A 72,089-nucleotide genomic window follows, 5' to 3' on the forward strand; every position below is an offset into this window, starting at 1 on the left:
CGTGGGTGTTTTGATAATCAGCCAAGTTTGAGAAACACAGGAGAAGTCCAATAAAAATGCTTAACAAGCTCAACTGGTCTGTTTTTTGTTTGATGACAAAATTCCCTCCAATCCATCTTACTGCTGCCTCTCATTGAAAAAAACAAAGTTTTTCTTTTAAAATCTTCTACCTTTTCCTTGCATATGTGTTTGTGCATGGGTATTTGGTTTAACTAACCATCCATCCCTTTCAGAGCATTCAAGGACCAATTCGCCATGTTCATTTTATGCACACACAGTCACAGATGCCCACAACATAAATAAAACCAAATAGCGGCAAAATATTTGTGTATTTTTTAATCACTCTAAGCACTGGGAAGAGTTTTTTAAATGATATTTTTCTTTAGGGAAAATTGCTTTGCAATCAGATGCTACTTTCTTCACTGACTGAATCACCATGTTCTATCCACATGAATTTGGGATTCTTAAATGACATTCTCAGAGTCTGACATTGAATATAGAATGCATACAATCAAGCACTTTCCTTCAATTTCCTTCAAGTCCCCCCTGTCAGAACACCTCGTCCTCATCCTCCTTTGGGAGGTAATACCTGGTGTCTCATCTGGTAAGGAATCTCCCACCAGTGCAGGAGACCTGGATTCAGTCCCTGGGTTGGGAAGATCCCCTGGAGAAGGGAATGGCAACCCACTCCAGTATTCTGGCCTGGAGAATTCGATGAACAGAGGAGCCTGGCAAGCTGCAGTCCATGGAATCACAGAGAAATCGACTAACACTTTCATCACTAACTGGGGTTGGGAAGGAAGCTCCATTCTGCTGACTAGACTTTTCAAGTGACTCTGCCCAGTGAGATTCTGCAAAAGGTGTTTCTTGTTAGACAGGTGCCTTTCAGCCAGGACTCAAATTGCAACTAAGTTTCTAGGGTGGGGTGAGAAGGAAGGAATTCCATCTGTATTTTCACAGTTTCAATGTTATAAGCAGCATTCTAATTTACAGTATCTATTAAGCACATTTGCACTTCTTAAATCAGCATGGAGCTCTAGAAGTACGGATTTCACAGAGAAAGACCTCTTTGGCACTTGTATTCAGGAAATAAACCTCAAGTTTATTGAGGTTTCAAGCTTGCTGCTTCAAACATACTAGAATTTCCAGATTTAACAAACAAAAATGAACAGAACAGCATCATCACCAATGAAAATAATGACAAAATAAAGGGGCAAGAACCCACAGAGTTTCTTTCTCTATTTTCCTTTTTTGCTGAACTCTTTGCTTTTACCTGCAGCTGTTTTTCACTTGAATCTTCAGGCCTTCTGTACTTAGATTTTTTACTTAGACACCAACATGTTTGTTTTGTTTTAATTCTTTACAAGAAAGTGAAACATATTGATATATTTTCTTTCACTTTTCGCCCCCTCACAATCGGAAATAGAGTAAGACTGTCCTAGTCTAAAAAAAAAAAAAAACAAATAGAATAAATAATCAATGTTATCCCTGGAAGAAACACAAGCTGGAATCAAGATTGCCAGGAGAAATATCAATAACCTCAGATATGCAGATGACACCACCCTTATGGCAGAAAGTGAAGAGGAACTCAAAAGCCTCTTGATGAAAGTGAAAGAAGAGAATGAAAAAGTTGGCTTAAAGCTCAACATTCAGAAAACAAAGATCATGGCATCTGGTCCCATCCTATTTCATAGGAAATAGATGGGGAAACAGTGGAAACAGTGTCAGACTTTATTTTTGGGGGCTCCAAAATCACTGCAGATGGTGACTGCAGCCATGAAATTAAAAGACGCTTACTCCTTGGAAGGAAAGTTATGACCAACCTAGATAGCATATTCAAAAGCAGAGACATTACTTTGCCAACAAAGGTCCGTCTAGTCAAGGCTATGGTTTTCCCTGTGGTCATGTATGGATGTGAGAGTTGGACTGTGAAGAAGGCTGAGTGCCGAAGAATTGATGCTTTTGAACTGTGGTGTTGGAGAAGACTCTTGAGAGTCCCTTGGACTGCAAGGAGATCCAACCAGTCCATTCTGAAGGAGATCAGTCCTGGGATTTCTTTGGAGGGAATGATGCTGAAGCTGAAACTCCAGTACTTTGGCCACCTCATGCGAAGAGTTGACTCATTGGAAAAGACTCTGATGCTGGGAGGGATTGGGGGCAGGAGGAGAAGGGGACGACAGAGGATGAGATGGCTGGATGGCATCACTGACTCGATGGATGTGAGTCTGGGTGAACTCCGGGAGTTGGTGATGGACAGGGAGGCCTGGCGTGCTGCGATTCATGGGGTCGCAAAGAGTCGGACACGACTGAGTGACTGAACTGAACTGAACTGATCCCAGTTGGTTGTTTAACAACCAATTCTCCAGAAAAATATATCTTTGAAAAAATGTTCTGATTTAGCGCCTATGATGTTTGCCATGGGGTAAATACTCCCACATTGTTGATTTCAAGCTACCAACGTGATTCTCTGAGAGCAGATTTTGGAAGAGATGTGCATAGTTGGGTATAAAGAACCAGGACACGCGCCTTCCATGCATCCCTGGCGGTAACGTTATGAGCATTTATTCATTTAATTTAATCCATTATAACCTAATAAAGTGGAAGAAGAAGCTTAAAATCAATTGAGTCTGGGTTTTGGTCTAGCCACTTACTAGCCATGTGAACTCAGGCAAGGAACTTCATTCTCTCTGATCCTGAGTCCTTCTGACTAATGTATTTAAAGCTTTCTCTATAACCATCTCCTCTTGAATGTTATCTGCTTCTCAGCATGTTCCAAAACAAGTGTAAAGTATGTCATGTTGCTAGCATGTACTTTGAAATGACGTAATGAAAATGGCACTTCTACTGCAATTTAATCATGGGAAAAATATCAGACAAATCCCGTAGGACACACAGTCTCTGACCAGTACTCTTTAAAACTGTCAAGGTCATTGAAAGCAAGGACAATGTAAGAGACTACTACAGTCAAGAAGAACGTAAGAAGACGTACTTACTGAATATTATATGATATAACATCAGCCTCCTGATGGGAGGCTGGAGCAGAAAAAGGAAGCAAAATAAAAGCTAAAGAAAAATCTGAATAAAGTATGGACTTTAGTTAATAATAATATATTAATCTTGGCTCACCAATTATAAGAAATGTAGCACAATAATGTAAGATAGTAGTAGGAGAAAGTGAGTGTAGAGTGTCTAGGAACTCTGTACTCTTCTTGAAAATTTTCTAGAAGATTGAAACTGTTCTAAAACATATCAACATGAACAACAACAAAAAAATTCAAGTGTAAGATTTTCCCCATGGGATAAATATTTGGAAAAACTATTATATAATATCACCACTGAATCCTCTCTTCTATAGGATGGAAATTCCCAGTTTTTTTTAATGATCCTTTACGTGTTACATCTTCAAGTTCCTCCAACCTGGGAGTTTCTCATCACTTCCTGAATAAGCGTTGTTCGTCACACTGTTTTTGGTTTTGGTTATAAACTTCTCTGAAGATTGTTCTTCCTTTGGATCCCTTTAGTTGCTTAACTTCACTTCATCTTTCAAGAGCCACTCAAACAGCGCCTCCTCCTTTATGACGCACCAAATCTAACGGACTGCTTTCCTATCCACTGTGCCAAGTGACTCTCTCTTCTCTGTACTCTCATGACGTTTGTTCAGAGCTCCTATTACATCATGCAGTGTTATAATTTTTCTCATCTGTTTCTTTTTTTCACACTTTAAGAAGAGGCCATGTCTGTAATCCTGGAAAACCTAGAAAAGCACCAGATACAAAGAAGGGGCACGCTAATTATCAGTTGATAAGTTTGGTCCTACCTATTCTAGCCGGTAACGCTAATCCATTTTGGTCAGTTCTCCGTTCAAATTTACAGTTGTCGCTGGGTATCCAAGGGGGACTGGTTCCAGGATGCCCCACTCACAGCACTGAGGATACGAAAATCTGTGGATGTTCAAGTCCCTTAAATAAAATGACATAGGACAATTGGGTCTTGATACGCACAGGTTGGAATCCAAGGAAGGTAACTGCAACCAAGGGTGGGGCGCTGTGTTCGCGTGCCTCTTTTAGATCGGATGTTCTGCATCCTCTTTTCGCTTATCTAATTCCTCTCTATCTCTCGATTCTCCATTTACAAGATACACTTTCTTTCTGAACCTCCATCTCACTTATAGTTAGTGAGGCGGCATTAACTTGTTTATCCTTGTTTTAATGCACACTTACTTTGATTTCAGGGCCATTTTCTTGGTCTGTGCTTGAAGTCCTTGGTCTAGGCTTGAAGAACATGTTGGTGTCTATGCTTGGTCACCTAATACTGGCTAAGATGTTCTGGTGGTCTGGTTTTCTGATTGTCCTGCTCTTCTGTGAATGTCCTTCCTCTGAATGCTGGAAAACTAAAATTCTGACCAATATTTAGCATGTGCTCATGTATTTCATGGGGCTTCCGAGGTGGCTCAGACAATAAAGAATTTGCCTGCAATGCAGGAGACCCAGGTTTGATCCTGGGTTGGGAAGATCCTCTGGAGAAGAGAATGGGACCCCACTGTAGTATTCTTGCCTGGAGAATTCCATGAATAGAGGAGCTTCATGGGTTACAGTCCCTGAGATTGCAAAGAGTCGAACATGACTGGGGACTAACACTTTCTTTCTTTCATATATTTCTTGTTCTGTTCTCTCTTTGAAACATAGGCATTTTGTCCACTTCACAGCATTGTAAGCATTTTTTAGGGTATAAGTGTTTTCCCCTACAAATTTTGTTTTTCTCACATTCCCAGGCAGTGTGATAGACACATCAGTTCAGTTAAATTCAGTTCAGTCGCTCAGTCGTGTCCGACTCTGCAACCCATGAACTACAGCACTCCAGGTCTCCCTGTCCATCACCAACTCCCGGAGTCCACCCAAACCCATGTCCATTAAGTCGGTGATGCCATCCAACCATCTCATCCTCTATCATCCCCTTCTCCTCCTGCCTTCAATCTTTACCAGCATCAGGGTCTTTTCCAATGAGTCAGCTCTTCGCATCAGGTGGCCAAAGTATTGGAGTTTCAGCTTCAACATCAGTCCTTCCAGTAGACACACAGCAAATCCTTATTAATAAATAGGGGTCTTATTCTAATTCACACTGACGACCTGGCAAAATACTGGGCCTGTTCCAATATGAATCCAAACTCTGCGAGTTAAGTCTGGAAGTTCCTACAGTCAGTGCTTTCTAGACTCACTTTCCCTAAATTATTCCAGGGCTGGAGAATTGTATGTTCCCAGTTGATTGCAGAAGCATCTACAGTGCAACAATAATTTGAGTCCAATGGCTAATTGAGGCTATTTCATAAAGGGAGTATGCTTTAAAGGGTGTGGTTTCTTTTGTTTAATGTTAATCACTCTTAATCCATTTACATAAAAGAATGTGTTTACACAGTTAATACAAACCTAACGTGTAAATGTGTATTTTTAATGTAACTTAGTCCACAAATATTCAAGGGGCACTACCTTCCCTTTCTCCATCAATCACTATTTTATGCATTATATATTCTATGAGTTAAAAATTCTTATATATTCTATTGATGAAAGTAACACCATCAGGGCTTCAGCAAAACAGACTATAGAATTATTTTCTTTCTGAATAAAGGTAAAATCGCAAAAGAGTCAGCACAATAGTTGAGACCAAGTTGAGATAAAGCCGAGTTCTTTCACCGTACCTGCGACCTCTGATCAGTCTCAAGAGAAGCACAGGGGGCAGCCAGGCACATCTTCGAAGTACAAATATTCTCAGAAACAGTCTAGTTCAAATGTGTATAAGGAAACTTTTACTAAAAGACAAAACACTTTACAAAGTGTTTCTCTATTCACACAGGAGAACATGTTTTGTTTGATCGTGCACAGCAGTTTCTGCTTCCCATTCTCATTATCTTCCTGTATATGACTCAGGATGTAAAGAATCCACCTGCCAATGCAGCAGAATTGGGTTTGATCCCTGGGTCAAGAAGATCCCTTAGAGAAGGAAACGGCAACCCACCACTGTATTCTTGCCTGGGAGATCCCACCATGGACAGAGGAGCCTACTGAGCAACAGTCCATGCAGTTACGAAGAGTTAGACACTATTAAGCAACTAAACAACAACACTGCATATAAGAAATAGCAGCAGTTCATAGCAACCCTTGTAAGGACCAGCAATTTAATCCCTCTTCTTTACTCTTTGAGCCTTAAGCAGCAGCAGGACCACTGATTTGATGATTTGACAGTCTGTTTGTTCAGTTAACCTTAGATAAGAACAAATTCTTAGGGGCATTTCATGAAACACTATACAAAATCAGATCAATAGAGATTTATTTTTATGACATCCAAAACAAGCTACAAGAACCTTAACGAATGGGTTTTACTTTTAGTTCAGAATGAAAGAAATTAGAAATGGTTCCACTGAGTATGAATCACATTTGCTATAGAAATGACAACACGTATTTCAATCTAGCCAAAAATCAATTTATAAAGCTCTGGGTGAGTTCATGGTTCTTACTTCAGAAAATGTCAGTAGTTTCTCAGGGAAGATTAGTGTTGCAATGGACTTATAAGGCAGAAATACTTTTGCAGTCAATGCGTTCTGTTGACTCAATCACAAAGTTACAAAAGGCTAGAAATTAAGTGTAAAAATTTTCTCATCTCAAGAAGGTCCATTGAAGAAAGGCTTTTAATTATTAACGTGTTTGGTGTGTTCTATGGTTTCAAATATGTGCCAATACATAAAAAAGAACATAGGCATTATAAAAAAAACTACAATGGCTTGGTAGTTGCGAAAAGTGCTATACATCATGTTTAGGTAAATACTTCAAATTAAAATTATAATTTTTTTTACTTAGTAACATAGAAAGATTTTTAGTGATATGATAACTTCTGACCCTGGTGAGAGTGTTTGTTGTTGCATTCACTGTCAGTAAGAATGTACATAGATAGCATCACTCATTATTAGAGAAATGCAAATCAAAACCACAATGAGGTATTATCTCATGCTGGTCAGAATGGCTGCCATCAAAAAGTCTACAAAAAAATAAATGCTGGTGTGGAGAAAAGGGAACCCTTTTGCTCTGTTGGTGGGAATGCAAACTGTACAGCCACTATGGAAAAAACAGTGTGGAGATTCCTTAAAAAACTGCAAATATAACTGCCATACAACCCAGCAATCCCACTGCTGGGGGACTGCTCCCACACATGGAGGAAACTAGAATTGTAGCACTGTTTACAACAGCTAGGACTTGGAAGCAACCTAGATGTCCATTGGGAGGTGAATGGATAAGGGAATATGATTCAGATCAGATCAGTCGCTCAGTCGTGTCCGACTCTTTGCAACCCCATGAATCACAGCACGCCAGGCCTCCCTGTCCATCACCAACTCCCGGAGTTCACTCAGACTCAAGTCCATCGAGTCGGTGATGCCATCCAGCCATCTCATCCTCTGTCGTCCCCTTCTTCTCTTGCCCCCAATCCCTCCCAGCATCAGAGTCTTTTCCAATCAGTCAACTCTTTGCAGGAGGTGGCCAGCTATAAAAAAAGAACGCATTTGAGTCAGTTCTAAAGAGGTGGATGAAACTGGAGCCTATTATTCAAAGTGAAGTAAGTCAGAAAGAAAAACACCAATGCAGTATATTAACTCACATATATGGAATTTAGAAAGATGGTAATGACGACCCTATATGCAAGGCAGCAGAAGAGACACAGATGTAAAGAACAGACTTTTGGACTATGTGGGAGAAGGCAAGGGTGGGATGATTTGAGAGAATAGCATTTAAACATGTATATTACCATATGTAAAATAGATGACCAGTGCAAGTTCGATGCATGAAGCAGTGTTCTCAAAGCCGGTGCTCTGGGACAACCTGGACAGATGGGGTGGGGAGGGAGGTGGGAAGGGGGTTCAGGATTGGGGGACGGACACATGTGCACCCATGACCGATTCATATCAATGTATGGCAAAAACAACCACAGTAGTGTAAAGTAATTTCCCTCCAATTAAAATTAATTAATTTTAAAAAAGAAAATATCCAGGTTGACAAAATTAAAGGGAAAAAAAAAGAATGTACACGGGTACTCTGATTTTGTGACGCAAGTTGATTTTGTATACTAAAAGCTATTAAGTCCCATTAAATATTTTTGATCTAGAACTTTGTAGGACTTGTAGGACTCTATCTTGAGAAGATGCTCCTAAATCTAGAGAGAGCCATCCCAGATAGCACAAGTGGTAAAGAACCTGCTTGCCAAGGCAGGAGACAAGAGATGCAGGTTTGATCCCTGGGTTGGGAAGATCCCCTGGAGGAGGAAATGGCAACTCACTCTAGTGTTCTTGCCTGGAGAATCCCATGAACAGAGAAGCCTGGTGGGCTATAGTCCATAGGATTGTAAAGAGTCAGACTCAACTGAAGCAACTTAGCAAACAAATCTAAAGAAGGGTTTATCTGTCAAGATGATCTTTATAACCATAAAAATAAAAAATTAAATGACTTAGATATCCAATATTAAGGAGTTGGGTAAATCAATCATAAATCATTTATTTGAAGAAGTTTAATACAGTCACTGGTAAATCTATGTAGGACTTATGACATAGGACAAATGTTTGTTTTATTTTATTAAGTGGACAAGGCATGCTATGTAATTATATTTATAGCACAGTATAACAATGTTAAAAAATTCTATATACAGAAACTGGACTGGAGTATATACCCTGGAAGATTACCTGTAGATCATAGGTGAAGATTCCCTTCCTCATTTTTTATCTTAACAAAGTTTAGGTAGGGAATGTATATTTTTATGTTTAAAAATCAACATTTAAAAACATGATTTTTAATATGTAATATGAATAACTGACAGTAAAATTCCATTTGTCATTTAAAAATACTTTTTAAAAACTTAATTTTGAAAACCAGCACAGAAAATAATAATTGGAGGAAATATTAGAAAGAGATTAAAAGTCTAAAATATTCATTGTGTTTCTTTCACCAGGATGAAGTACTTTAATTTTCAAAACTGATAGTAGACTGTAAGCTTCATGAGGGCAGAGATGGTGTTTTTTCCAGCTTCCATTCAGCAGCACCATGAGTAGTGCTTAGGAAACAGAAGGTGTTAATAAATGATTGATGGATAATCCACTGACACTGTTGAAATGAGAATAAAGAAAAGGTCAGTTTACTGGGCATCATATAATCTGTTTTTCCAGACACCTTTTTCTGTCAATAGCTGACAACTGTCTTGGAGCAAGACCTTCCTCACCACTTCTTGCCCATGTGCTCTGGCCTTCCCTTGAGGTTAGCCTTTGGGGCAAGACTCTCCAGTGGGATTGTGTTTACTCCAATTAGTAAAAATGAGACATGCTCTTCCAACTATGGATTACTGAACAACTGACTGCAGTCTGAGAGTTTCTGGTTGCCATCTTTGGCTCTGTACTGAGAACACACTGAATGATAGTGAAACCAACAGAAAGTCAGAGCTAAGAGATGGAGAGAACCAATAGCTTTACTTATTCACTTGTTTTTGGCTGCACTGCTTCTTACTGTGGTGCACAGGCTTTTCTCTGTGGTGGCTTCTCTTGTTGAAGAGCACAGACTTCAGGCCCAGGGCTTCAGTAGTTGTGATGTGCGGACTCAGGTTCGGTAGTCGTGACACAAGGGCTTAGATGCTGTGAAGCATGTGAAATCTTCCTGGACCAGGGGTCACACTGGTGTCCCCTGCCTTGGCAGGCAGATTCTTAACCCCTGGGCCTCCAGGGAAGTCCGAGACAGCCAGTATCTTGGTGACATCATTTGATCGCTTGACTTGAACTATGCTTGAATCCAGGACATCCCTGGACTTCCCAATTACATGACCTAACAAATGCCTTTATCCTCAATAATTTTGTTTTGTTTTGCTTCTCTTAAGCCAATTTAAGTTGGGTGTGTGTGCTGAATAGAGAGAGTTCTAAATTATACAGATATTTATGCTGATGTTTCTTTTCATAAGTTTGCCAACAATTTTGATGATAATGGGAAGTGGTCATTTTTCATAAAATTAGTCAGTACTCTATGCAAACAGCCTTAAGAAATTGTTCCTTAGTAATTGTCAATAGCTATGAGTTACTTCTAATTTTTAGTAACACTTTACGCAGATAAAAGTCCATGAGTTCACTGGAATTGTAGGGACTTTCCATGGCACACTGAATCTCTGAGACCCAGATGGCTTTCTACAGTTAACTTCTTTTTAACTCCTTTATACATTTCTAATCTTCCACATTAAGCCCACACGCTCTGTTTTATTCCTGTAGTTTCTGTTTTCTTCAGTCCTATACACTTAACCTAAATATGCTTTGTGAGGGCTTCATTAACATGTAAAGCATTCCTACCAGTCCAGAGTCTTTCAGAATAAACTGGGTAGCCTGACATAGATAATATTTTATAAGCAAGAGGCTATTTTGAGGCCTAGATTTTATTCATAAGCAGTACTTTCTGCAAGTCAGCTGTGAATAAATATTTTTTATGAAAACTGTCACTGTGCTTCTATAAGACACATTCTTTGAAATTCACAGAAAGTCATATATTCTTGACACCTCTTAAACTAAAAACTAAAGAATTGCAGAGGTCAGGTGGCCCTTTAGACTTAAATCTTTCTCTGTGTGAGAAATAAATAAATCTAAACAAATAAGTCTATGGTGGAAAAGAAAATATACAATATATACATATTTTAAATTAATTCTTTTCTTTCACAGGAGTATCTCTGTTAAGCATGTAATCCTTATCTATTCTTAATTTCTCTCTAAATTGTTAAGATATTTAATATTTGTTAAATTGCCTCTTTTTAACCTATGTGCTGTGGTGTGATTTTGAACTAAAAGAGAATAGATTTGTATTCTGCTCCACAAAGTATGCCTTTATGAATAGTAAGATTTCATCTTCTTTTCTTTCTGTATATGGTGCTAATTGTTTAGCAGGGGTCAGAGCCCAATATACAAACCTTTAAATATTTCTCCAGTGAATCTATCTGGTTATATATCTTTAAATAACATTTTCAAGAGACCTTGGGTTTGCAATAATTTAGCGTTTATTTCATTTAAAATTCAGTCTCTGTTTTTTTTATTATACTCCTGGGCAATTATATGGTATAAAACATTAGTACTTGCTATGAACCAGACGGTGTTCAAAGTGTTCTATGTAACATCATATTTACCCTCATAATAGCCTAAATTAGCAGCTATTATTACCCCCATTTTACTATGAAGAGATTGAGGCACAGAGGGTTAATTGACTTACCTAATGGCATACTGTGACTAAATAGTAAAGCCAGGAGTTGAAGCCAGAGTCTAAGCCCTTAACCACTGTCCTACACTATCAGTCAGTTATGTTGTTAATTCAGACACAGATTAAAAGAAACAAAATACAACAAATGTACACATAAAAATAAAATAGAGCTCTTTTTGAAAAACCTGATGGCAGGAAATTGAAAGGGATGATTTTTATTTTCATTTAACTTGATTTTAAGGTAATTGATTTATTATTTTATTTTATTATAAAAATAAATTGTTTTCATATAAAGTACTTAAATTTTTAAGGAAAATTTTGTGTATAAGTAGCAAATACAGGGAAAATATTGTTGATGTGGTAAATTTGCAAACCAATGATTCAGAGTTAGCCTTTTAAAAAGTTTTTTTAATGACTTTCAAGAAAGAATTAATTGGAGGAAAAACAAAGACTGTGTAACAGGCAGGCTAAAAGAAGTAGAATAAAAAAAAAAGATTCCAGAACCATGGAGAAGATTCTGGATTAACTTGAACTTAGTGATGAATGCCTTGCTCTCTTCTACAGGTCATACATGCTAATTTTTTCAGTATCACTAATTTAGTTTTTGTAATGCATTCCTCCCAATTTCAATGGAGAATGTCATAATATAGGAAGATGCAATTATGACTACATTAATTGGAAAATATAACCCAACTTTCCAGGATTCAAGAGTTGAAGAACTTTAGTCTTTGAATTCAGGAATATATATATATATAATTAAATATATCTTTATTATCTAAATCTATATTTAGGTAATTATGCTTAAACATACACAGAATTTCAGTTGAATTTACACATATATATACATTTTAGGTAATTATTCCTGTTTCCACATTTTCATTCTTTTCTTCCAAAACATCAAATATAAAATTTGCCAATTGAAATGATTTTATTTTCTTAGTGAAAATCAATTGCAACACAGATTCAGAATATATATTTATTGGTGATTTTATCTTTGGCAATAACATACTACAAAATATCATTCAGTTCTTTTTCCAGGACCTTTTATTTTCCAGTTATATTATTATTTCCATCTCTACATATTCTGTCAGATTATAAAAAAAAAAATCTTTAATTTTTCCTTTCTCTGAAGCATGGAGATTAAACTGTACCTTTTTTTTTCCTTTTGAGGTAGAAATATAAGTAACAAGAGCAAGAAGACTAATTTCAAGTATATGTTTGTGTTAGTTGTTCAGTCATGTCCAACTTGTGATCCCATAGTCACGACCCCATGGTCTGTAGCCTACCAGGCTCCTCTGTCCATGGGATTCTCCAGGCAAGAATACTGGAGTGGGTTACCCATTCCCTTCTCCAAGGGGTCCTCCTGAAACAGGGATTGAATCTGGGTCTCCTGCATTACAGGCAGATGCTTTACCATCTGAGCCACCAGGGAAGCTCAATTTCAAGTAAAAACATTTGTAAGGTAAGTAGTTGAATAGCCATTTTACTTTGCCTATAGAAAGACCCCACAAAAGAGGCCAGATGCCCACAGTATTCTAGAATAATTGACTACAATTAAGAGGTGTAGCATATAACTGCTTCTGAATATATTTCACTGGTTTCAAACTGGCTTATCATTCAACAAGACAGAATTCTCACATTCCTGACCATCATTTTCTGCCCATTTTCAGTATATTGATATATATTTATTATCAGAATAGCAAGAAAGAGTGAAGGAGTAGCACCTTGGTGACGGTCAGACCCGAGTTCACATGTTTACTTCTCCTTTTTCTCTGGGTTAATGGGCAGAGGTTGGTTACTTCCTTTCTCATGGTGTCATTACCTAAAAGGAGCCCTCATTGGGCTGTTTGGGAGGATTTAGTGAAATGCCTGTCAGTGGTTTCTTATTCTTGCTGCTGCTGCTACTAAGTTGCTTCAGTCGTGTCCGACTCTATGCGACCCTATGGACAGCAGCCCACCAGGCTCTAGGCAAGAATACTGGAGTGGGTTGCCGTTTCCTTCTCCCTCTGATTCTTAGTAGTGGCTAATTAAATATGAATTTAAGTTTCCTTTTGATGCTCCAAATTAAACAATTACCATATGAAAATATTTACCCTCCTTTCCCAACTTCCATTGCTGCTGTGGGTGTGCAATTGATACTGACTGGTATTGAACTCATTGAGTTATGATGGGAGAAATGATGCTAAAGTTGCCATTGCCGGAGTCATTAGTGTTTAAAAAAACTAAGCTTGACGGGAAAATGTACTTTTAGGCAAGAATGTCCTGCATGTAATGTACAAGTAATTTGGATGAATGGAGTGATTTTTAAAAAGAGTTGGTCTTAGATTATAGGTGTTCTCAAATAAAGATATTCAAGGGAAAACATCTCTACATGAGTAATAAAAAGAATGCAATAAGAAGAGAATTGATATTTTATATTCCAATGGTATTTTTCACAGAAAGAGAAAAAGCAGTCCTAAAATTTGTATGGAACCACATAAGGCCCAAAAGAGCCAAAGCAGTCTTGAGAAACAATAAAATCGGAGACACTGTGGGACCTGATTTCAAACTCTATCACAGAGCTATCATAATCAAAATAGTGTGGTATTGTACTCGGATAGTGGCTGCAGGAGCAGAGTGGAGCAGTTGCAGCAGCAGCTGAGCTAAAGACCCAGCATGTCTGGTCAGCTGGATCTGGATCCAGTGGTGCAGTGAGCAAGGCTTGACCGCTCGAGCGGTGCAGGTCCATGTACCCATGGAGTTGCCAGTGAAGGGGGCGTCTCCCCAGACCCACCTGCCAGGCTTGGAGAGGCCAGAGGCCCAGGCACACAGGGGTGGGTGTCAACCTCAGGGTTTCTCGAGTGAACCTTTAATTAAGTGTGCCAAGGGAGGACGATGTTAGCCAATGGGTGCTACCTCCTCAAGGAGGGAGAGGAGGACCCCGACCATGATGCACTCTATCAGAAGTACTGCCTAACATTATTTTTTAGAAAATAGTATGATATCGGCATGAAAACAGACAGATCAATGGAACAGAATAGAGAGCCCAGAAATAAACCTACAGTTAATGTGGTCAATTGATTTACAACAAAGGAGCTAAGCATATACAATGGGGAAAAGAGTTTCCCCAATAAATGGTGCTAGAAAAACTGGACAGCCAAATGCAAAAACAAATGAGACAGGACCACAATATTCCACCACACACAAAAACTCAGAATGACTAAGACTTGAAGATAGGACCTGGAAGCATAAAGCTCCTAAAAGAAAACAAAGGGGATAAGCTCCTTGAAATAAATATTGGCCATGATTTTTTAAATCTAATCTAAAAGCAAAAACAAGAAAATCAAATACTAACACAAGCAAGTGGGACTATATAAACTAAAAAACTTCTTCACAACAAGGGAAAATATCAACAGAATGAAAAGACAATCTATTAAATGGGAGAAAATAATTGCAAATCATATATTTGATAATGGGCTAATATCAAAACATGTAAAGAACTCATGCAACTCAATAGCAGAAAAGCAAACGATCTAGTATAAAAATGGACAGAAGATCTGAATAGACATTTCTCTAGAGGAGACACAGAGATTGGTCAGTAGGTACATGCAGAGATACTTAATATCACTGATCAACAGTGAAATGCTAATCAAAACCACAATGAGATATCACCTCATTCCTGTTAGAGTGGCTATCATCAAAAAGATTAGAAATAATAAGTGTTAGTGTGGATGTGGAGAAAAGGAACACTTCTGCACTGCTGATGGGAATGTAAATTGGTACCACCACTATGAAAAGCAGTATGGAGGTTCCTCAAAAAATTAAAAATAGAACTACCATATCCAGTTATTCCACTTCTGGGTATTTATCCAAGGAAAATGAAAACGCTACTTTGAAAAGATATATGCAACCCCTTGTTCTTTGAAGCATTGTTTACAATAGACGAGATATAGAATCAACCTGGATTCCATTGATCAAGTCTCCATCAATGAATGAGTGGATAAAGAAATTGTGGTGTGTATATATACAATGGAATATTATTCATGCGACAACATGAATGGACCTGGAGGGCATTATGCTAAATGAAATAAATAGGACAGAGAAAGGCAAATGCCCATGATCTTACTTTCATGTGGAATCTAAGAAAAAAAAATAAATAGATGGAAAGCTAAGCTCATAGATACAGAGAACAGATTGGTGGTTTAGAAGAGAAGCAGGAGGTGGGAAATGGTGGAAGAAATGGGTGAACTCGGGGTTTTTTGTTTTTGTTTTCTTCCAGTTTAAATAAATAGAATTTAAAAAAAATTGAAGACTGCAATAAGAAAATTATATCTCATTCACTTACTGTTATAACATCAATATACACTGTAGTAAATTCCTCTGACAGAGAATCAAACCAGTGTGCAGTCGATAATAAGGAGCAGACACAGTGCCATCTGCAAAGTTGCTGCTGTGGACTGCGGCGCTTGGTCTCTAGCAGAACGGCTTTGCTGTGTGTGACAGACTACACCTAAATGCTTAGATGGGGAGATAACGCCTGATGTATGTGATTCCACATGCCTGTGTATCCCTGATTTGCCAAGGGTGGTTGAGAAGGCATCGCTTCTTTGCATGGAATTCGTGCACAATCTATGTTTGTGCCCAGGGGCAAGACGGGTTAATAAGGCTAGGAAGGAGGGGAGGACGTGGGAGTGGGTAATAACTGGGGAGGACTTCAGAGCATTGACCTGGGGGGAAGGGCGGAGGGCCGAGGATGGAGGGTGTTCCCTGTTGCTTCTGCCGATGTGTCAAGTGGCAGGAGAAATTTTGAAAGCCGTGAGGAGGAGCCAGTGGCTGCGTTTGGGGGTGTTTTGTACCCCACCCTCCCCAGTTGTAGGAAAACCTCTTTCCATTCCGAGGTAACTGAATTGAAGGACGAAGACTGACCCGGGAATAGGAGGAAAGCAATTGTCCCATTGCTCCCTCTCCTGTCATTTCTCCCGTTTGCCTGCTGACTTTTCTCCAAACAAAGTTCATCCGCGCCAAAGTGGCAACAGGTTACCCTGCCCAGGTGCCAGCTGTGGGGAATCTGCCGAAGCCGCCCTGTGTATTCCAAGCTGCCCTGTTATCCAGTCACCATCCCTGAGCATCAGGACCACTTCTGATGGCTGTGGCCTCTGCCGCCCCAGGGAGCATCTTCTGGAAGCAGCTCCTATTCTCTCTCCTGGTGAGTAACAAGCAAAGGATTAGGGAGTCTATGCATGTTACTCGGTGCTGCCTTCCTTCAGGTTGGGCTTGAAAGAGAGGAGGGCGGGAGTGGAAGGCAGAGAAGGGAGACTGGAAGAACATGAGCAGAGCTGAGTAAAATTCAAGGAAGCACAGAGACTTGTGACCCAGGACGGCTGGTGTTTGGTTTGCTTTTCAAGTTTCCACCGCCAAGCTGTTCATTTTTCAAGGGAATCCCCTGTTCAATCTTGCTGGGGTGTTTTTCTAAGGAGCAATAGGATGAATTCACTCCTCAGGCATTTGGCCTGGAAAGTTCTGAGGTTTGCTTTTGCTACTAGTCACTAAATAAGCTGTACTTGTTTCACCTGCTTAGTTCCCCTGAGCTTCGAGAAGAGGAAAAGGAGTCTGGATGAAGATGTGAAATATCCAGGATTCACTTCATTTTAGCCAGAAAGGACTGAGAGAAGGGCAGAGCTCTTAGTTCAAGGAAGGCGTTTAACTGGGGAAAAAATAATAATAAAGAAAAATGTGACATTCATTGATAAAATACAGGAACTTGACTTCCACTTATGTTTTTTGTAACTGTGTACTAATTTTTTTCTTTGGCGGGGGTTAGGAAGAGGGGAGTTGTTCCATATCTACATCTGGCATTTCTGAGCACTGAATTTCTTTCTTGTTTTCATTTTCATAAAATATTTTAGCTTCAAATTATATTTTCAGTATTTAAAGATTTTATTGTATCAGGGTAAATATTTTCTCTGTATAAATAGTACACTAGGGGCCTTCCCTGGTGGTCCAGTGGCTGAGGCTCGATGCTCCCAATGCAGGGCCCAGGTCCAATTCCTATATCAGGGAACTAGATTCCCGCAGCTAAGAGTTCTCATGCCTCAGCTAAGATCCCGTGACTAAAACCCAGCACGGCCAAATAAATAAATCAAAAAAAAAACCAAAAAACACTAAGTGGGGTTAATGGTCATATGCTCATCCTATAATTGTCTGGGGGTATGTGTAGGGGGAGAACAGAGATCTTTAGTTAGTATTATTAGTTAGGTAAAATGAAGGGAAAGCTTTCTAAGATATTCACCCAGATTTCTTTTACTTTTGGTCTCTGCTTTGCCCAGTACCCTTTGGTTAGCCCACTGCCCATCCATTCCTTATGCCATGATGCCTAAAAATAAGTCTGACCTCAGCTTCCTCCAAATAACTAAGCTGCTTGTTTAGTTTGAAGACTGGGATATAGTATGTCTTAGAGATCTGCATTGGCTCTGTCTGTGAGGCAGAACCAATGAAGTGGGGACCCTAGGGCAGGAAGGAAAACTGATGGAGGTATGAGAGGATATGTAGATGTATCCTCTGAGAATGATGTGTGACTATATAGTATAGATGTGTAGGTCTATGAATCTATGTGTGTAGATACTCATATCTATTTCTAATTATAAAATGCTCTTCCACGTTATATACTTAGACCATTATTAATATAATTTTTTATATACAGAAAGTTCTTTAGGTATATTTTTGTACATTCCCTGACATTAGAAATGAAAATATTAAGAAGTCAAGTACGTAGTAAAAAGACCCATTTTTTAAAAAGAGGTTATTTAATTCAAAGCCAGAATACAAATACAACTTTTTAAATTCCAGTTTTTGGTGTTATCTAACAGAGTTATTGTAAAATTACAGACTATTTAAATAGGCCTACATGATATAGCCAATAGACTTGAGTTGAGTTAGAAAAGAAATGTACATCCATAGTATAGCTGATGGTTTTCTTTCCTTCTCTCAAATAATGGGTCCCCTAACTCTAGAAGGGCTTCCCTTGTGGCTCAACTGGCAAAGACTCTGCCTGCAATTCGGGAGATGTGGATTTGATCCCTGGGTTGGGAATATCCCCTGGAGAAGGGAAAGGCTACACTCCAGTATTCTGGCCTGGAGAAGTCCATGTGGTTGCAAAGAGTTGGATGCAACTGAGTGACTTTTCCTGAGAAATCAGAATGACATTTACAAATGACCCTAGAGATGATAAACTCTACATATAAAGTCAATAGTTTGTAACTCATTTTCTTGAAATGATGCAATACAATTCAGGTTCTAAGAACTCTGTTCATTTTAATTTTTTCATTGCTACTAAATGACTGTTGGGTTCCTAAAGCCATTTTCTTTGCTGTTTCCTTTTAAAATGAATATGAAAAATATTGAAAGATTAGAAGATTAATTTGTTATTGAAATTCACAATATTTTTATCAGTAAGACAAAACTGTAATGTGAAAGCTTCTGATCAAATGTAACTCCTGATTTTTTTCTTTCTTTTGAGGTTTTAATATTATTTTGCGATGCTTGTCAGAAAATTTCTCTTCAAGTTCCTTCTCATCTTCGGGCTGAAGCACTTGTAGGCAAAGGTGAGAAAGGATGTAAAGAATTTCATAGTTTTAACTGCTACACTTAGCTTTCGGCTGTTCAAGCCATACGGTAGTCATTTTGGCATTAAAATTTGACTTGAAAGATAAACAACTTGTTTTTTGGTTGTGGTTAGAAACAATTAAAGCACCAAGTTAGTTGTGTACTTTTCTTGCTAGGAAAATTAGCAAACATCAGAAGGCTAAATTATCTTAGTTTAGTACAAACAAAGCACCAAAATGAGAAACGTGTTTTAATTTCCTATGACTGATCTGCTGCCAAAATCGCCAAACCAGCATTCTTTCATTGATTAGATAGAAAACAGACATGACAAAATTGAAGTGCCCCCAAAGAAAATTTATGCTGGAGATTGATGACAAAGACCAGGTGCCCAGCAAGAATTTGTGTGATCTATTTTACAGAAAAGCTTCCGAAAGTCAAATAAAATGTTAAGTAGTTTTACTGTTGGAGAAGGCAATGGCACCCCACTCCAGTACTCTTGCCTGGAAAATCCCATGGACGGAGGAGCCTGGTGCGCTGCCGTCCATGGGGTTGCTAGGAGTCGGACACGACTGAGCGACTTCACTTTCACTTTTCACTTTCATGCACTGGGGAAAGAAATGGCAATCCACTCCAGTGTTCTTGCCTGGAAAATCCCAGGGTTGGGGGAGCCTAGTGGGCTGCAGTCTCTGGGGTCGCACAGAGTCGGACATGACTGAAGCGACTTAGCAGCAGCAGCAACAGTCTTACTATCACAGCCAGGCTTTCCTAGTGGCTCAGCGGTAAAGAATCTGCCTGCCAATGCAGGAGACGCAAGAGAATGTGGGTTCAGTCCCTGGATTGGGACGATCTCCTGGAGAAGGAATTGACAACCCACTCTAGTATTCTTGCCTGGGAAATCCCATGGACAGAGGAGCCTAGTGGGCTATAATCATGGGGTTATAAAGAGTCAGACACAATTGAGTACCTGAGGATGCATACACACACTGTCACAGCTATATCTGAGGCATGACTTGGTTGTTCTAAGTCCAGGAGTAACATCCCTTTCATCAATATTTTTCACTAGCCTTAAGTTTACAACTAGAAAAACACATCTCATATACAGAAGTGGTATTTTTTCCAAGACAGACAATGCTTTGCCCAGTGTTTGGAGGTTTTAAATTAATCCCCTTTTCTTTCAAAAGTACTGAAAGGATATACAGCCTACACTCTAAAGACACAAAGTAACTATGATAAATATTGGGTTAGCCACAGAGTTCATTGGGGTTTCTTCTGTAACAGCCTATGGAAAAATCTGAATGAACTTTTTAGCCAATCCAATATATTAAATATGAATCTGCAAAGGAAATATTTTGATACAACCACTAAGCATAATTAAGCATGGAGTTTATTAAGCTTCCAAAAGATTTTATAGAAGTAGTACTTGCAATATTACTGAGAAATATTATTCAAGTATAGGACAGTTTTCTAATTTTTTTGCAAGACAGTTTTATTAATAACCATCATAGATGATTACAAAGAAGTTCAAAATCTGACATTATGCAGTTAGTTTAACTACATGTAATAGAGAAGGATGCATTTGTGCATAATAATGAGTTAAAGTGGAAACAATAAATCCAGTGACATTAAAAATATTTTATATCTATTCATAAATTAATTGCTAATGAAATCAGTGGAGACAGCAACTCCATCAATTTAGTTATTTAATTTTTATGGCCTATAAGTTTTAGAAGAGTAAGTACTCCACACCCCTAGCGTAACCTCCCTCTTTTTGCTTCTCCCACATTAACTAGAGGTTGTCATTCCTGTAAAACTTGTTCTATCCTTGTTTCACTTTACAAATAACTGTGATATTTCTTCCCTGCAGTGAATCTGAAGGAGTGTCTCCAGTCGGCCAGCCTAATCCTGTCAAGTGATCCTGACTTCAGGATTCTAGAAGATGGCTCCATTTACACAACACATGACCTTGTTTTGTCTTCTGGAAAGAGTTTTTCGATTTTGCTCTCAGACAGTCAGGGACAGGGGCAGAAGGAGATAGAAATCATACTGGAAGCAGGAGGAAAGAAGGTATATTAGACAAGACTTAAATGGCAACCCACTCCAGTGTTCTTGCCTGGAGAATCCCAGGGACCGGGGAGCCTGGTGGGCTGCTGTCTATGGGGTCGCACAGAGTAGGACACGACTGAAGCGACTTGGCAGCAGCAGCAGCAAGCACAATAATCTGCTCACCAGAGCCCTTCATCTATTTCCATCCTTGTTAAAATTCTTGTTCTTGAATACTCACTTTTTTTCTATTCCATTTATAACAAACATATGTAAAGACTAGACTGCTTTAATGAGTCATAGAGTGATTTACAAGTGGTGTGAAAATGAACAGCTCTGTAGCCAGGGAATGAAGGCAGAATATCAAAGGTTTCAGGTGATGTTCTGAGGTGTGGCAACAAGAGTGACCTACCTGCAGAACAAGGCAGGGCAGGTCTAAGACTCACTGAAGATTGATCCTGGCTGGAGGCGTGACACTCCACCCTGAATGGCTTTCCCTCAAGTGACTGTGGGTTTGAGTCTCTAAAGAAAAGATGAGAAGGTCTCCAGTTTATTCCTATCTTAACAGAACATTTTACAAGGTCCTTCCCTTCAGAGAATGCTGTATGGCCAGTCCACGGGATTGGTTTGAATGTTCTGACTCTAAGCTAGTCTTCTTGCAGGGAGTGGTGGTGCTTAGGAAGTGAGAAGGGAGAAGGTTCCTGGAATTCATATAAATCTCACTTTAAACAAATTATGCACAACGAATTTGGTCTTACAAGATAATTTATTAATAAGTGATTTGATTTATAAGGAAAATTTTCAGCTCAATTCCTTTTGACTGTAAGAATCTTCATCAAATTTAGAATATGCTTACATATTACATATCCTTTACATTTGTTTAACATTTAGACTTAATGTTCTATAATAACATAACATTAACATAAGCCTTAATGTAACATAAGGCTTATACAATATTATTTTATATCCAAATTGTAAAGAGTCTCCATATGAAATAAAATATGCTGGAACACACACTGTGTGTCTTTATATAGGTATACAAATGTATACATTTTCAAGTTAGCTAGTATTTTAGCAAATTCTGGTTGTACCACTCTTTGTGGAATAAAATCAAGTCTTTATTTTTTGGATTATTTCTTTTTAGCGGGTCAGTATTTCTTCAGATAGTATCTTTCATCAAAACCCTATAAAGTTCTGGTTGGTTAGGTGATAAGTGATTAAAACAGGAAATAGGTGAAACTGGTTTTGTGTGTGTATGTGTGTGTGTTACTAACAAAAAAAGAGAAATTGGGCATCATCCATAAAATTGTTATGTGCAACTGTTACCTATTTTCTTCATGTTACTGTTTATGTGAAAAATCACTGGATCTAGAATGATAAACAATGCTGTATTTTTTTCACCTCTCATCCAATGCAGGTTCCTAAGAGACATATGAAAGACGCAGTCCTCAGGCGAAGCAAGAGGCGATGGGCGCCTATTCCGTGTTCGCTGATGGAGAACTCACTAGGTCCATTTCCACAGCATGTGCAGCAGGTATATGTCATCTTATTTGATGTTATATGTTAGCTTTGTTTCTTTGTTTTTAGAAATTTCCATTTGAGTTGAATCAGGGTTTTAACCTGTTGGTACTAATAAGGACCACCTATTTATGAGAACGAGGGTCCTATAGAAGACAGTTTGAATTTTATCACTTCCCTCCAAAAGTCATATTTTAGCATTAGAAACAAGTTGTATATTTTGAGTTTCTGATTCTTTTAGGTCTGCATCCAGATTCTCTCAAATATCTTGCCAGAATTTAGCATTCACATACAGAGGACATGCCTACAGGTTTTGCATAATTCAATTCTCCCTTTCATTAGCACTTACCCTCACAAAAAAAGGCCAATATATCTGTTTTCCAAAAAGTAGTATTACTGCCACTTAACTTAGGCCAATTTTCAGTTCAGTTCAGTTCAGTTCTATTCAGTTGCTCAGTTTTGTCCAACTCTTTGCGACCCCATGGACTGCAGCACGCCGGGTTTCCCTATCCATCACCAACTCCCGGAGCTTGCTCAAACTCATGTCCATCGAGTCAGTGATGACATCCAACCATTTCATCCTCTGTCGTCCCCTTCTCCTCCTGCCTTTAATCTTTCCTGGCATCAGGGTCTTTTCCAATGAGTCAGTTCTTTGCATCCAGGTGGTCAAAGTATTGGAGCTTCAGCTTCAGCATCAGTCCTTCCAATGAAGATTCAGGACTGATTTCCTTTAGAATTGACTGGTTTGATCTCCTTGCATTCCAAGGAATTCTCAAGAGTCTTATCCAACATCACAGTTTAAAGGCAACAATTCTTCAGCACTCAGTTTTCTTTATAGTCCAATTCCCATATCCGTACATGACTACTGGAAAAACCATAGCTTTGACTAGATGGCAAAGTAGTGTCTCTGCTTTTTAATATGCTGTCTAGGTTGGTCATAGATTTTCTTCCAAGGAGCAAGTGTCTTTTAATTTCATGGCTGTAGTCACCATCTGCAGTGATTTGGAGCCCAAGAAAATCAAGTCTGCCACTAATTCCATTGTCTCCCCATCTATTTGCCATGAAGTGATGGGACCAGATGCCATGATCTTCAGTTGAAATTGTACAATTCATGATGCATTAACTATGGGAGGAAAGTTGTGTTATTTCCAGTTTTTTAGTCACAAAATTTCCCTTCCAAATAATTCAAAACCACTGAAATCATGGCTGTATATAGGAATAAGAGTAAGTGAATAAGAATAGAAAAAGAATAAATCAGTGCCATGATTTTTCCATACTTATGCAGATAACTTCAAAGACTTTAGTATTCGATAATAAGTGACAGAGTTTGTGGCTTCACACAATGCAGGATATAACTGAGAATTTTAAAATATGGGAGACACTGGGAAAGAAAGAATAGATATGTGGGAAAGAGAGCAAGAAATAAAAAATAAGGGCTTCCCTGGTGGCTCAGTGGTAAAGAATCTGCCTGCCAGTGCAGGAGACCTGGGTTTGATCCCTGGGTTGGGAAGATCCCCTGGAGAAGGAAAAGACAACTCACTCCGGTATTCTTGCCTGAGAAATTCCAAGGACAGGGAAGCCTGTCTGGCTACAGTCTATGGGGTCACAAAAGAGTCAGACACGACTTAGTGACTAAATAAACTATCACAAGAGATTAGGCTGAAAGTATTTATCATGATATATTTGCTCTTTTCCTAAACTGTCAATTATTGTTACAGGTTCAGTCTGATGCTGCACAAAACTACACCATCTTTTACTCCATAAGCGGACCAGGGGTAGACAAAGAGCCCTTCAATCTGTTCTTCATAGAAAAAGATACAGGGGATATATTTTGTACAAGAAGCATAGACCGTGAGCAATATCAAGAGTTTCCGGTAAGATGATTGCATCATTAATTCAGATTTATGTTTTTTTATTACTGGTTTAGTATTTTCATGGGGCTTCCCTGGTGGCTCAGAGGTTAAAGCGTCTGTCTGCAGTGTGGGAGACCTGGTTCAATCCCTGGGTCGGGAAGATCCCCTGGAGAAGGAAATGGCAACCCACTCCAGTATTCTTGCCTGGAGAATCCCATGGATGGAGGAGCCTGGTAGGCTGCAGTCCATGGGGTCGCAAAGAATTGGACACGACTGAGCGACTTCACTTTCTTTAGTATTTTGAAGCTATTTATATATATCAGAAGAATCAATGATTTGTCTTAATATTTTAAATATTGTCCATTGGTACAATAGATGAAAAAGGATGATTATTACAAGGGAATAAAAGGGAGGGGGAAGGGAAAATATAAATTTTAAAGGACAGGTTTTGATGTGTATAATCCTGGGACAAGAGCAGTGAATTTTAATGAATTTAAAGTTCTCTATAATAACTTAGCTCTGATCACATGATAATTTTTAAAAAATACTGGTGTTTGGGCCAGTTTCCAGAAATTCCAATTTAATTGTTTCAGGATGAAAGTAAAAGCGTTAGCTGCTCAGTCTTGTCTGACTCTTTACAACACCATGGACTGTAGCCCACCAGGCTCCTCTGTCTGTGGGATTTTTCAGGCAAGAATACTGGAGTGGGTTGCCATTCCCTCCCCCAGGGGACCTTCCCGACCCAGGGATAGAACTGAGTCTCCTGCAATGTAGGTTGATTCTTTACCATCTGAGTCACCAGTTGGAAATTTGTAGTCGATGGTATAAAATTTAAATAATAGTCTTCTAACTCGGCTGAAAATATGACTAATTATAAAATACAATATTCTATTTATACTTAATAGAGCAATATTTAAATATATTATTATTGCTTTCAATATAGAATTATGGGAACTAGCCTACAAAGTCATTAGTTTCATTGAGCTTTTTGAAACTGTTGCTGTAGTAACTATGAAAATATTTATAGTTTCTTTATTATCTGAGCATATGTGAATTATCCTAGGGATCCAGGCTGTAGTTTAAAGTTAGCTGAATCTCCAGTTTAAATCATCTTTTTTGAGATGCTCAGCACATGAATAGTGAAAAATAAAACTAGAAATCACTACATCTGAAAAATCAGTGGAATGTCAAATAATATCTATTTTAAACATTGGGACGTATCATTTTAAACATAAGAAGTAGATGATCATTTTAAATGTAAGAAGTAGATGATCATTTCCATTGAGGAGAAAAACTAGCAAAAAGTAATGTAAATTACAGCAGGATGGACTTAGGTTAGATGGGGAGATGTTTTACTGCCAATGTGATGAGGTACAGAAATTCGTCATAAGTGGTCCTGTAAGGCAGTTTTTACAGAGGGCAAACCCTTGGGGGTAGTTTGTTCTCCTAAAAAAGAAAGATGGATGGAATTATATGCAAAAAGCTGTTTATTGAAGAATTATTCAATGTAGGGCACTGTGCTTTAGTCACACAAGGTGCTTTAGTCACACAAATATTCTTACTCTCAGGCTTCAACTCTGAAAAAAATTGGAAACCAATAGGGACATAAAACAATTACAGAGCTTCCTCTAGCCAAGAGTCTCAAAATGACAGCAGTCGAAAGAGAGAAAAATTACATCAAATATGAAGGGAGAGGGAGGGTTTGATAGGAAGGCTGAAAGTGTGGTGGTGGAGGTGATGATGGTAATAGTGAAGTGGTGATAATACACTGCTGTATCCCTTAGTGCGGAATTTATTAAGATACAGGGATCAGACTGATGGAAACTGAAGTATAAGCTTTATTACTGAAAAAGCCCAGCTGGAGGTTGTTTGGGGAAAAGTGAAAAAGGGAACAGAGGGAACATGGACGGTTATTTCAAAAACTTCTCTTCTAGAGATTAGAAGTGGAAATGTCTTCCCCATCAGGTTAGCATGAGAAGATGAAATATGGCTTTTCAACACAGCAATGAGGATTTTCTGTTACTTTGGTAGATAATGGTGAGATCACAGAAGAGTCTTATTCAGGAATATCATGATTAAGATTGTGCTTTATGGAAATGCGTCTGACTCCTGAGAGCTACATAGTTTGGAGAAGGTCAGTTAGGAAAATAATAGGAAATTTGTTGGACATTGGTTGGAAAGTTGGTTGGCCAATACTTTGGCCACCTGATACAAAGAACTGACTCTTTGGAAAAGACCCTGGTGCTGGGAAAGATTGAAGGCAGGAGAAGAAGGGGACGACAGAGGATGAGATGATTGGATGGCATCACCAACTCAATGGACATGAGTTTGAGAAAGCTCCGGCAGTTGGTGATAGACAGGGAAGCCTGGCATACTGCAGTCCATGGGGTTGCAAAGAGTCGGCCATGACTGAGCAACTGAACTGAACTGGTTGGACATGTATGTACAATATAACAGGAAAGTTGATAGGATGCATTTGGGGTCAAATGAGGATGGTGGCTTTGGAAATAGAAAAGAGGAGATGAATAATAAAGAGACACAGAAATGCTGTAATCTCAAGAACCTAGTGCACAGAAATGCTTCACTCTCTAGAGTCTGGCAATTGACTAACATAAGGCTAAAGAGGGAGGGGTTAGATACCTGGGGTTTTAATCTTGGTTCATTGTAGAAAATGGTTACAGTAGGGGAATCAAGAAAGTTAGCTATGGTGAAGAACTGAATTCACACAGAGTTCACTCTGGGCAGCTTTAGTTGTTTCTGTCAGTGGAGAAAATCTGTTTAACTCAACAACCATTTACCAAAGACTGACTATGCATATACTACATAAGAAGAGTTCAAAAATAATCTGATGGTATTTAAAGAGAAAGGGCATTAAATTATTGCATTTGGGGTCAAGATATATCCTTTTGAGATAGAGTTTGGAATGCATATATGATTTTGCTAACATTTTTACTACACAAGAAATACATCTTAAGGATAGAAAAAATGAGAAAATACAGGTAAAGAGAGAAAAGAGCATAATTGAATCACCCAGAAATCATTGATATATATTGTTTATTTCTTAAGTCATTAAATCATGTCCAACTCTTTGCAACCCTATGGACTTAGCCCACCAGGCTCCTCTGTCCATGTGATTTCCCAGGCAAGAATCCTGGCATGGATTGCTATTTTCTTCTCCATATATGTGTATCAGTTCAGTTCAGTTGCTCAGTCGTGTCTGACTCTTTGCGACCCCATGGACTGCAGTATGCCAGGCTTCCCTGTCCATCACCACCTCCCTGAGATTGCTCAGACTCACGTCCATCGAGTTGGTAATACTGTCCAACCATCTCATCCTCTGTTGTCCATATATAAGTCTACAAATAACTAGAATCATATTTTGTACAAACTTTAGGGGAAAAAAAAAAACTTGTCATTAGCATGACCTGAGGAAGTCTACATGCATTCTAACAAGGAGAACAATGCACAGTTAATTCGGGGACCAGAGAAGCCTCATTGAGCTAGAGTGTGGTCTTTGATGGGAAAACAATGAGAAAGGATTGAAGCTGGAGGGCAGGCAGAGACTGTGCAGCTGTGTTGTTTCTCTGTTGCATACATTCTTAGACCTTTGGCAATGATTTTTTTTTAAGTATTATGACTTTCCCCAACTGCTAACTTCAATTTTGTGCAAAATTTGTTATTTAAGAATCAACTGATGGTGTTCATCTACCTTTCAGATCTATGCCTATGCGACCACTGCAGATGGTTATGCACCTGAGTATCCACTTCCCCTAGTATTCAAAGTTGAAGATGACAATGATAATGCCCCATATTTTGAAAACAAACTGACCGTCTTTACTGTGCCTGAGAATTGCCGAACTGGTAAGTTCATGTTTTAGGAAAATATGAGATATTTTGCTTCAGTTGAATTCTTTATTACTGTTTTAAGCAGGGTTAGGCAAAACATTTTTAAATGTTTGACTTTCAAGGTATTTTACATACAGACTTCCCTGGCAGTCCAGTGGCTTAAACTACATGCTCCCATTGCAGGAAGTCCAGGTTCCATCCCTGGTCAGGGAACTAGATCCCACATGCCACAACTAAAACCCAGTGTGGTTAAATGAATAAATATTTTAAAAAATAATCTACATAAAACTTTGTAGTCTTATAAGATCATAGGCTCTTCAAAGTCAAAGTCTTTGTATTAATTTTCTAGGTACATGTAGAAGGCTGCTAACTGATCCACAAAGTTTCTAACTTTGTTAGATTAATCCACAATGGCAGATAAATGCTGTTTATATTTTCTATTTTGATCATGTGCATAGGTGTCCATGATGTATTTATAAAGCAATAGATCTTTTGAATATTTACAAAGTCACAATACCTTTTCAAGGACTCAAAAATAGATTATGGTATGGAAATGCTGATCAGGCTTATAACATATGTATTCCTTTACTTTGCTTATTTTCCAAACAAATTGAAAAAAAATTTTTTTAACTAGTCTGATGCTCTTAGCAGCCAAGATTGTGACTTCATCAAACCAAAGGGTGTAACAAGTCTAATTTATTCTTAAAAATCACAAGATATGTTCTTAGTGTCTAAGCCTTCTCCATTCTGTTGTCACTCTGTGCCCATACTTTATGTTACTCTCCACAAGAAATGGTTTGCTAAGGTAGCATTACTAATACTTTTATTTCTGAGCTATAAAGCTTGTCCAGATGACACTCAGACTGTTGTGTAATGTTTGTCTCGTATGTATTAGCGATTCAGCACATTTATTAAAATATAAAAGCATGAAACCTTTGTTATCATATGCAAAGCTAGTCTTTTCCTTTAACATTATCAAGTTGAATATAAAGGAAACAAGATATATAGAGAAGGTCTCATCCAGAAATGGTCATGGACTAGATTAGGAGGAAGAATTTGAGCACCCTTGTTCCCAAGGGTGGGGCGGATATTCTTACCTATGTAGAATACAAATCATATTATCAGTGGTAGCCACCTAATTGAAGTTTCCAAGTAAGGGGAGCTTAAAGCTGTGGGAGAGCATTTAGTCACTTCCCAGTTGGCTCAGTGATAAAAAAGATTTGCCTATCTGAGTAAGAGTTGCAGGAGATGTGGATTCAATTCCTGGGTTAGGAAGATCCCCTGGAGGAAAAAATGGCAACCCATTCCAGTACTCTTGCCTGAGAAATGGACAGAGGAGCCTGGAGGGCTACAGCCCATGGGGTCACAGAGTCGGACATGACTGAGCATGTATGCATGCTTCAGTTCAGTCACTCAGTCATGTCCAACTCTTTGTGACCCCACGGACTGCAGTACACCAGGCCTCCCTGTCCATCACCAACTCACGGAGCTTACTCAAACTCATGTCCATCAAGTCAGTGATGCCATCTAACCATCTCATCCTCTGTCGTCCCCTTCTCCTCCCGCCTTCAATCTTTCCCAGCATCAGGGTGTTTTGTCATGAGTCAGTTCTTCTCATCAGGTGGCAGGCTTATTTATTGATAAATTAATCAACCTGGGGGTTTTAGGGGAGAATATGCCACAGCCATGCGTTGATTTTATTTTTGTTTGTAATTCAATTAGATCACTACTTTAAGTTGTTGACAACATTGGATTTCTCTAAACAGGAACTTCAGTGGGAAAAGTGACTGCAATAGACCTCGATGAGCCTGACACTCTACATACTCGTCTGAAGTACAAAATCTTGCAGCAAATTCCAAACAATCCAAGACATTTCACTGTACATCCAGACACAGGTGTCATCACCACAACCACACCTTTACTGGATAGAGAAGTAATGAATTACTTAATTTCTCAATCACTAAACTATATTTAAACTGATCATGAATTCCCAGAGAAGTTACAATAAGGTTCTTGGTGGCCACCTCTCCAAGAATGTTTCCATATAGACTGTGTGTAAATCTTCTCAGGTCTATTCCTTTGTCCCTACAGAGATCTGGGAAGATACAAGGTCTCAGAGATGGTTGACTTGGTTTGACGTGTGGATATTAAAATAGCTTTACTTTTTAAAATACTATATCAGAAACACCAGCTTTTCATTGTACTGACTGAAATATCTTTTCTTTATTTGCATTTATGGTGGCTTCTTTTTTTTTTAATCAAAAAAGAACGTTTGTGAAAGAATCAAAGCCTGAGACATGGCTATGAGACTCACAAGTTATGAGAAATATGTGTTCATCAGTGTATCTTTTTCCTTTCTTCCAGAAATGTGATACGTATAAGTTAATAATGGAAGTTCGAGACATGGGGGGCCAACCTTTTGGTTTATTTAACACAGGAACAATTACTATTTCTCTTGAGGATGAAAATGATAATGCACCATATTTTACAGAAACTTCTGTGAGTATATACATGTATTCATTTATCTAGGTTCATTTACATCTTCAAAGAACAAATCTAGAATCTGGTAGCACCATGAGATTATACATTTTGGTTTTAATAGCTACCATTTACAAATAACATCCACAGAAAAACATGATTTCTGTAGAAATAGTCAGTGCTAGGATGCAAGGAAAATCAGGATGCAAGGAAAATAACTACTCTCTTACAGTTAGTTAGTACAGTTTAGTTGCTCAGTTGTGTCCAATCTTTGCAACTCCATGGACTGCAGCACACCAGGCTTCCCTGTCCATCACCAACTCCTGGAGCTTGCTCAAACTCATGTCCATCAATTTGGTGATGCCATCCAACCATCTCATCCTCTGTCTTCCCTTTCTTCTCCTGTCTTCAATTTTTCCCAGAATCGGGGTTTTTTCCTAATGAATCAGTTATTTGCATCAGGTTCTTAGCCCTGAATTCATTCATATAGTTGGTGTTTCTTGGATACCAAGCTTTGGAATCAAATTCTTTGGATTTAAATTCCTTTTATAGGGTGAAGGAAAAGAGGGCATTTGTCTGTGTTCTTTACACGTCATCTTCATAAGAGAGCAAGGGACTAGCTTGTATCTTCTGCTCTGCTGCGAGTTCGATAGTATAGGTTGCCCACTGCCATCTGTACACAGGCTCTGTAGATATGGGTTATATATGAGGACACTTTCACTTAGGAAGTACACAATGCAAGAAATACATTTTGGATGATACTTCTAGAAAATGATTCTTCCTTGAACTTTTCATGAGTAATCTCCACATTTTCATTAACCTATACCAGAATACAAGTCAAAGAAGAGAAAACCTGTAGTGAGAAGCACATTCATGTAATTTTTTACATTAATCCTTGTAATTTATAAGGATATGTTTAATCTTATATTTCATAGGAGGAAATGAAAGTTCAGTTAGGTAACTTGCCCATGCGCTCGTACCAAGAGACCATATAAGAAGAAAATGTGGGATTCAAATCTATATCTATTATTAAAAAAAAAAAAAAGAATCTAGAGCTATTGTATTCCAAAGGCTATTAGGCTATCATCTTTCTATGAATTTATTTTACATCTCTAGAATGTTCTGATTTACTGCTTTTTTAATGTCCTTTTCTGTAACCATATTTCTTGAGGGGGTTAGGGGAGAGAAATTATGATTTCATTTCTCAAAGAGGGCAAATTTTTTTCCTTAAAGTGTTTGTGAATTAAAAGTTTAAAAAATACAATTTATAATTATCTTTAAATAACTGAAGGTTTAATATCTTGATAGAAAGCATTTATGTATTTCAAAAAGAGGAGTATTAGACTGTAAATATTGTAAGATCAGATCAGATCAGATCAGTCGCTCAGTCGTGTCCGACTGTTTGCGACCCCATGAATCGCAGCACACCAGGCCTCTCTGTCCATCACCAACTCCCGGAGTTCACTCAGACTCACGTCCATCAAGTCAGTGATGCCATCCAGCCATCTCATCCTCTGTCATCCCCTTCTCCTCCTGCCCCCAATCCCTCCCAGCATCAGAGTCTTTTCCAATGAGTCAACTCTTCGCATGAGGTGGCCAAAGTACTGGAGTTTCAGCTTTAGCATCATTCCTTCCAAAGAAATCCCAGGGCTGATCTCCTTCAGAATGGACTGGTTGGATCTCCTTGCAGTCCAAGGGACTCTCAAGAGTCTCCTCCAACACCAATGCAGTTCAAAAGCATCAATTCTTTGGCGCTCAGCCTTCTTCACAGTCCAAGTCTCACATCCATACATGACCACAGGAAAAACCATAGCCTTGACTAGCTGGACCTTTGTTGGCAAAGTAATGTCTCTGCTTTTGAATATGCTATCTAGGTTGGTCATAACTTTCCTTCCAAGGAGTAAGCGTCTTTTAATTTCATGGCTGCAGTCACCATCTGCAGTGATTTTGGAGCCCCCAAAAATAAAGTCTGACACTGTTTCCGCATCTATTCCCCATGAAGTGATGGGACCGGATGCCATGATCTTCATTTTCTGAATGTTGAGCTTTAAGCCAACTTTTTCACTCTCCACTTTCACTTTCATCAAGAGGCTTTTTAGTTCTTCTTCACTTTCTGCCATAAGGGTGGTGTCATCTGCATATCTGAGGTTATTGATATTTCTCCCAGCAATCTTGATTCCAGCTTGTGTTTCTTCCAGCCCAGCGTTTCTCATGATGTACTCTGCATATAAGTTAAATAAACAGGGTGACAATATACAGCCTTGACGAACTCCTTTTCCTATTTGGAACCAGTCTGTTGTTCCATGTCCAGTTCTAACTGTTGCTTCCTGACCTGCATACAGGTTTCTCAAGAGGCAGGTCAGGTGGTCTGGTATTCCCATCTCTTTCAGACTTGTCCACAGTTTATTGTGATCCACACAGTCAAAGGCTTTGGCATAGTCAATAAAGCAGAAACAGATGCTTTTCTGGAACTCTCTTGCTTTTTCCATGATCCAGCAGATATTGGCAATTTGATCTCTGGTTCCTCTGCCTTTTCTAAAACCGGCTTGAACATCAGGAAGTTCACGGTTCACATATTGCTGAAGCCTGGCTTGGAGAATTTTGAGCATTACTTTACTAGCATGTGAGATGAGTGCAATTGTGTGGTAGTTTGAGCATTTTTTGGCATTGTCTTTCTTTGGGATTGGAATGAAAACTGACCTTTTCCAGTCCTGTGGCCACTGCTGAGTTTTCCAAATGTGCTGGCATATTGAGTGCAGCACTTTCACAGCATCATCTTTCAGGATTGGGAATAGCTCAACTGGAATTCCATCACCTCCACTAGCTTTGTTGGTAGTGATGCTTTCTTTTTTTTTTCTTTTTTGGTAGTGATGCTTTCTAAGGCCCACTTGACTTCACATTCCGGGATGTCTGGCTCTAGGTCAGTGATCACACCATCATGATTATCTGGGTCGTGAAGATCTTTTTTGTACAGTTCTTCTGTGTATTCTTGCCATCTCTTCTTAATATCTTCTGCTTCTGTTAGGTCCATACCATTTCTGTCCTTTATGAAGCCCATCTTTGCATGAAATGTTCCTTTGGTATCTCTGATTTTCTTGAAGAGATCCTTAGTCTTTCCCATTCTGTTGTTTTCCTCTATTTCTTGGCATTGATCGCTGAAGAAGGCTTTCTTATCTCTTCTTGCTCTTCTTTGGAACTCTGCATTCAGATGTTTATATCTTTCCTTTTCTCCTTTGCTTTTCACTTCTCTTCTTTTCACAGCTATTTGTAAGTCCTCCCCAGACAGCCATTTTGCTTTTAAGGTTCAGACTAAAGCTAGATCTGAGGGTTTGAATTAGAAAAATCACCTCAGTCAGTCAATTCAGTCGCTCAGTTGTGTCCGACTCTTTGAGACCGCATGGCCTGCAGCACGCCAGCCTTCCCTGTCCATCACCAGCTCCCGGAGGTTGCTCAAACTCATGTCCATCGAGTCGGTGGTGTCATCCAACCATGTCATCCTCTGTCGTCCCCTTCTCCTCCTGCCTTTAATCTTTCCCAGAATCAGGGTCTTTTCAAATAAGTCAGCTCTTCGCATCAGGTGGCCAAAGTATTGGAGCTTCAGCTTCAGCATCAGTCCTTCCAATGAATATTCAGGACTGATTTCCTTTAGGATGGACTGGTTGGATCTCCTTGCAGTCCAAGGGACTCTCAAGCGTCTTCTCCAACACCACAGTTCAAAAGCATCAATTCTTTGGTGCTCAGTTTCTTTATAGTCCAACTCTCACATCCATACATGACCACTGGAAAACCATAGCTTTGACTAGACAGGCCTTCGTTGGTCAGGAAGTTGAAAAGGTAAGGCATGAAGAATGGCCAAGATTTGAAACAGCATTATGCGTTAAATGTGTACATCCTTCCCACTGCGTGTTTGCACATTTCCATATCACTTTGCTTTCTTTTTCTTTAATAACTTTGAGTAGAAAATTACATCATTAAAACTATGAATTTATAATAACAATGGGCAATTGTTTCAGTATACTGTAGAAGTAGAAGAAAACAGAATTGATGTTGAAATTTTACGAATGGCGGTGCATGACCATGATTTGCCAAACACGCCGCACTCGAGGGCTGTGTACCAGATCCTACAGGGAAATGAAAACGGAACCTTCAAAATTAGTACAGACCCAAATACAAATGAAGCGGTCTTGTGTGTTGTCAAGGTAAAAAATATTTATATATATATATATGTATATAGTAATTCTTATATGTATATAACTAGAGTTGTTGCAATGCAATGCTGAAATGATTTATATTGTTTCATACATGAGCTTTATTATTATTTTATCCTCCTTTTCTCTTAGACGAAAGAGGTGGTTGGTACAAAACTGACTGTTCTATACATGAGGAAAACCAAGGCAGAGAAATATTAAACTGATAGATATTAACCTTAGAAGGGGTCTTAGACACCCATTTATCTAATTCCTTATGAAGTATAAGACAGAGAGAAATGGAAAAATCAATATTGAAATTAACCTCTTGACTTTTCGATTCTCTTCACACTCACATTATAGTTTTACCACTCTACAATATATTTTGTAAGACAGACTATTTACTAAACATTTAGCATCTATTCCCATTAATTCTCCTATATTTGAGGTAACAAGTGTGTTGGGATTTTAAAAATCTAACTGCATTTGCTGGCTCAGAGAATATTCACTTTAACTCAACTTGGTTTCTTTCTGAGACCTTCTACCTGCAATGTTCACTAACTTCTTACAACTTTCCATATTAATTTCTTAGAGACAGTGTATTTTCTTAGAAGGGATATGCATAAATTTTGCCTTCCTCATGAAATTTTTAGAATATGTCCTTTAATTATAATATTACCTATTCTATCTTTTTTTCTCTATTTCTTTCTTTTTAAAATTTTTGGACCTTTTTTCTGGGTTTGGTTCTCTCTTTTTTTTTGTATTTTGGTAGATTTAGTCTCTAACTGTTAATTGTTTGTAGATTCTTTCTAGTTATTCACTTCAGGAACAAACAAACCCAAATATAATGTACTTTGAAAAGGTGCTGCTGATAATACAATTATGTCTTTTGATTTAGACGCTCACAGTAACCGCTCCATTATAGCCAAGTCTCATGTCCTAGTGGTCTTATTACGGAGCCCAACTTGGGTCCACTCACTCCTGCATGGTAAAGACAATCTACTGACGCTCAGTTGTGATAAAGTGCAGCTTTCTTGTAAAGGTTTCAATACAAGGAGAGTGGCTGACTTGTGCTTGAAAACCCCAGACTCCCCTATCGTGCGTGTGTGTTAGTTCCTCAGTCGTGTCCGACTCTTTGTGACCCCATGGACTGTAGCCCACCATGCTCCTCTGTTCATGGATTTCTCCAGGCAAGAATACTGGAGTAGGTTGCCATCCCCTTCTCCAGGGGATCTTCCCAACCCAGGGATCAAACCCAGGTCCGCATTGCAGGCAGAATTTTTACTTTCTGAGGCACCAGGGAAGCCCCTAAGGGTTTCAACAAGCCATTTACAAAGGCAAGGTGAGGAAGGAACATTCCAGGTATGTGGTCGGCTTGTGCACAGTGCTCTGATTGGCTGATGGTGAGGTAACAGGAGTTAACAGTATCAGTCTTTAGGTCGGGGGGGCTATGTTCTCATGGTCATCAAGGAGTTAACATCTTCCATTTGGTGAGTTGGGGGCGGGGTTTCACACCTTTAAAAGAACTCAGCAAGTGTGTGCCAGGTGTCATGCCATTATCTAGGTACTTCAGAAAGAGCTAAAGCAGAGGATATGGGGGACAAGGGCCTGCCCTAGGAAGGCCCCATAGGGTCCTGCTTGGTTACAGTCTATCTAATTATTTTATATACTTAGCTTAGAGGGACTTTTGCTGGTTTAGTTATCACTGTTACCCCATTTGATAAATAATAAAATAATGAGAAACTGTCCATTGAAATTCATTCGAATATTCTGTATTTTTATTCCTATTCAAACTTGTAAAAAAAATAATGGAGGCAGGAACTTCCCAAAGGAAAGCAAGAAGATAAATTGGTTGAATCTTAAAAATAAACAATTTTGCACTTGGTAGTGTTTCTTGCTTATAGGAAGCTGATTATTCATTGTTAATACATGAGCTGCAACTTCCGGTAACATTTTATACATAATGATTCTCCCTTTGGTGCTAAAACTTAGAATCATACTTTTGTCTTCTGTATATAGTGTTAAATATTGACTCATTCAAGTGTGTTTATTGAACAGCCACTGAACTATGAAGTCAATCGCCAAGTTGTTTTGCAAATTGGTGTACTTAACGAAGCACAATTCGCTAAGGCAGTAAACTCAAAAACTACTACGACTATGTGTACTACAATTGTCACTGTTAAAGTTAAAGACCATGATGAGGGCCCTGAGTGCCAGCCACCAGTAAAAGTCATTCAGAGTGAAGACTGCCTCCCTGCAGGCACAGAGCTCCTTGGATACAAAGCAGTGGACCCGGAAAGGGGCACTGGCGAGGGCTTAAGGTAAGATATTTTCAAAATTTTCTTCTTTTTAATTGTGATGTTCATCCTCACGCTCAGTCGCTCAGTAGTGTCCGACTCTTTATGACCCCATGGACTGTGAAGAGTCTGACTCTTTGTGACCCCACGGACAGTAGCCCACTAGGCTCCTTTGTCCATGGAATTTCTCAGACAAGAATACTGGATAAGGGTGCCATTTCCTCCTCCAGGGGATCTTCCCACCCAGGGACGAAACTCACATCTCCTGCACTGGCAGGCAGATTCTTTACCACTGAGTCACCTGGGAAGCTCCAGTTGTGGTTGATGATTGATTTCGGATTTGGGAACATTCTATGTGTTTTTCAGAATGACAGATTTTGAGCTTATGTCCACTCTTTGGTTTGAACTTTTACATTTGATTTCTGAAAACTAGGTATAAGAAGATACAAGATGAAGATAACTGGTTTGAAATTAATGAATACACTGGTGACTTGAAAACTGTAAAAGTGCTAGATAGAGAATCAACATTTGTAAAAAACAACCAATACAATGTTTCTGTGATTGCGTTCGATGCAGGTGAGTGCAAGTTTCTAGAAATAAAATATAAATATAGGACATATTTTTAAGGAAATCTTGGAGTTAAATTTGTTTGTTTCCACATCAAAATTTAATACAAACAATAATTGTTTAATTGCAAACAATGGTTGCATCATGATTGCTTAATTTCTTGGCAACCACCCAGTTGAGGTTTCAGTGTATCACTAATTCAAAACTTGGAGGTTTCAGTTTCAAGGTTCATATTATTTGATGTCTGCCATGGACCTAGTGGCATCATCAAGGATCTCTATTGTTTTCAGGATTTTTAGGTTTAGATTATTCTAATTTTATTAGATTATTATCTAATTTTATTCTAATTTTTTTACATTATTCTGAACTTGCTGAAGGGATTCAACTCCCTAACACAGATGGGTTCAGATAGGTTTGTTCTGAGTCTTTCTTACTAGGAAATAAAACATTTATCCTATTTCCTAAATAAATGTCCAAACAATGGTTTTTGGAGTCTTTTTTACTGAGATTCGCAATCATTCTCCAAGTTTAATTCTAGAACCTATTTTGTGAAGAAATGTCCTAAAATAGTGATCTCAAAACCCTTTTGAACATACTCTCCAAGCAGTAAATCATTTTTTAATATGAACCTTTGCAGTGTAAGCTCTGTTAGTTGGTTTCTCTTTTTGCAATGCAAGTGCTTGACTTAAGCTTTGATTGCCATCTCAAATAAACACATTCTGAGCCACTGAGCTAGATCCAGAACCATGTCAACCCCCTATCCCATCTCCCCAGGCTCCTTTGTTTTGGAGATCTTGGTTGATTTCAATAACTCACTATTTGAGCTGCTTGTTTTTCTCTTCCTGCGCTTTAAATTCTTGCTGTTGTGTTTTAAATTCATCAATAAAGAGTGAGCCTGTGAAACTCAAGGCCCTAGCCTCCACCTCAACTAATATGCTAATATCATAACATACTATGTATACATTATAAAAATAGACCTTAAGAGAAGATTATAAAAAACATAAGTAAAAGTTACAATATGGCATTTCATCTGATCAATTATATACTCACTCATTTGGGGTAAATTTCCATAAATGATAAAGATGAGTGAACTTGGGTTTTTATGATAGAGCCTATGTTTTGGACTATCTGTTTAATCCAACATGGTTGTCATGGTCTATACCTGGGTTGGAAAAGAATTTCCAGACATGAGGTAGAATGAGAGATGAATAAAGTTTATTAGAGTGGGAGAGGCTGTTGGAACAGCAGGCCGGCTCAAGGGAGAACCAACTCTTTTCTTGGGCTAGTAGCTGATTTTTATGGCCTCAAGACAGAGGAAATTCTACTGAAAATGGTGGCATTAGGTGATTGGTTAGGATGCTATAGGGTGGGTATTTTACCTAATATGGGGTCAAGGAACTGGCTGGTTTCGATCTAGAGGCCCATGGCAACAGTTGCTATGGGGCTTGGTCAATTTCAGAGACTTTTGTCCTGTGACGTTGGTGCAGGGTTCCACTCACCTGTGGTCTTGGTATAGAGCTCTACAATGATATGGTTAGCGTATTTTTATACATTGGATGTTCAAAACAAACAAGCTGGTATAACAATGCTGTGGTCTTTTTCTTTTTTTGGGGGCTTTTTCTACAGAATCATTGAATTTCTTTAGCAGGAATGGGCAAGTGAATAAACATGTCAAATCCCATGGAAATAAACAAAAGCTGAAATGGTCCAAAGTCATGAAATGACTTGTTCATTTTATGAAAAATTACTTTTCATTTTACCTTTTAATAGTTTGATAATAAGATAAAGACAAATATTTTCTCACATATTATACTTCTACTCTTTTCTATAGCTTTACAATAAAAGCCACATCTACTTAAAAAAAAAGATTCTCTGTTGAGAGACAAAGGTTAAACTAGTAAAGATGCTGCTGCTTATGATGTATGTGGCAAGCCAGTCCATTCACATTTGTCCCATTTGGGTTTTTTCCTTACTTTCTCTCTCAGCCTTGGTGTATTCTTGTTGCCTGGGAATGGGGACGGTCTGTCGCATGTCATAATCAGTGAGAAAACCAAGCAGTCTGAAAACAAAGTATGCCCACGAGTGGAAAATATTTCAATTTCAAAGTCTGAAAGAAAACCACAGTTTGAATATTGTTGCCTAATCATGTGCATATCATATTCCTTTAATCTTTTAAAAAAAAATTTATTCACTTATTATTTATTGTCAGCTGTGTTGGGTCTTCATTGCTACATGGGCTCTTTTCTAGTTGCATTGAGTAGGGGCTACTCTCTAATGGCCATGTGAGGGCTTCTCATGGCGGGGGCTTCTCTTGTTGCAGAGCATGGGCTTTAGAGTTTACAGGCTTCAGTAGCTGTGGTTCTGGGGGCTCTAGAGCGCTGGTTCAATAGTTGTGGTGTGCAGGGTTAACTGCATGTGGAATATTCCCCAACCAGAGATCGAACCTGTGTCCCCTGCACTGACGGGCAGATTCTTAACCACTGGACCACTAGAGAAGTCCTTCCTCTCCTCTTGACAGCTCTCACAGAATCTTTTATTATAAATCTTTCAGTATAAGTAGGAAAAGAAAATATCCTACTAAATAGTGGGGGAAACATGAACTGAGAAATACAGTTAAAACTGCTACTACTTTATAATCATGGTGATTTGCTGGTTATAAAAAAGCAAAGGTGAAATCTGATTGGATCAGGAACACAATTATGACGTGAAACAAGGATTTATATTTACTCACTTATTACACCAGTGTTGATTGTCTTTTAAATCCTAAGTTCTAAGCCATGAAAACTAGGATTCATAAGACAAAATCGAATTTTTCACATAGTATCAATTGAAGGATGATTATATTCTTATAAAGATTCTCTGGTATAAAAACTTTCCCCATCAAAGAATGCGTGAATATCATAAGAAGTGGAAAGCAGTTAAAGTGTTACCAAACTGAAAGGGTAAAGGGAGGTGATTTCACAGAAATGCAAAAGCTTGTTGATAAAAAAGGAAATACTCTTTGGGGAGAAGGAAAATATGGAAAACAGAGATATAAGATGCTAACTTTGTCTTTTGGTGGTAGAAGAATGTCTGTAAGGATAGTGATCACAGTACAAAGAAATGAAATGTCATATCTATGTCTCAAGCTCATGGATAACCTGGCCGTGCTCAAGAAGGAAAGATAGGGTGTAAGAAATGTTAATGGAAGATTATATGGTGAAGGATTTTGTTTATTTAAACTTGAATCCATTTTAATATATGCTTCCAAGGGTCAAATATATAAGTAATTACTTATATTTCTACATGAACATTTCATTTTGATGCTCATATATAGTTCATGATGGTCATCTAGGTGTCCAATTAATTTCCTTGTATTTTTTGTGTCAGTTCTTTTTTGTCAACCAGGTTGCTTCCCTGCTTTCGCTCTAAAAGCACTGTTTTGTATCCTCTCCACCTACAATAAGGCTGCCCCTTCTGTTTGAAATTCAGGTCCCTCTGCTTCTTCAAATGGATGGCAGTGATGACTGTTGTGATAACTCTCACTAATCTTTGTTTAGTTCCTCTCTGAATACCTTTTTAACCCTCCTTCCCTGGGAATAATACTGTAATTATCACAGTATAAGTATATATACTTATATATAATTAAGTATAAGACATATAGATGATGTGTCTTCTCTATAAAATGGAGCTCTCATTGTTTCTCATGTACAGTCTTTCCCTCTAGCTAGGCTGACTATGAACTCATGTTCATATAAAGACCTTTATCTTTGCTAAATATCTTTTTACAAAGCATCTAGCAGAGATCTTGGCATGTTTGCTTCATGTAGGTACTGGTATTTGCCATTCCTCTGCTGTTCTGTGAGTCTCCAGGTTCCAGGTTGTGAATTTTACTGCTTAGTCCTTTGCAAATTCAGGTGCATAACAGGCACTTGGAACTTAGTTTTAATGTAGAAACTTGAGTTCAAAAGTTTACAAATGCTTTGATATACTTGAGTGTAAAAAGAATTTTCTTAAAATGAATATTTCAGGGTTGTCATGTGGAAGAGGTAAACTTTTTGCATGTATAGTCCAAAAAAAGAAAAAATGAGAAATAATTAGGAAATGTATTACAGCTTGGTAAGAAAGAATCTGAAAACTTTCCAATCGTTAAAGAGTTCTGTATATGGAGTGGGCTAATTTATAACCCAGTGAACTTTCTGTTCCTGGAAACATTTAAATAACAATGGGGAACTCGTGCTTTTCAGAGTTCTTATTGTTGTAAATTTAGATTTTAGTTAACCTAAAATGTACTTTCTAGGAGATCATGACATTCCTTACTCACTGATTCTTGGCATTTGCTTAGGTGTTTAACTTAAAATAAGGTTTGTTCTTATTTAGTTCCTTAGTTGTGTCTGACTCTTTTGCGACCTCACAGACTGTTGCCCGCCAGACTCCTCTGTCCATGGGATTTCCCAAGAAAGAACTGAAATGGGTTGCCATTTCCTTCTCCAGGGGATCTTCCTGACCCAGGGATTGAACTAGTGTCTCCTGCACTGTAGGCAGATTCTTTACCACTGAGCCACCTGGAAAGCCCAAAATAAGGTTTAGAAGCAGGCAAATATACATACTTAATTACTTTTTCATAGTCTTCAACTATTATCAGGAATTACTTTTTTTGGCTCTGTTTCCCAGAAGGAAAAAATTTGCAATCAGGCTTTCGTAGTTTTAGAAGACATCTAGGACTTAGTTTTGGAGAAGGCGATGGCACCCCACTCCAGTACTCTTGCCTGGAAAATACCATGGGTGAAGGAGCCTGGTGGGCTGCAGTCCATGGGGTCGCGAAGAGTCGGACACGACTGAGCAACTTCACTTCCCCTTTTCACTTTCATGCATTGGAGAAGGAAATGGCAACCCACTCCAGTGTTCTTGCCTGGAGAATCCCAGGGACGGGGGAGCCTGGTGGGCTGCCGTCTATGGGGTCACACAGAGTCGTACACGATTGAAGTGACTTAGCAGCAGCAGCAGCAGGACTTAGTTTTCAGCTGTGGCTTTGCCTACTATCTGTTTTAACAGTTTCGAGTTTTCCTTTTTTAACAACATGCTTAAAACAGAGATTGTGATGGAAAATAATCATTTATGTGATAAATGTTTGTTGGATATGGAATTAAATGAGTCTTTATTTGCTTCTGGATGGCTGCCCTATTTCTTTATTTCACTTTTTAAAGTGTGATTTCTATTATACCTTAAAGAGAAATAGCTTTCTTCTTATATTTTAATAGTTAAAATCCTAACACCCATGTTGATTCACACTAGTACCTGTAACTATTTTTTACATTAAAAAAGCTTATTTTTCCCACTTCTCACTTCTTTTTCAGGTGTTGAAGTTGTCATTTGTACTCAAATTTATTTACAAATTTATGGCAATCTCAAAATGTTTATATGCTATTGTGAAAGTGAAATCTTTCGGTCCTGTCCGACTTTTTGTGACCCCATGAACTGTGGCCTACCAGGCTCTTCTGTCCATGGGATTTTCCAGGCAAGGGTACTGGAGTGGTTGCCATTTCCCTCTCCAGGGGCTCTTCCCAATTCAGGGATCAAACCCAAGTCCCCCGCATTGCAGGCAGACGCTTTACTGTCTGAATCACCAGGGAGATATCTATGCTATTGTAGATTTTTTTTAAACAAAAAAGTTGTTATTTCTCTTTAATTTCTAGATGCTGTTAAATTTGTTTAGATTGAATAGTTTTTAAATAGGTATATACTGCTGTTACCTTGTAAGTAACTAATTTAAAAGTCACTTTGAATAAATTCTTATTCAACAGAAAAAAAATTCACTGAAATACGCTACTTGATATGGCTTAATTGTTATTTTAATCTAAAAAGAAAGAACATTAAATTTGCACATGATTTATGGTAGTCTGTATGATAAATTCAATGTTTATGCATCAAAATTTAGACCATCATTCAAAGCAATAAAAGTGAGGAATTTCATCAGTTATTTTTCTGTTTATTTCAATTTTGAAATCTTACTATTTAGAGTAGTTTGTAATTTTATCACAAGCTTTAAAATTTGAACATGTTCTCTAAACTTCATTATCTTTTAAACATGCATAATGGGTATTATGCTAATTTAAGATATTTATTTAGATTTATGTGTTGAAGCATTAGGCCATTAATAGTGGAGTTCTGGAGGTAAGAGTTCTTATTCTCAAAAGCATATTAATTAGATTAGGGTGGGGGTACAACTTTTTTACAGTTTGTTCAATTGATTTTTTTAAATATAAAAATTAATGCTATGACAAACGTAGGCAGTAAAAAACAGAGACATCACTTTGCTGACAAAGGTCCGAATATTCAAAGCTGTGGTTTTTCCAGTAGTCGTGTAAGGATGTGAGAGTTGAACCATAAAGAAGGCTAAGCACCAAAGAACTAATACCTTCAAATAATGGACAGCAAGGAGATCAAACCAGTTAATTCTAAAGCAAATCAACCCCAAATATTCATTGGAAGGACTGATGCTGAAGCTGAGGTTCCCATAGTTTGGCCACCTGATGTGAAGAGCCGACTCATTAGAAAAGACCCTGATGCTGGGAAAGATCAAAGACAGTACGAGAAGAAGGTGGCAGAGGATGAGATGGTTGGATGGCACCACCAATTCAGTGGACATGAGTTTGAGCAAACTGGGAGACAGTGAAGGACAGGGAAGTCTGGGGCAGCGAAGTTCATGGGGTTGCAAAGAGTTCGAAACAATTTAGCAATTGAACTGCAAGTGTTCAGTGTGTTAATATTAAGTTAGCCAGGAAATACTGGGCAGATCACTGAACTGTCAAGATGAATACAAAGTAGCCCTTAGGATGAAAAGTTAAGTGCATGAGCTAAAGATGAACAAGGGTTTTGAGAAACTGAAGGAGAATATGCAAGCATTGTCCATAGAAGTCACTGGCAAGTTTCATGCAGAGGTGACATTTGAACGGATTCTTAAAGGATAATAAGGTTTTATCAGGCAAAGGGGAGGAGAAAAGTATTCCCAGCAGTGGCAAGAGCATGTGCCAAAGCTGCACACAGGATGGAGCACAGTTTCTGGGTTTGATGATCAGTTTTACAAAGTTTGGGCTTCCCTGGTGGCTCAGATGGTAAAGAATCTGCCTGCAATATGGGAGACCTGGGTTTGATCCCTGGGTTGGGTAGATCCCCTGGAGGAGGGCATGACAATCCACTCCAAGATTTTTGCCTCTCTCCATGAGAATCCTCATGGAGAGAGGAGCATGGTAGGCTACGGTCCATGGGGTCGCAAAGAGTCGGACACGACTGAGTGACTAAGCACACACATGACAAAGTTTGAACAATGAGTATATGAGGGAAAGGGTCAGGAGAGAAAGTTAGGAAGTGATTGTGACCTAATGTAAAGTGTTTATATTTTAAGCATGAATACACTTTCAAAGAAGGATGAAAGAAATCAATTATCTTCTAAATCGGTCATTCTGTAGTGACATGACTCATAATCTCATAACTTTTAATTTTAAAAACCACTTCACGATGTCATCTGATACAGCTACCAATCTCCAGGGAAGAGTAATGTCACTATTTTGTACTGGTAGCAGCGGTATTTGTGGTTTGGAAAGTGTGTGAAATTCAAGTTCAGACATCTAGTAGAAAGCAGATGTCCACTGTACATCATAGAGATTTTTGAAAATAAGTGTTCAAGTGGAGAAAAATCCTATTTTTTATTTTTCTTAGATGGCAGATCTTGCACTGGAACGTTAGTAGTTTTTTTGGAAGATAAAAATGACCACCCACCGCAGATAAAACAAGAAGAACTGACAATTTGCCGGCATGATAAGGATTATGTTGTCCTCGAACCTACAGATCAAGACGGACCTGACAATGGGCCACCTTTTCAATTCATTCTTGATAATTCTGCCAGCAAACTTTGGACAGTAGAGACAAGGGATGGTGTGTAATTATGCTAAACCTTCTAATCAATAGGACTTAGAATGTTTCGTGGCCTAGACTTCTACCTTAGTTACTTATACTAAATAAATCTTAATTTTAGTAAATTATTTTATTGATCCCAGATAAGGGATAATACATTGTTTCTTAAGACAATGAGTAATATGATTAGATTCTTATCCTGAATATCTTTAAGAAAACAGACAAATCCATTTTAGTAAAATATTTGAATAACATAGTAAATATAGTAAAGATGAGCATAAAGCAATATCAATTACTTTTCCTGTCTTTTCAAGAAATCAAAATCTCTCTCTCTCTTTTTTTTTTTTTTTTTTTTGCATAGGTAAAACTGCCATTCTTCGGGGGCGGCAAGATCTTGATTATGACTATTATACTGTTCCTATCCAAATAAAAGACAGACATGGCGCTTCTGCAACACACATATTACCAGTGAGAGTATGTGATTGTACAATTCCATCCGAATGTAGAATGCCTAGTAAACTTTCGAGAGAGGCAGCACTCGCAAATGTATTCCTTGGAAAATGGGCAATTCTTGCCATGGTGTTGGGTTCTGTATTGTTATTATGTAAGTATAATTAGATAAAATGTGTTATCTGATATTTTAATATTAGAAATGTTATCTAATATTTTAAAAAATATATGACAATTCTTTACATTAGTGACATTGACAGCCTTTGAGAAGTGTGTCCTTTTAAAAATCTTGTGCAAACTCAATGGCTTGGAGTTGTGAGTCACAGAAGAAAAGGAGTTTTCAGAACTATGGCCACAGTTCTTCCAATAATTAGCTGTGAGACACTGGATAAATCATTTCCTCTTCTCTAAGCTCTTTTTTTTTTAATGGTTCAATGAAGTGGTTGGGTAAAATTAATGTTAAGTTTCCCTCCCATACAAAGTATGATTATCTTCCAACCAGCCACATTCATGGAGTGGATGCACAAAAAGAGTTAGTGAAAAGAGTAGTTTAAAAATTTACTTAGATGTTTGTACTCAATGATATTAATGAATATTAATGACATCATTTAGCATACATCTTAATTAGACTCCAGAGTGTGAGAGAATGGAGAAGGCAATGGCACCCCACTCCGGTACTCTTGCCTGGAAAATCCCATGGATGGAGGAGCCTGGTGGGCTGCAGTCCATGGGGTCGCGAAGAGTCGGAGACGACTGAACGACTTCACTTTCATTTTTCACTTTCATGCATTGGAGAAGGAAATGGCAACCCACTCCAGTGTTCTTGCTTGGAGAATCCCAGGGACAGGGGAGCCCAGTGGGCTGCGGTCTATGGGGTCCCACAGAGTCGAACACGACTGAAGTGACGCAGCAGCAGCAGCAGCAGCAGTGTGAGGGAAATGGCCATTTGATGAGTCGCTGAGGAAACGCAGTGGAAGATTTTGCATTCTGCAAACTGGTTTTTGGAGAGGCAAAAGTGATGGAAATCTTTGCTCAGGCTTCTCCCCTCCCTTCCTCTCCCCCTTTTCCCTCCTTTGCTTCTTTTCCCTTCCCTCCTTCCTTCTTTTTAAAAAATCTGTTTGACTACACGCAGTCTATTTGCATTTATGGACTTTTCCCATAGCCTTTGCTGTGTCTGTGTTCAGTGATTTGTGTTTCAGGTTCAACTGGATATTCCTCTTAGCACTTGATGGACGCTTTCAAAACCAAGCACTGGTTTTATGTAATGGCTTTTCCTGTTTGATTTATGTCTAATGTTCTTTGTTTTGTGATTCTAAGATCTTTGAGTTGTTCCGTATGGACTTTAATGCCAATAATACTAGCTTAAAGTCCAATCAAATGAAGTTACTATTTCAGTGTGGAGATAAGAAGGAAAATGTTGAATTCTGAACCTGGGAAGAGAGCTGTTCACAAACTATGTTCACTTCCTCTTTCTTTCTATTGATTTGTTTCTTATTTAGCCTAATAACATAACCTCAGAGGTAGTCTATATATATTTGTTAATAATCTCTTTTAAATTTTATGACCCAAAGAAATCTCAATTTATGGAGATTTTTTTAAGTTTTTTTTTTTTAAAGTTCTGTGAAGAAACTTAAAAAAAAATCTGATTCAAATGATATACTATATAATTCAAATGATTATAATCATTTACTATAAATCACATGATCTACAGTACCAGAATGAAAAAATGTGATTTTACTTATATATTTTTTATTTTTTAGGTATTTTGTTCACATGTTTCTGTGTTACTGTTAAGAAAACAGTAAAGAAGTGTTTTCCAGAAGATGTAGCCCAGCAAAATTTAATTGTATCAAATACTGAAGGACCTGGAGAAGAAGTGATGGTAAATCAGATTTCACCTTTTTTGGTATGGTAGTTTAATGAGGCTGTGCTGTGCTTAGTCACTCAGTCAAGTCCAAATGTTTGCAACCCCATGGACTATAGCCCCACAGGATCCTCTGTCCGTGGGATTCTCCAGGCAAGAATACTGGAGTGGGTTGCCATTCTCTTCTCCATCAAACCCAGGTCTCCTGCATTACAGGCAGATTCTTTACCATCTGAGCCATCAGGGAAGCCCAAGTTCAATGATAACAGTTGATTATTACATAAAATAGTAATAATGATAACCTGTGTGCAACCTAAGTCGCTTCACATATCCAACTTTGTGCGGCCCTGTGGACTGCAGCCTGCCAGGCTCCTCTGTCCATGAGATTCTCTAGGCGAAAATACTAAAGTGGGTTCCCTGTCCTCCTCCAGGGGATTTTCTTGATCCAGGGATCAAACCTGAGTCTCTTAAACCTGCCTGCCTCGGAAATGGGTCCTTTAGCACTAGTGCTACCTGGGAAGCCCAAATAATGATAACAGCTAATGCTCCTGAGAAATCTGTATGCAGGTCAAGAAGCAACAGACATGGGATAACAGACTGGTTCCAAATTGGGAAAGGAGAACAAAAAGGCTGTATATTGCCATCCTGCTTATTTAACTTATATACAGAGTACATCATGAGAAACGCTGGGCTGGATGAAGCACAAGCTGAAATCAAGATTGCCAGGAAAAATATCGATAACCTCAGATACGCAGATGACATTACCCTTACAGCGGAAAGCGAAGAGGAACTAAAGAGTCTCTTGATAAAAATGAAAGAGAGAGTGAAAAGCTGGCTTAAAACTCAACATTCAAAAAACTAAGATCATGGCATCTGGTCCCATCACTCCATGGCAAATAGATGGAGAGACAATGGAAACAGTGATAGACTTTATTTTCTTGGGCTCCAAAATCACTGCAGATGGTGACTGCAGCCATGAAATTAAAAGATGCTTGCTCCTTGGAAATAAAGCTATTACAAACCTAGACAGCATATTAAAAAGCAGAGACATTACTTTACTGACCAAAGTCTGTATAGTCAAAGCTATGGCTTTTCTAGCCATGTATGGATGTGAGAGTTGGACTATAAAGAAGACTGAGCGCTAAAGAATTGATGCCTTTGAACTGTGGTGTTGAAGAAGACTCTTGAGAGTCCCATGGACTGAAAGGAGATCAAAGCAGTCAATCCTAAAGGAAATCAACCCCGAGTATTCATTGGAAGGACTGATGCTGAAGCTGAAGCTCCAATATTTTGGCCACCTGATGTGAAGAGCTGACTCATTGGAAAAGACCCTGATGCTGGGAAAAATGGAAGGCAGGAGGAGAAGGGGATGGATGGTTGAATGGCATCACCAACTTGGTGGACATGAGTTTGAGCAAGCTCCAGGAGTTGGTGATGGACAGGAAAGCCTGGGGTGCTGCAATCCATGTGGTAACGAGTCGGACACGACTGAGTGACTGAAATGAACTGAATATTTTTGAGCACTTACTATGCCAAACAGGGGCTTCCCTGGTAGCTCTGCTGGTAAAGAATCCACCTGCAATGTGGGAGACCTGGGTTTGATCCCTGGGTTGGGAAGATCCCTTGGAGGAGGGCATGGCAACACTATAACAAAGCATGACAAACTGAATGTAACTGAATTGAAATTTATTGTCTCACAGTTCAGAAGGCTAGACATTAGAGATTAGGTGTTGACAGAATCCTACTCCCTCTGAAGGTGCTAGGATTCTATTACAATTCTCCCTCCCAGCTTTTGGTAATTCTTCGGCTTATGACATCATTGACTGAGTCTTCATATGGCTTTGTGTATGTGTGTCTGTGTCCAACTTTCCCCTTTTGGATTAGAGACCCATCTTACTTGATTAGGACCTTGTCTTAATTTAACTAATTGCATCTAAAAATGACTCTATCTTCAAATAAGATCATATTCTGAGACACTTGAGGGTTAGGACTTTAACAGTTGAATTGGGGTGGAGGATGTGATTTAACCTATAACACCTATGATATGAGTATTATTATTATCTTGATTTTACATATGGGGAATTAGAGAGGTACAGCAGGTAAGTGATTTGCCCATGTGAAAGTGAAAGTTGCTCAATCATGTCCGACTCTTTGCAACCCCATGAACTATGCAGTCCATGGGATTCTCCAGGCCAGAATACTGGAGTGGGTTGCCTTTCCCTTCTCCAGGGGATCTTCCCAACCCAGGGATGGAACCCAGGTCTCCCACATTGCAGGCGGATTCTTTACCAGCTGAGCCACAAGGGAAGCCCAAGAATACTGAAGTGGGTAGCCTATCCCTTCTTCAGGGGATCTTCCTGACCCAGGAATCGAACTGAGGTCTCCTGTATTGTAGGCAGATTCTTAACCAACTGAGCTATCAGGGAAGCCCTCAGATTTACCCCTATGAGATTTGCCCATGGTGGGAAATAAATGAAAGAAAACTGTTAGTTACAATTTGATTTATTTATTTTAGGATGCAAATATTAGACTCCCCACACAGACATCCAACGTTTGTGACACAAGCATATCTGTTGGCACACTTGGTGGCCAGGGAGTCAAAACACAGCAAAGTTTTGAGATGGTCAAAGGCGGCTACACTTTGGATGCCAACAAAGGAGGTGGACATCAGACCCTGGAATCTGTTAAGGGAGTGACGGACACTGGCAGATACACGTACAGTGACTGGCACAACTTCACCCAACCTCGGCTTGGCGAAGTAAGTGCCGCTGTCTTCATGTTCATTTTACATGAAAGTTAAACTCTGTTTATAAATCAGGATTTCCCCAAAGTTTCAGTCCTTATACATCTGGAGCTCATCACCTTTTTCATGTTGAATTATCATAGATATATGAATATTAGATCCAAACCCAAAGAGGAAAATAACCGCGTAAAGTTCAATTTTTAAAATAAGGTTTCCAAAACTTGACCTAGGAGTGGCATATGTAGGCATTTCTCTACTTTTGTAAGTATAAAAAGACTCAGCAGCAGCAGCAGCATAGCTTCTTTCCTAAAAATTGCCAGGAAAATCACCTAGAGTGAAATGTTACAGGGTACTACGTGGATCACAAATTATAAATATTCTTAAGATTATGAAATCTTAATGATCGCCATCAACCAGACAGATCATTAAGCTTTTATTTTGGGTTTTAGTTCCCCGTTTTATGTTCAGATCAGGCAATGTACATTAATATTAGCCAGTTAAATATATTACTATAAGTATGTAATAATGTATAAACATAAGGGTCATAGCTTATATTTGTTTCCCCTAAATATGTAAAAAAGTTGTAGACACATTTCAATGATACAAGTTTCATGTTTAAATGGGAAATCGTAAGCTAGTTGTGTGATGCATGTGGAGCTTCAGTTTTTATCAATGTGTTCAGTAGGAGCATTTATATATCTGCTATATTTTAAGAATGAATATAATACAGACCAATCATGTGCATTTTTTATATGTAGGAATCCATTAGAGGACACACTCTGGTTAAAAATTAAACAGTAAAAGGTAAATCAAAGCCATTATTTTTAAGCTAATACATTTAGGTGTTTTTTAAAAAAAATAATAAAATGTGCTCTTTCTCGACACAGAAGGTGTATCTGTGCGGACAAGACGAGGAACACAAGCTCTGCGAAGACTACGTTCGCTCCTATAGCTATGAAGGCAAAGGGTCTGTGGCCGGCTCAGTGGGCTGCTGCAGCGATCGGCAGGAAGAAGAGGGGCTTGACTTCCTAGATCATCTGGAACCCAAATTTAGGACGCTAGCGAAAACATGTGTAAAGAAATAAAATGTGCCTTTTAATAGCGTAACATCTACCAGCGCATATGTAGGAGTTTATTGAATGTAAAACAATAGCAGCATCTGCTAAAGTATTTGTTTATGGAGGTAAACTTCCAGTTGTGTATAGATAAGGCTCCCTTAAATTCTCCTTGTCTGAGATAACTTTAGTCTTCTCTAGACATCAGTGCTTCCTTTGTTAATTTCCTTTTCTATGCACGTACATTTTCTTGCCCTTTCCAGGACGGCACCGTGTGCTTTCTCACACCTTCTGTTTGAAAACTTACGTTACTTGGTATGCTCTGGAAGAGTATGTGAGGGAGTTAGGGATTGTGGAGATTAAAGAAAAACACATTGTTATTTTAAATGAAAATGAAATATTTTCTTCAGAATCTTGGGGACAATTATGCTTTTAGAAGTATTGTCTTTGGTGCTACAGAATTGCTTCCTTTACCTGAATGGCTTTGTGCTGAAGAATTTCTTATGCATTCTCTGATGCAATCTTTGATTTGGTGAATAAGAGCTCATCTTTCATTGTGTTTTCACCCTGTGGAGGTGCTCCCAGCTTGATCCTGGGATCTCTGTTGATGTGGATGTGTTATCAGGTTCCTACAGGTTCTAGAATTGTTGGAAAGATGTGGACCAGAAGAGGCTCACAGAAATTTGAGTCATTGAGATTTAAAAAAAAAAAGCATTTCCATGAAAGAATTGCAGCCTTAATGCCCATGGGTTGACTGAAACATGCAAATCTGTTTTGTTGGCCCATCATGATGTATTATTACTTTTTAAAAATGTAAATACCTTGGCAAGGACATGTTCTCTCTAGTTTGACACCATCCCACCATCCTCAAGCATTTGAGTAACTAGACCAGTAGGCATTAGGCTTACAACCCTGATCGCCCTTTGAATGTGCTAAACACTGAATGACTATCCATACTGGAATGGATACTCAGGCTACATTGGTAATCACTTTCAGAAAATGTTAAATAAGAAAAAGTGTCTGGCATATATATGTTAAAAAACTGAAATGTGTTATTAACTCAATTCTTACCAAACATTTGTTGAGTGATGCTGGATAAAAGAATGAAAACATGAGTTAATGAGCTATTTTGAATACATAGCATTTTAATAAGATATTCTATTTTATTACTTTAGAAAAAACCCATATATTTAAATAATATTTTAATATTTTTTGTGCCAAATGCTATAGATTCATAAAACATTTGCAGTATATATCACAAGGACATTTTCATTCAGACAAAAAAACTTTTTTTCATCTTTTAGCTACTTAACCTAAAAAAAAAATGAGTGACTAATTTTCTTAAATTTTGTGAATTATTTTCCTTCTTAGTCACAGGATCTAAATAAAGATTTTTCTTGAAATGAAATTGAATAGTAGAGCAGAATAAATAAGTAGCTTTAGTAAATACAGTTTTTATTTTAAAAGGTGCCCTCTATGTATTATTTTTATGGGCATTGTCAGTAAAATAATTTTGGAGAGTAATGCAGCTTCTGAATATCTGTTATCTGATGTACATGTTATTCTGACAATGATGCTAGTTTTGAAATTTTATAATATTAAAATTTTGGAAATATATCATAATAATGTTCTAAGTTATATTTTTGAACATAGGTGCAGAATGTTTGCTGAGCAATTAAAAATAATTAGTTGAACATTAGCCTACATGTTTATGTCTTCGTATTTCTTAAATTTAAATGTGAAAAAGAAAATTTGTATCTGAACATAAGGTACAAATAAAGGCCAAAGGCTGATTTCTCAAATCAACAAGAGAAGATACTTTAAAACTATGACCAGAATTATTAGAAAGTGTAGGAAATGAATTTGTATTAAGGAATTTGACTATTTTAAGATGTTTCAAAATATCATTAAATTGTATCTCATAGAAGAACTATGATGTCTTTTGATTTATTTAGGAATTTCAAAGTTATTCTCTAGTTACACTCAAAATCAAATGTTAATTGTATGATTAATGAAATTTATGGAACTCTGCTAGACTGTTATGAATTTAGTTAATAAAATATTGTATATTATGAGTTATTTCATGAATGTTAATTTTCACTTAATTGTTGGTAAGTTAATCATTCTGAATTGTTTTCAATAATGAAATCTATAGTTATGGAAAACATACAATTAAAACTTTCTTATCTTATCAAGATCTCAAACTATTTTATGTGAAAAACTTGATGGAAACTCCAAAATAGAAGAAAATTGGCATAATTGTTATAAATGAACTTTTGTTAAATACTTCCTTAACTTTATTGAGCTTTTAATTCCTCCTAGGTTTTTTAAAAATACTTTGTAAAACTTGATATCTATGCATGTGTTTACTTTTAGAGAATGGAATACGCTGTTATTTGGAAAATATTCACAATAGTTGTTCTAGAGTTGAGGACTTTCATTATCATAGAAAGGAAAAGCTAACTTTTTTGTTGTGTGTTAGTTATACAAGTCCTGTACTACTTGAAATTCCTCAATTAGATTAATGAAACAAACTGTATATTGCTGCGTATTTTTGGTCTCTTTTATCTGCTTTTCTAATAAATCTGAAGGAACATTTTTCATTTGGCCAGACATTTCATTTGTCTTACTACAAGGTTAGATAAAAGAAAAGAGGACTATTTATAGCAGCAGAAAGCATTACTAAGAATGGATAGACCTTTGCATACGTCATAGGGCCTAGTAAATTTGAGCAAGCATAGTTTTAAAAAAATTCTTTGAAAGGATAGTGTTGCATGAGAAGTAAAAACCACAGTTGATCTCAAATCCTTGCTACTACAAATGAAATGATAACCACTTTATAATATATAAGTAGAATAATTGTTTAAGAAATGTTATCTGCCAAGTATATTTATAATATGCATTTCATTCAGGTAGATCAAATTATTTTAAAATCTTTACTTCTTAAAGTAAGTGTTTTGAACAATAGGAATAAAATGTACTCTATAAAGTCAATCTGTAAAGAAGATGATTATTTACTAATGTTAGAGGAAAAACAATTAAAAAATAAGTGTGACTGTCTTCTGTATTTGGCCTGAGAATACATGAGATTTCGAAATGTTTAAAGTTTAATTGTCAGAGTACAACAGTGAATACCTATAATCATGGAGTGTTTTTATTTGTTCATATTTAGGGACCGTTAAATGCTAAAACATGGAATTATTATTAAAAAGAAACTTCAATGCTTCCTTTGAGAAACCTGAGTTTTTACCTAGAATTCATACCAAAAATTCAAATAGAATTATTTTCTGCCAGGTATAGTTCAGGAAAAACTAAAAGGAACCCTCTGATCCAATGTGGAAATGAAAGAATTTTCTTGTTTTGATTTTGTCTTTCTTAAAATATATAGAAAACTTAGAAATTAAGAATGAATGACATTTATATAATTCATTTACACAAAATTTAAAATCCAACTTCACAAAGACCTTTTGTCCATATTAGGCATTCCACAAGAGGGACAGATTATTGTTCTATACTCACCACATTTCTCACCTCTTGGAGATCCATAATGAAATTCTAAACCTACTTAAGGTAGGTTTAGCACACTTCTTGAAGTGTGCTTCCTGAACTGGCAGCATCAGCATCACCTGGAAATGTGCCAGAAATGCTAATTCTTGGGTTCTTCCTCAGATTCACTAAATAAAAGCTCTCAGGGGAGGCCCTCCAGGTGTTTGCAGTGTACAAATTCACCTCTGTACTGGGTCTTTGCTACTCAGTGCTGTTCACAGCACCTGAAGAAAGTGGATTCAGGCCCCACCCCAGACCTATTGAATCCTCTGTACGTGAAATTTTGACATGCACTGTGTAGATGACCCCTTGATTGGAACCTGAAAAAACTAATAGAAGAACAACATGATTAGCCAATTAAAGTGAGTGCCCAGAGAGTCTCAGACAGCAGGTCTATGGCTGCCAAAGGGTAGGGAAATTTGTCCAGGCTCACCTCGTGACTCCAATTCAAGACCAGCTGTCTTCTGTCCCCCCACACAGCAGAACCCTCCACCCAACTCTGTGTTATTCTGTACTTGGATAATTGACTCTCTGTGAATTTTGTACCTTATGGTGCCATATGTTGGAGAATATACAATGGTAGATTTTGACATTATTTCTGATCATGTCTAGGCAACAAATTTACCAAATTATGTTTAAAAATCAACTTGAATAACCTGGATAATTTAAGCAGTGCATGCAGTACCCTGAGATCATTTTAGCAAATAGGTGTCTTGACATATTCTTTTCTTACTAAGCCAGTTCATCACCACGTGCCTTTTTAACCTTTTATTTTTCTGGGTGTAGCTGACTTAGAGCATCATAGGTGTGGCTAGGAAGCTGTCAGAACCAGTTGTGTTTTACTGACTAAACATATTCTTTCATTATTATTTCTTTTAGTTTCAAACTGGAAAATCAAGCAGAAGAAAATGAAAACAAATTTTCAGAGTTACTTTCATTTTAACAATTTAATATTTATACATGATTAATTAATATTAAATTAATTATATAATGTTAAATATATAACAAATGGACTTCCCTGGTGGCTCAGAGGTAAGGAATCCATCTGGCAATGCAGGCGACATGTATTGGGAAGATCTTTTGGAGAAGGGACTGGCAACCCACTCCAGTATTAGTGCCTGGGATGTCCCATGGACCAAGCAGCCTGGAGGGATACAGTCCATTGGGCTGCAAAGAGCTGGATATGACTATCTACTGAACAACAACAAATATGACAAATACTTATTAAAAATTAAATGTTAAATTGGTATTGATGTTTTAATATTAAACCTATTTAAAGCTAAATATTAGGGACTTCCCTGGGGTCTAGTGGTTAAGACTTTGCTCCCCAGTGTGTGGGGTTTGACCCTTGAGCAGGGAGCTAAGATCCACATGCCTCACAGCCAAAGCACCAGAACCTAAACAACAGAAGTAACATCATAACAAATTCAATACAGACTTCAAAAATGGTCCACATCAAAAAAAATCTTAAAGAAAATAAAGTTAAATATTAAGGAGACATTTGACACTGACAAACATATATCCCTTGATAGTTTGTGAGAGTCGACTGGGGGACACTGCTGATTGTCTACCAACTATCCCGTAACCTAGCTATCTCTTACAGATGGAGCTTAATTTCATTTGAGATTGCTATAGGAGACCATTATGTCCCAATCCCTCTAACTAAATTCTGGTCTGTGAGAAGTAAGTGAATTGCTGTGTCTAAAATTTTTGAGTAGGTCTTTTAAAGGAGCTGATTCAGCTGGAAGATGTCTTTAGTTTTTGTGTTTGTTTCCCTTGGTTGCATTTCATGATTTCTGGAACACAGATGTGATACCTGGTGCTCAAGCAGCCATTTTATGATGCTGAAAATGGGAAACCATGAGCCACTTGTTGAGAGTGGTAGAGCACAAAGACAGAAGGAGCCTGGATCCCTAGTGGCTTTGTGGAGACTGGACTTCATGCCTCTAGACGTGTCCACTTGAGTGAATAAAGCTTTCTGCGTTTAAGCAAGGCAATTTTAGATTTTCTGTTAAAAGTAGCTAGTCTAATCTGATGTAGGGAGAATAGAGGTTGGATAGAAATAATTGTTTTACTTAAGTCATGATTCAATAAAACTAAAATTAATCTGCATTGGGAACTCATTTTCTTTAGGCTAAGATGTCAAAAATGGTTGATTTCGAAGATAGTTCAGTGTTCTCTGAAAAGTCCCGAGACAAAATAAAGTATTAATTATTTGTTGTTGTTTTGTTGCTTAATTGTGTTGGACTCTTTTGTGACTCCGTGAACTGTAGCTTGCCAGATTCCTCTATCAGTGAGGTTTCTCAGGCAAGAATACTAGAGTGGGTTGCCATTTCCTTCTCCAGGGGATCTTCCTGACCCAGGGATCAAACCTATATCTTCTGCTGGGCAGGTGGATTCTTTACCACTGAGCCTTTTCTGAGTCATTTGAACATACTCTTATTTTTTTTTTAACTCTTGAAGCCTGACTTTGTCAGAATCCATGTTTCTAGCAGTAAAGGATCTGGATTCTTCTATTAATCTGGTGTATGATCTTTAACAATTCATCGAATCTCATTTAATTCAACTCTTCAACTATAAAAAGGATTTTACTGTTGATTTTATCAGCCAAACAGATGTTCTTCAAGGCAAGGATGATGTTTCAGCCATCATTGTGTTCTCCCTTACACCTGTGCTTGACAAGGGTTTTTATTTGTTTGCTTGTGTGTATGTTTATAGTATATATACACAACATTTAATATTTAATTGATGCATTAAGTTAAAATCTTTAATGAAAATATCTTCCCTAATTTTAAAACACACTTTTAAAGATTTAGCATACTATTTCTACTGCTTCGGTCTCTGTCCCTGTAAATTGTGTGATCAAATGGATGTGCTCCTTTAAGTCTGAGGGATTCAATGTTTGTTTGCATTCTAATATCCCAAGGCATTGTTTTTCACTTAATTACTATAGGTGTATGCTAAGTCGCTTCAGTCATGTCCAACTCTTTGTGACTCCATGAACTGTAGTCCACCAGGCTCTTCTGTCCACAGGATTCACCAGGCAAGAATACTGGAGTGGATTGACATGCCTTCCTCCAGGGGATCTTCTTGACCCAGGGATCGAACCTGCATCTCTTATGTCTCCTGCGTTGGCAAGTGGATTCTTCACCATTAGTGTCACCTGGAAAGCCCCAATTACTATACAGATAAATAAAAATAAATGCAATTTATTTTCCTATTAATCAATCCAACAAATTACATCACAGTCTAAAATGCCTCTTACTCCAACTCAACTAGACTTCACAATGAGTAAAGGTGAGTTCAACAAACACAGAAAGTTGAGGAGCTTTCAGCAGGTGACAAGACAACTATGGTTTTGCTGTATGGCAAGTGGTGATTCCATATACTGATTGACTTAGATGGAATTCTATTCTTTCATATTAGAGACTATACAAAAAGATATTTTTAAATTGACCTCAGTGAATTAGCTAGGACTTGCATTAGACTACTTGATGACAGAGATAAAGTGGTTTATTTATTTATTTATATTTAAGTCATGTACCATCTGATCCTGCCAGCTCAGGGCATAGTGTCTTTCAGTAGTCCAAGCCAGAACCATGGGCATCACCCTTGACTCCTTCCCCCACCCCAGTATCCCGCATAGAATTACAGCCAGTTCACTCTACCTCCTAATTATCTCTTAATCAATTACTTATAAAGTGGTTTAAGAAAATCAACAGGTAAAAGTTGATTTTCACTGATGTAAAACAAGTGTAGAGAGTCTTGGACTTGTACGAAGGCTTCTTAATGCCATCTGTGTTCCAGGAGCCTTCCCTTTTTCTGCTCAACCATCCTCTGTACAAGTTGCTTCACAATCACAAAATGGGTAATGCAATGCCAGCCATCACATCTGAGTCTGGAGTAGAAACACAAGGAAGGAGGAAGACTTTCTTTTTAGGGAGCATTTCCAGAGACTTCCTCCAACAACTGCCTACATACACTTTGTAGAACTTAGCCACTTGTCTATCCCTATCTTCAAGAGAGAGTGAGAAATGTGGTATTTCAGCTGACCAAAGTCAGGGCACTGTAACTAAGGAAGATGTTTAATAATGATAGGAGGTAATCTTGGGTAAATACGATGGAAAAATATAGTTTCTTTGTCTTTTATAAAAAATCTAATTTTAATTTTTCTGGTTGTGCTGCACTACATGTGGACAGAGCCTGCAACCCCTGCAGTGGAAACATGGAGCCTTAACCATTGGACTACCAGGGAAGCCCATGGTTTCTTATTCTTAACCAGTATTATCCTGCTCCAGGCAAATAAGGGGCTTCCCTGGTGGCTTAGACAGTGAAGAATCTACTTGCAATGCAGGAGACCTGGAGTCGATCCCTGGGTTAAGAAGATGCCCTGGAGGAGGGCATGGTAACCCACTCCAGTATTCTTGCCTGGAGAACCCCATGGAGGAGTCTGGTGGGCTGCAGTCCATGGGGTCACAAAAAGTGGGACGTGACTGAGCGTCCAATACTTTCACTTTTTTTTAGGCAAATAAGATTCTTAGCAAAATATTTATCCCTTATATAATAGTTAAGGGCCTACAGAGTAGTTAGGCTGAAGGGTCATGCTCTTTCACTTGTCAAGTTTTAAAAAAATATTGCAAAGCATAAGTTTTAAAAGTCACATAAATAAAACCTCAGTTTTTTTTCAGAGATTAAAACCTGTTTACATCCTTAAGCCAGATGTGACCTGCAAATTTTGTTGGGGGAGGGGAGGGAGGAGTTGAGGTTGAGGAGAAGAGAAGCTTTTGCAGTTGAAAATATTACGAGTAAACTGCTATGTTAAAAAACCAGGACATTTCACTCCACGTGCAAATTTGTGACTTCCCTTGAAAAATTGGCAGGTGTGGCAACACTAAGTCCATATTCCCAAAGGCCACCAATTGCTAAGAAGTGACAAGTGACTTCTTGAGGGTCCCCGCCAGCACCCATGCCCTCTGAGGCTTGCCATTTCTGTGTCAGATAAGAAGGCTGTCAACTGCCATTTATCATGACATTTGTACTATTGTTCTCTGAAGGTAGATGTAGGAGAGAAAAGAGACATATTTTCTGTGCTTCTATCTTCTCAAAAGACTCTGTGGGAGAGGGAGAGGGTGGGATGATTTGGGAGAATAGCATTGAAACATGTATAATATCATATAAGAAACAAATCGCCAGTCCAGGTTCGATGCAGGATACAGGATGCTTGGGGCTGGTGCACTGGGATGACCCAGAGGGATGGTACGGGGAGGGAGGTGGGAGCCGGGTTCAGGATGGGGAACACGTGTACACCTGTGGCGGATTCATGTTGATGTACAGCAAAACCAATACAATATTGTAAAGTAAAAAAAATAATAATAAATAAATGATAAATCGTTAAAAAAAATAAAGAGAATGCATTAATGGCCAAAAAAAAAAAAAAAAAAAGGCAGAGTAATGAAAAAGGACTGCTTAAACCAACCTAATATGTTTATTTTAATTACTTTCCTGGACCCTGCAGGCATTAAAGGTTATGACTGCTTGCACTCCATGATTTTTCAATATAAAATGGATTATGTTGCCATTTGCTATACAGTGTAATTTGCTTCTTCATTACGTTTGTTGTTATTGTCTTCACTCCCATCCTCACGTTTGAGTGGAAGCTCTATGAGGGCAGAGATCTTTGTGTCTAGAACAGTGCCTGAAACATGGAAGGAGCTCAGTAAATATTTGTTGGAGACATTTATTGAGCCCCTACTATGTGAAAGCATTATAGGATACATATACAAATGTTATCTCATTAAAAAAAATTATTAACATACTTTCAAGTTTAGATGTTTACTCTTCCTTTGACCAATAAGAAAACTGAGGCTGGGAGAGGTTAACTCAACTTAAGATCAGACTGCAAGGCTTCCGTAGAGCAAAGATTTAAATCCAAGTCTGAGCAAAGATGACCCCATGAGCGTTGTTCCTGAAATGGCTGTCTCGGGTCCACAATACAGTGGGAAAAGCATTTTAAGCTTATCAATCCTGAAAGAAAATATGCTTCCTATGAATCTGTGTTAAATATTAATATTTTACATACAACCTTCTATAATGTAAATTTTGATCTTCACCTGAGACATTTCTGTGGCCAAGAGGAAGACACATCATCTTCCTCACATCAGATCCATTCTCTCCACATCAAAATCAATGGGTTAAATAGATGGCTTCCATTTGGAGTTGCTCTTAACTCTTCGTATGCATTTCCAAAGCAGATGTCTCTCTTGAATTTCATATCCATACTGTTTATTCCAGGCTTCCCTGGTGATCCATATGGTAAAGAATCCACCTGCCAATGCAGGAGACCCAGGTTCAAACCCTGGGTTGGGAAGACTCCCTAAAGAAGGGAATGGCTACCCACTTCAGTATTCTTGCCTGGAGAATTCTATGGACAAAGGAGCCTGGCGGGCTACATTCCATGAGGTAGCAGAGTCGGACACAACTGAGTGACTTTCACTTCACTTCACTGCTTTTTCTGATCTGACGGCTCCCAGAAATCTCAAATTCAATACTTTCAAAAGCAGGTGATTTAACTCCTACATGCACTAACACTTTCCTGCCATCCTTAACTTTGTTAGTAACAACACCATTGCCTCTTTGTCCAAACAAATATCAAACCCAGAATTTTGCAATTAGCAGGGCATAAAAAGAATAGCACATGAATGCATCCAAAGGAGGCAGATTAATAAATTGAATAATTACAACACTTTGGCCAGATAACAAATTACAGAGGCACACTATGAAAGCTAGTGAGCACACAGAAAACTCACAGTGCTTCCCCTCCATGGGCAAGTAGAGAAAGCTCCCTGAATAAAGTGGTAGAAGACATTCTAGGTGGAAAGAAAGTAAGGATTCCAAAACCAAGCAAAGTCAAAAGCAAGTGACCCAAAATGAAACAAGCAAAAACCAAGGTCTACTTGAGCTCCAAAAACCACAGTTTGAAAACCACTTGGGGGTGGGGAGGTGGGATGGGCAGTGGGGTTGAAGAGCTGGAGGACCAGTGAAGATGGTCCAGAGAAGAGATGAGGGGTTAAACACAGCAATGAATCTGGAGACTGACAGTGTGTGAGGGTGTGAGGATGAGGCCTTAGTTACTTTCTTGAGTAAGTGGGAGGATCATGAAACCATTAACCACAAGGAGAGAACCAAAGCTGTTTTGTTGTGGAGAGATAGTGGCTGCTGTTTGGAATATTCTGAACTTGAGGTATTTACAGGAGACTGGTTGTATCTCCTTGCAGTCCAAGGGACTCTCAAGAGTCTTCTCCAACAGTTCAAAAGCATCAATTCTTCAGCGCTCAGCTTTCTTCACAGTCCAACTCTCACATCCATACATGACCACTGGAAAAATCATAGCCTTGACTAGATGGACCTTTGTTGGCAAAGTAATGTCTCTGTTTTGAATATGCTATCTAGGTTGGTCATAAATTTTCTTCCAAGGAGTGTCTTTTAATTTCATGGCTGCAGTCACCATCTGCAGTGATTTTGGAGCCCCCAAAAATAAAGTCTGACACTGTTGCCCCTGTTTCCCCATCTATTTCCCATGAAGTGATGGGACCAGATGCCATGATCTTCATTTTCTGAATGTTGAGCTTTCAGCCAACTTTTTCACCCTCCTCTTTCACTGAAGGAGATCAGCCCTGGGATTTCTTTGGAAGGAATGATCTAAGGCTGAAATTCCAGTACTTTGGCCACCTCATGCGAAGAGTTGACTCATTGGAAAAGACTCTGATGCTGGGAGGGATTGGGGGCAGGAGGAGAAGGGGACAACAGAGGATGAGATGGCTGGATGGCATCACTGACTCGATGGACGTGAGTCTGAGTGAACTCCAGGAGTTGGTGATGGACAGGGAGGCCTGGTGTGCTGCGATTCATGGGGTCGCAAAGAGTCGGACACGACTGAGCAACTGAACTGAACAAGAAGTTACTTCCTGTTCAATGAACAGACCTGATGCTCTGCACCCCCACCAGCCATTCTTTATTACTTAATACCATGTAATCCTTCCCCAAACACTGGATGCTCACTTAGGGCAGGGAGCACTTTTTATTAATATTAGTTTTCTATCTAGTTAATAAATGGAATAAATACTTTTTCCTGCATGTATATTCAAAGCATCTTTTCCTTCCTCTGCTGGGTGAGGACTGACTAGGCGTTCCCTTATACCTCTTTCATTCTCTGACCCCAACCCCCGCCCCTACTCCTCACCCCACTCTAAGCTAGAGGGTTTTGTTATGAAAATCAAGTTGTCAGTGGCATGTCAGTGAGGATTACTATTGGGTGAAATAAAATCGATGTGAGAAAGGATGTGGGTTATATCTGGATAAATCTTTTATCAAAAAATGAAAGAAAAGAGATGGAAAAAAAAAAGACTTCAGAGAGTGAGGAGGGGGTTCATTTTATTTATGTTGTGATGATTGTCATTGCTGAGGCTGAGAAAGGAAAAAGTAGAAAAAAAGCACATTTAAATTTTCAGGAACCAGCAGCAAACTGTATAACGGGCGCTCAGAAGGTCACGCCACGGGAAGAAAATATTTTTTTTTAAATGTATTTATTTGGCTGTCAAACCTTGGTTCCTGCTCATGGGAGCTCCGTTGCTTCATATGGGATCTTTGTTGCTTCATATGGGATCTTTCCTTGTGGCCCGAGGACTCTCCAGTTGTGGAGCAAGGGCTCAGTTGCTCCTCATCACGTCGGATCTTAGTTCTACAACCAGGAATCGAATTCTGCACTGCAAGGCAGATTCTTAACCACTAGACCACCAGGAAAGTCTGCAAGAAAACAATTTAAAGGCGATTGCTGTGTATTGAGAATACCCCTGAAAAGGCTCGTTAGTGTCAGAAAGGAGGAAATTTCCCCTCTACCCTCTTGAGTTCTTGTGCCCAGACTAAAATCTACAGGTAACAGATTAATGGGAGAAAAATAAACATATTTTAATTTGCAAGCACAGAAGTGTCATAGAAATGAATCTGAAGAGTGGCAAAAGCAGGCAACTTTTATACTTTTTAGACAAAGAAACAAGAAATCTGTGACGAATTGACAGGACAAAGCAGCTTAGGTTTTGGTGCTTAATTGGTAAAGAATCTAAATAGAGTTTGGGCTTGGGGTAGTCAATTAAGAATTAAAAGGTTTGTTTATACAGGTTTCTCAGCCCAAATTCCTTGTCTCCGTGATAAGGATGACCTTTCACCTCCAGATTCAGGAAGGCATGGAGAGATTTATTTCCCACTTTCAGGGAGACAGAGAGGAGGGCCAGAGTGTCCTTCCTGTATTGCACATTTCTTAAATAACTTTAACTCAGAATAATCACTATGCCATGGAGGCATGTTTTGAGATGGCCTGCCCTGAGCCCTAGCAAATAGCAAAGATTTGAAATACGTGAACAGCTTTTCAAAATTAAAAAGAAATTTTAGATTAGTGACTATGTCTCCTAGAAAACCCACTCTGCCGGGACTGAACTCCGAGCGGGGGTAGGCTAAAGATACTAACATGGTAGCTGGCCAGGTAAATGTTTGGAGAATGATAGGAATTGTTTTGTTTTCAGTTTTATTGAGGTACAATTGACCAAATTGATATGCTTAAAGTGTACAATGTGATGATTTCATATCTGTATACTTTATGACATGATTATTGGAATCAACTCCAGTACCCTTGCCTGGAAAATCTCACAGACGGAGGAGCCTGGAAGGCTGTAGCCCATGGGATCACTAAGAGTCGGACATGACTGAGCGACTTCCCTTTCACTTTTCACTTTAACGCACTGGAGAAGGAAATGGCAACCCACTCCGGTGTTCTTGCCTGGAGAATCCCAGGGATGGGGGAGCCTGGTGGGCTGCTATCTATGGGGTTGCATAGACTCGGACACGATTGAAGCAACATAGCAGCAGCAGCAGCAGCAAACACATTCATCAACTCACATACTTTAATTTTTTTGTTTGCGTGTATCACAGAGTCGGACGCGACTGAGCGACTGAACAACAATCGTAATTTATTAACTATAGTCATCACACTGTACATTACATCCACACAGCTTATTCATCTTGTATTGAAGGCTTGCACCTGTTGACCAGCTTTCCCTATTTCTCTACATCCCAAATATCTATCTATATATATATGTAGCTCTATGTATATATCTACCTGTGTATCTCTCCACATTTTTAAGCTGGCTTTCCCAAAACTGATCAGATGAAAAACATTTAACCTCAGTTTAGTAAGTTAATCCCTCCTATCAGTTTCTTTGGAGGGAGTTACATAGAATTGTCTTTATGACAATTAAATTTCTATGCTTGTTATTACAAATCAGTGTTGTAACTAGAAGTTCATTTTGTGTATATACATACACTTGTGGGACATAGTCTGTGCTAAGTCGCTTCAGTCATGTCTGATTCTTTGTGATCCTATGGACTATAGCCCACCAGGCTTCTCTGTCCATGGGATTCTCCAGGCAAGAATCCTGGAGTGGGTTGCCATGCCTTTCTCCAGGGGATCTTCCTGACCCAGGGATCGAACCCACATGTCTTGGGTCTCCTGCATTGCAGGAGGGTTCTTTCACCACTAGTGCCACCTGGGAAGCCCAGGGGAGATAGAGATGGAATAAACTGAAGGCATAGGAAAGAAGGAGAAAAATTGCTAGAGCAATGTTCTTGAGTAGGTGGGAGGAGACTGGAATGGATGCCCAAATGGAAAAGGTGACCCTAGCCATGAGCAGAGACAGTTCCTCCACGTATAGAAGAAAAGGCCATGTATACGGCACAGATGCAGACAGCTGGGTCAGTGTGGGGAAGCTTGATAGTTTTCCTGAATAATTTCTGTTTTCTCTGTGAAATAGAAAGCTAAGTCAGTAACAGAAACCGAGGGTAAAGGAGGGTGTTTGGGAAGCTTGAGCAGAAGTAAGGAAGAGCAAAAATACTGCCGAGGAGAGTGAGGAAGTGAAAGGATTAGATAAAGACTGAGACTGCTGGGCAGTTCTAGAGCCTACGTAGGATACTGCGCATGACCTTACAGAGAAACTCCTGAACTTGGGTATGGGTTTATCTCTAACTGAGGTGAAGTAGAGAATCAGTTTTGTTTTTCTCTAATAATGAATCAGTTTTCCTAACACGACCACTAAATAATTTTCTTTTCTTTTCCGGTGGTGTGTACTGTCCATACTTTCATCATATATAAGTTCCTGTTTCTGCACTGGTGTCTTTCTGAATTTTAGTTTAAAGCTCATTAGCCTATTTGTCTGTTTTTTGTGCAAAAACCATGCTGGAAATTCTTGGTTGGCCCAGCTTATATTTTGACAAATATACCAATATGGGTCCATCATGTTTGAGATCAGATTAGGAATGCCCACCCTGCTGAATTTGACTCAAGACAAGATTTATTTTAATAGGCCAATAAGCATTAAAATTAGGAAAACAAAGAGCCTGTCAGGAATCATTCATTCATTTATTCATTTACTCACGCATTCAATAAATATTTACTAGGCATCTATTATGTGCCAGGACTCATGATGATCAATGCTGGTGAGATGGGCAGAATCAAAAAAAGTCAACTGCAGTCATGAAAACGTAGTCTTTGGTGAATGTGTGTGCATGCTCAGTCACTCAGTTGTGTCCAACTCTTTGCAACAAGGACTGTAGCCCACCACGCTCCTCTGTTCATGGGACTTCCCAGGCAAGAATACTGGAGTGCGTTGCCATTTTCTTCTCCAGGGAATCTTCCCAACCCTGGGATGGAACCCACATTTTTGGTGTCTCCTGCAAATATTAATCAAAGAATGACTAAAATTTAACATTGTAATTGTGACAGGTGTTCTAAAGAAGAGGCAGCTGTTTGGTAAGAAAGATTTGACCCTATCAGAGAGGGTTTGACCTTGTGGGGAAGGAAATAAGAGTTGCTATTTATAGGATGAGTTGGAGGAGAGAAAGGAGAGAGACAGAAGAGAGTTCCAGGAGGAGGGAGGAGCAGATACAAAGCACCCAGCGATGGTAGGAGCCTCCTGAGTCCAAAGATATGAAAAGATGTGTTTGTGTGCAGTATTTAGAGATCAGATCATGCAGAGGAACGCAGGCAATGAGAATGCATAGACACAGCCAGCAGAGAAAGAAGAAAACAGGAGAAGCCAAGAGCAAATAGGTTCTAGGTGAAGTGATCCCACGAAATAGTGAGTTTCCTGTCCCTAGGTCCACTTCAGAAGAAGGTGGTTGTTGTTTAGTCGCTAAGCCGTATCCAGCTCTTTGCAACCCCATGGACTGTAGCCCGCCAGATCTCCTTGTCCAGGGGATTTCCCAGGCAAGAATACTGGAGTGGGTTGCCCTTTCCTTTTCCAAGGGATCTTCCCAACCAGGGATCAAACATGGGTCTCCTGCAATGGCAGGCAGATTCTTTACCACTGAGCCACCAGGGAGACCCTCAGAAGGTGGTAACAGTTTGCAATTCATGAGCAGATTTATCAAATGATTTAAAAATAAATTTACTTTTAATTGGAGGATAATTGCTTTACCATATTGTTGTGTTAGTTTCTGCCACACATCGACATGAATCAACCATAGGTATACATATGTCCCCTCCTTCATCCTCTGTCCCACCTTCCGCCCCATCCCACCCCTCTAGGTTGTCACAGAGTACTGGGTTGAGCTCCTGCATCATACAGTAAATTCCCACTGGTTATCTATTTTTCAGGGCAGCAGTGGAAATCTAGACATAGATGACAGACTTGTGGACACAGTGCAGGGAGAGGGAAGCACAAATTGAGCGATTAACATTGCAACAAATGATTTTTATGCAAGGTGATTTTCCATCCTTATAGAATGCTGTTTATGTATCATTTTGCACTTAACTTATTCGCCTTTTCTTTTACAAAAGCATCAAAATGAGATGAATCGCAGATGAAGAGGGCTCCCTTAGGTGTTTGCCTGGAGCACAAGCCCTTTCTGTTTTAGGCACCACAGCAATCTCAGTGCTGGGAGCATGCCGGAGACAGAGTAGATACTGAATAATAACTTGTCAAAGTAGCCAGTTAGCAAAGTAAATAATTCAAAATTCTGTGGTTCTAAGGATATAAAATCACTACAGATGGTGACTGCAGCCATGAAATTAAAAGACGCTTACTCCTTGGAAGGAAAGTTATGACCAACCCAGATAGCATATTCAAAAGCAGAGACATTACTTTGCCAACAAAGGTCCATCTAGTCAAGGCTATGGTTTTTCCTGTGGTCATGTATGGATGTGAGAGTTGGACTGTGAAGAAAGCTGAGCACCGAAGAATTGATGCTTTTGAACTGTGGTGTTGGAGAAGACTCTTGAGAGTCCCTTGGACTGCAAGGAGATCCAACCAGTCCATTCTGAAGGAGATCAGCCCTGGGATTTCTTTGGAAGGAATGATGCTAAAGCTGAAACTCCAGTACTTTGGCCACCTCATGTGAAGAGTTGACTCATTGGAAAAGACTGTGATGCTGGGAGGGACTGGGGGCAGGAGGAGAAGGGGACGACAGAGGATGAGATGGCTGGATGGCATCACTGACTTGATGGACGTGAGTCGGGGTGAACTCCGGGAGTTGGTGATGGACAGGGAGGCCTGGTGTGCTGCGATTCATGGGGTCGCAAAGAGTCAGACACAACTGAGCGACTGATCTGATCTGATCTGAAGGATATATTTGTTCATAGCACTCCACAGTGGCACTTGTCAATGGCATCTGTTAAAGGTAAGAGCAGACATGGTCAGGTTCACCACAGCTGCCTGAGAATTCATTCATTGGCTTCTTTTTATTGCTGTGCTGTGCTTAGTTGCTGTGTCCTGCCCGACTCTGAAAACCCCTGGACTATAGCCCGCTAACCCTCTGTCCGTGGGGATTCTCCAGGCAAGAATACTAGAGTGGGTTGCCTTGCCCTCCTCCAGGGGATCTTCCTAACCCAGGGATCAAACCCAGGTCTCCCACACTGCAGGTGGATTCTTTACTCTCTGAACCACCAGGGAAGCAAGTTTATAATAAGAATTTACTTATTGTTTGTTTCACTTATTTATTTTAAAAATACATTTTGAAAGGTAATCAAAATTGAAAAGTACACTCTTCCTGAGTACAATTTGGAAGAAAACTTCAAAGAAATAAGGACAGCATTAAAAAAAAAAAATTATTTATTGGATAATGCGGCATTAGAAAGAAAAAAACATTTTTTCCTGTCATAAAAGGACTTGGATGGTCCTTGCCCTAAGAAGCTCACAGTGTAAAGGACAAATAGGAAAAATAAACAGAATTTCTATTAAATATGTTAATCACAATACTAGGAATGCATGACAAGAGGGCTATGGAAATGCATGGTGGACATTCAATAAATGTTTGTTACATGTTGAAAAAAGATTGATCCACATTTTCAGTAAGTAGGAAACTAGCACAAGCTGTAGCATCTCATCTTAGGGTTGCATTGTTTAGTCCTTTTGAATCAGACAAGGTTTTAAGGTCTTGTCAACAGGAAGGAGGCTGAAGGATCTGGGATCGGTGAGTGCATTAATACTGGGTTTCAGCCCTCGACCAGGACCTGAGGAGAGATACTGGAAAAGTAGGAACTAGGGAGCTGTCACAGGGATGAGGTGGGTTGTAAATGTATGAGGCTGTGGGGTAAAGAGGGATACCCATGTTAACCAACACTTACGGAGTTCTTAGAATGTGCTAGGTTTTATTCTGCGTGACTTCATGAACCTTATTTAATCCTGTAACAACTCTGAGAAGTAAATAGTCTAATTGTGCTCTTTTTACCATGGCTATCAGATATTTTCCTCTCTCACCTGTAAATAGCTAGACAATGTCCTTCAGTCATGTTTTTGATTTCTCCCTTCGGTCTGTTTCCTTTGCTTTGGGGTTCCATCCTGTGTCATTGCCCATGCCAAGAGAGATGCACCCTAAACATCATGTGTCCACATGGACCCTTCTCTCCAGGCTCCAACAGTGGACTCGTGCAGCTCAAAGAAAGCTGCTGCTGTGTGCACATCAGTGATGAAGTGGTATTTTGTTGCTCTTGCCATTTATATTCAATTACCACTTTCTGAAATTAGAGAATTGTGAAGCGTGGTTGCAGAGATGTGCCCCAAGGGCCTGGGGTTGCTATTTGTTCATCTTTTTAAGAACAACTCTGGTTCTGACTTTCTCTTTGAAAAGGAACACCCATCTCCAGCCAACTTTCTCAAAAATCAGCCACAAAGAGTCTAAACAGTTTAATTTTAGACGTGGAAGCTGCCATAGACAGCATCCAGTATTATTTTAATTATCTTCCTTAATGAATGAGAGTGCTGAGGGCTGAGGTTACATGAGCAGCCCAAAACACGAAGGACCTTGGTCCTGACTGTTGGTCTGGTGCATACTTTACTATAGCCCAGTGGAAGATCACTTCAAATCAGTAAAATCATGTTCACAGCCCAAAGACATTCTTAAAAAAAATTCCTCTTCTCACATTTCATGTCTCTTTAAATTATATCTGCTATTTCAAGATTGTATTATTAAAGAAACTATTTCAGAAGCCATATAGTCTAATCTAAAACTATTAAATAAATCTGGTCCCTTGTTTAGAGTTTATATTTCATTTCTTTAAGAAATTCACGAAGAAACAAACAAATTGCCATCTTAATAGCTTTAGTCAGTTACCTAGTGTGAAAGATGAAAATAAGGATCTAAGGCAAATTCTTTTCAAATTACCCTCTTCCCTTTTCTGGAATGTGGAAAAACATGAGTCACCCTTAGGTGTTTAAGGTTAAAGGGTAAGCAAGAATTTGAAAATGTTCTATTATCAAAGACCATAACAGCCTGAGTACATTTGTTGAACATGAAACTGGCATGATATCATCATTAACAGGACGAGGAGTGTTAATGAAATCACTGCTGGAAAAACATGAGGGTTAAAAAATGTGGAAACAGAAGGATGTCAACCAGAGTCTCATGCTGATGACCCAGGCTGATTTTACAAGCAGTTTCAGTGATAATTTTATAAATATGGAGACAACAGAACAGCTCACTATGTGTCATTCAATAATAAAATAAAGCATGGGACTAATACTTAGAATGTAAGACAGGTACTGTTTTACAATACTCTTGAATTTAAGTATATGGTCAACATTATAATAATTTTGGCTCTGTGTATAATGGTATTGGGACCACATATATTTTCAAGAGCTGAAATCTGAGTGTTATGGCTGGCTTTTCAAACAGGTTTCTCCACACACCCCTGTGCAGACAAACCAAATGAAATGGGACAGGTTTCTCCTTTGTGGTCAGACTTCTCTGGTTTAAGCCAGTAATTGAAAAGAGGTACAGCATAATGAGTCACAATGCCCCGTCATTGCTTTCTGAAGAGCTGCAAGAATACCACTTTTATATTTTAATCTTCCGGGTTAAGCACTCCTATAATTCACCTGGTTTAAGTATACTTCAAACCTAAACATAGATTTTATCCTATTCTTTTTCTTTGGGTGGTGGGAAAGGAAGAAATCTCAGTGAGACGTCCAGGAGTCCAACTTAGGAGATAAGTGATAAGAAGGTCAGTGGTTGGCTTTAACTGTGACAAAGGAGGGTCTTGGAGAAAATCATGAGGCCACATTAAGCCAATGTCTAGGATCTCAGAGAGATTCCGTAGTTAACTCACCCCTGATGCCTGGATTCCCTTATTTTAATTAATTAATTATTTTAATTTCCTTGTATCGTTGTTATTCTGGCCATGACATTTATTTACAAAAAAAAAAAAAAAGACAACCCCCTCCCCGGAAACCAACGACCAAACAAGACCCAACAAGACCCCAGAAGGGTGTGCATACTGGTTGTCCGCAGGAAATTAACTCCAGGAGAGTGTGGAAAACAGTCTCCCTGGGTGCTTGATCGCTCGGGCGCGTCCGACTCTTTGCGATCCCAAGGACTGCAGCCAG

General features: G+C 38.7%; 1 protein-coding gene across 2 annotated transcripts; it reads left to right on the forward strand.

Annotated features, from left to right (window-relative positions):
* Positions 1 to 15,970: 15,970 nt before the first annotated feature.
* Positions 15,971 to 54,634, forward strand: DSC1 (desmocollin 1). 2 transcript variants are annotated; one of them, XM_019987022.2, is made up of 17 exons: positions 15,971 to 16,431; positions 18,742 to 18,826; positions 20,692 to 20,891; positions 22,285 to 22,401; positions 24,104 to 24,259; positions 27,955 to 28,099; positions 29,851 to 30,017; positions 30,449 to 30,583; positions 34,576 to 34,761; positions 36,808 to 37,070; positions 37,480 to 37,622; positions 45,312 to 45,527; positions 45,868 to 46,110; positions 47,717 to 47,838; positions 50,336 to 50,578; positions 51,322 to 51,367; positions 51,451 to 51,645. In XM_019987022.2, the coding sequence occupies exons 1-16, from the start codon at positions 16,369 to 16,371 to the stop codon at positions 51,355 to 51,357; spliced, it is 2,520 nt and encodes an 839-aa protein (XP_019842581.2). In that variant the 5' UTR covers positions 15,971 to 16,368; the 3' UTR covers positions 51,358 to 51,367; positions 51,451 to 51,645. The 2 variants fall into 2 exon arrangements, with proteins under 2 accessions (XP_019842581.2, XP_019842580.2); XM_019987021.2 differs by lacking the exon at positions 51,322 to 51,367 and having other exon boundaries at positions 15,972 to 16,431; positions 51,451 to 54,634.
* Positions 54,635 to 72,089: the final 17,455 nt, after the last annotated feature.

This window comes from Bos indicus, chromosome 24, assembly GCF_029378745.1.
Source record: "Bos indicus isolate NIAB-ARS_2022 breed Sahiwal x Tharparkar chromosome 24, NIAB-ARS_B.indTharparkar_mat_pri_1.0, whole genome shotgun sequence".
Lineage (NCBI taxonomy): Eukaryota > Metazoa > Chordata > Mammalia > Artiodactyla > Bovidae > Bos > Bos indicus.

Excerpts from the sequence above, each read along its gene's own strand:
- DSC1 (XM_019987021.2), top strand. The coding sequence starts at position 16,369 with ATGGCTGTGGCCTCTGCCGCCCCAGGGAGCATCTTCTGGAAGCAGCTC. Across the intron at positions 47,839-50,335 it reads GACCTGGAGAAGAAGTGATG|GATGCAAATATTAGACTCCC; the intron begins GTAAATCAGATT and ends TATTTATTTTAG. Across the intron at positions 50,579-51,450 it reads CCCAACCTCGGCTTGGCGAA|AAGGTGTATCTGTGCGGACA; the intron begins GTAAGTGCCGCT and ends TTCTCGACACAG.